The following is a 69,671-nucleotide window of genomic DNA, read 5'->3' as shown; positions in this document are numbered from 1 at the left end:
AGCCAGAAGTGGAAACAACCCAGAGGTCCATCACCTGATGAATGGATACACCGTGGAATGTTGTCTGGCATTAAAACAGAGTGAAGTACTGATTCATGCTACAGTGTGGATGAACCTTAAAATCATTCTCCAGGGGCACCTGGGGGGCTCAGTCAGTTGAACGTCTGCCTTCGGCTCAGGTCATGATCTCAGGGTCCTGGGATTGAGCCCCACATCGGGCTCCCTGCTCAGCGGGGACCCCGCTTCTCCCTCTGCCCCTTCCCCTGCTTGTGCTCTCTCTCTCTCGAATGAATAAATAAAATCTTTAAAAAAGACATTCTGCTAACTGAAAGAAGCCAGTTAGAAAAGACTACCTATTATACGATTCCATTTAAATTAAATGCCCAGAATAGACTGATCTACGGAGGCAGAAAGGAGATTAGTGGTCGCCTAGGGCTGGGGGCCGGGTGGGAGTCATAGCTAATGGACACGGAGTTTCTTTTTGAGGGGATGACAAGGTTCTAAATTTGTCGGTGGGAAGGGTTGCTCATTTCTGTGAATACACTAAAGTCCACTGATCATTCACTTTCTGGGTGAATGGTATGTGAATAACTCCAGAGTTTTGTTTTGTTTTCTTTTTTTTTTTAAGTGAGAAGGACTATATCTAGAACACAGAAGGAAAGCCTATAAATCAGCCAGGAAGAAGAAGCAATCCCACTGGAAACATGAGCAAAGAATCTCAAGGCCACTTATGAAGAGGAAACCAAAAGGGCCCGAGAGCACAGGAGAAGATGCTCCAACGTGGTGGCCATTAGAACGATGCAATTATTCTACCATATCTCATTTTACAACCATCGCCTGCAGAAACGAGAAAGCTGGATGATACCCAGTGCTGGCCTCGATGCGGTGAGACGGGAAGCTCAAGCCGAGCTTGCGGGGAGTTACGCCGAAGACCTGGCCATCCGCAGGGCCAGCCCCGTATGTGGGCCCTGAGCCAGTCGCACGCCCCAGAGGACGGAGTAATGCTGCTTCGGTGTATATGCCAGAGAGACTCTCACGCAGATGCCCCAGGAGGGCCGCAGACACGCACCGTGATGGAGCTGGGGAGCCGGAGGCCGCCTGGGGGTCCATCACCGGGCCGGGGGCCAGCGAGTGGCGGGCAGTGCGCACTGTGGGGTACTGTCCAGCTGGTGGGTGTCCACACAGCAACCCCCTGGGGTGGGTCTTAAGAATGTAGGAAGAGACAGGACGAATGATACGGCTTGATACCATGATATAAATCAAAACAGCAGCACCCAAAGCCACCTGGCACATTTTCAGGAACAGATACAAAAAAATAAAGGATATACACTAGTGCATGAGAATTGTTGCCGGGGGAGGGTGGGAACACACGCGTGCACACACACACACACACGAGCACATGTATGCATGCCTATGTTTGCACCCATGTACATACAGACACCTTCGTGCACCCGAATGTGGATGCGTACATGGTAAGAGAGACCGAGAGGCCTCGTCTGGCCAGTGATGATTAGGTCCACGCACTGAGGCACATGCTTAATTCTGCATATATAACAGAAGGGTCTGAGAAGAAAGGTGGGAGGCTGCAGGTTATCACCCCAGAGTGGAGACGGCTCAGGTGTGGGACCCACAGCAGGTCTCCCGCAGGGGAGGAAGGACAGGGAGGGCGAGGAGTAGCTTTGCATGCAGGCAGGGAGGTGGGACACCCAAGCACGGATCTCACTTTTTATTTAAAGGAGCACCTAAAATGCACATTGAGACAGCAGTAATATGACAAGGTAGCCCAGAATAAGTGGGCCATGGGTTGTCCTGCCGGATTTGGAAAGAGATGCCGCTCAGGACTGCAAGCCTCTCGAGGTCTGGGGCTCTGTCTCCTCTGCACCACGTTCCCAGGGCCGCCACAGCCGAGCACCGCACTCTGGGGGGCTTACAACTACAGAATACTTTTTTCTTACAGTTGCGAAGGCCGGCTGTCTGAAATCAAGGTGTGGGCTGGGGCAGGGCTCCCTCTGAAGGGCCTGGGGGAGCCCTGGCCTCTTCCAGCTTCTCGTGTTGGCGTCAGTCCTTGGCTGGTACACGTATCACCCGTCTCTGCCCCTGTGGTCCCATGATACTCTCTGTGTGTCTGTGTGTACCCCCTCTTCTACAGAAAGATACCAGTTACCGAATTAAGGGCCCACCCTATTTCATTTTAACTAATTACATCCGTGGTGACCCGATTTCCAAATAAGGTCAGTCTGAGGTTCCGGGGAGGACGTGAAATTTGGGGGACACGATTCAACCCAGCACAGCCTCTTTGCACACCCCACCTTGTGGATGCGAGTCAACAGCTGGCGAGTGAATTCAGCCCTGAGCTCTGGGCTGCCGACCTGCAGCCTCACCGAGAAGAGCCCACGTGGAGGAGGAGGGGGCGCTGGGCAGAGGGCAGGTAGGAGCAGAGCCGCAGGGCTGAGACGGATAGTGTGTTCCCGAGACCCTGAGCACGGTGGGGGTTCCAGGGGGAGTAGGGCGCTGTGCCCGGGAAGGCGGAGGGGGCGATGTCCGGGAGGGCGTGGACAGGCTGAGGCCACGCTGTGAGCTCCTAAAGAAACATGGGGATGGGGGTGAGGGGCTGAGGGAGTGCTGTGGACACTGCCGGGAAAGACGTGCCTTTAGGAATGACCCCAAGGAAACGGAGACCTAGAGAACCCTTGGGGGCAGAAGTGCTGAGTGAGCCATTGGTTTTGACTGGGGTGGGAAAACAGAGGTGTGAACTTCTGGAATTCAGGCTTATTGCTTTGCTACCAGCTCTTTTCCCGAGCTCGCCGTGCTCTGTGTCCGGCTGCTGGTCCCTCCCTGTTGAGGGTGACCTTGATTTCTGAAGTAAGTCTCTCTCTTCTTGGGGTTAATGATTGGTCGCTGTTACAGATAACACTTGGGCAAAGACTGTCTCTTAAGTTCTGGGCCTCCTGCCTCTCTTAAAGGGGCAGGACTTTGGGGATGATGCTGTAGGGACAAAAAGTCCAGTCTGGTGGGGAGGGGCGGCGAAGTACCCAGTGCCCCGGGTCGGTAGGCCAGAGATCACAGCTCACACTTTTCCCATCGCTAAATCTTGGTATTTTGATTCCAGACAGTCACAACACAGCCGAGATCAATGGAGACGGTCTAGAGAGGGGGATTGTTTCCGCAGGAAAGCCAGAGCTCCGCGGGGGCCTGCATCCCTGGGCTCTGCTCCCTGAATGCGGCAGCACCCCCCCGCCCCCAGCTGTGACAACCAAAAATGCCTTCGGACATTGGCAAATACGGGCTTACGTGCTTCACCGCGCTTCGCTGTATTGCCCTTTGCAGACGTTGCTTGTGTCACATACTCAAGCTTTGCGGCAACCCTGCCTCCAGCCTGTGTGTCGGCGCCGTTTTTTTCTGACAGCATTTGCTCACTTTATGTTTCTAGGTGAGATTTTGGTAATTCTCACAGTATTTCCAATGTTTTCATTGTTATTATATGTGCTACGGTGATCGGTGATCTTGGATGTCACTGCTGTAATTGTTTTGGGGAGCCACGAACTGCACCCACATGAGACGGTGGGTGTGATGGAGAAATGTCACGTGTGTTCTGACTTCTCCAGCCACCGGCCGTTCCCCCATCTCTCTCCAGCCTCCCCAGTCCTCAGGACACAACACTATTGAAATCAGGCCAGTTAATAACTACAACGACCTCTAATTGTTGAGTGAAAGGAAGAGTCTCAGCTATCTCCCTTTATTTATTTATTTTTTAAAATATTTATTTATTTATTCGTCAGAGAGCGAGTCTGTGAGCATGGAGGGAGGGGCAGGGGGAGAAGGAGAGAGATCATCTCAAGCAGACTCCCCACTGATCGCAGAACCCGATGCGGGGCTCGATCTCACGACCCTACCATGGTGACCTGAGCCCAAATCAAGAATCGGATGCTTAACTCACTGAGCCACCCCGGCGCCCACATCTCTCACTTTAAATGAAAAACTAGAAATGAGTAAGCCTCAGTGCCCGGACTCTCCTCGGTTCTAGGACGGCTGAGAGGTGAGGACCTGCAGAAGGAACGTCTGAAGCTGGCAGAGGCCGCGTCAGGAGGCTCAAGGAAAGACGCCGTCCCCGTAACACAGGAGCGCAAGGTGAAGCAGCAAGCTTTCCAGAAGCTCCAGCTAGGATCACTGATGAAGGTGGCCGCACTAAACCACAGACTGTCCGCGCAGACGAGACAGCCTGCTCTTGGAGGAGACGCCAGCGAGGACTTTCGCAGCCGGAGAGGAGAAGGCAGCGCCTGGCTTCAAGCTTCAAAGGACAGGCGGACCCTCCTGTGAGGGGCTAACGCGCCTGGTGACCTGAGGCGGAAGCCGGTGCTCGGTGACCTTCTGAAAACCTTAGCGTGCTTAAGACTGATGCTAAGTGCCCTCCGTCTGTGCTCTAGAAACCCAACAACTAAGACACAGCCAGAGGGCAGAACCAGGCGTGGAGCCCAAAGAGGGCACGGAGCTGCTGCAGAGTCCGGACCGAACGTGAGCGGACGAGGAGCCGCTGCTTCGGGCCGCGCCAAGCAAGGGGCTTCCCGGATGCGGCTTGTCCTGGCGGAGACGCCGAGACGATGCTTGAAACGACCACCGAGGATCGAGAAGGTGACCGCAGCTCAGCTGACGAGGCAGCGGCAGGGCTCAGGAGGACGGACTCCGATTCTGAAGGCAGTTCTGCTGTGGGTAAAATGCCACCCGGCAGCACCGGCCGCAGCAGAGAAACCGTGACGGACGAGCCGTCGAGGCGGCGAACCGCACGCCTGTCTTACGAACCTGCACGGCCGCGCCGGCCTCCAGCACCCAGCACCCTGATGGGTCGGCAGCGCCCCCCAGACCCTCCAGCTGCGGCAGGACTGACTCGCCGAAAGCTCGGATGGCAGTTAGCACATTCTAGCAATAAAGTATCGTTCAATGAAGGCATGTCCGTTGTCGTTTTAGACACAATGCTATTGCACAGCTCACAGACCCAGCGTCGTGTGCACGGAACATCCATGCACCGGGAAACCAACACATTCCTTGGACCTGCTTTACTGCAGTATTAGCTTTACTGCAGTGGTCTAGAACCGACCCCGCAACATCTCCCAGGCGCACCTGTGTCTCCTGGGGAACAAAAACGCCCTCCTGCAGAGAACCACTGGCCTGTGTTAAACCCTCCTGATTTGTACCCAAAGAGGGAAGCCTCCACCCCCACCCCGACTCTCACCTAGATCTCCCAGTCTGTCTTCCACCTTTTGTGAGAACACCTTCCTCTCGTTCTTGGTACAGCCCTGATTTCCCAGGCACCTCCCGCTCCCGCAGTCCAGCCTCGGAACCATGCCAGGCTGGGGGGACAGGGGGCTCTCCTGGCCTCTGCCCCTTTGCTCCCTTGCCTGAAAGCCTCTCTCTCTTCCTTCACTTACCCAGCACCACAGCCCCTCCCTTGACCTGTCCTCCACGCTCCAGGCAGCTATGATTTCCCTTTGCACCCAGGGCCCGGGTCCGGCTCCCGCGCTTCATTCTCCTGCCTCTTGGCCGCTCTCTGGCCACAGGCTCACCTCCTCTACCAGCTCCTTGAGGTCAGGGACTCGAGCAGGCATCCTCAAATCTTCAAATATACAGAAACCAGTCCAGTGGCTGGCATACCGTGGGCACTCCTGTTTTGTTTTCAGAGGGAATGAATGGACGGACCCTGTGCATCAGGCAGATGGAAGAGACGTTAGAAACGCAGACGTCAGAAGAGTGTTGAGTTGCTGTTGGCAGTCCAAGAAAAACACATGCTACATGGTGAGGTTTCAGCCAGGTTACTATTTTTCCCAGCTTTATTGAGATATAATTAACATACAACACCGTGTAAGTTTAAGATGTACAATGTGTTGATCTGATGCACTTAAATATTACAATCCGAAAACCACTGTAACCTTAGCTAGCTAAGCTAGTCACAGAACTACCATTTCTTTGTTTTGTGGTGAGAATGTTCAAGACCTCCTCTCTTGGCAACTTGTAGGAATATAGCACAGTATTGTTACCTATAACCACAAGATCCCCAGAACTTACTTGTCTTTTAACTGGCGGTTTTTACCCCCAACCAACGTCTCCCCGTTCTCCCTGCCCCTGACGACCCCCATGCTATTCTCTGTTTCTAGGAGTTCGGGTTTTTAGAGACCACATGTAAGTGAGATCATACAGTATTTGTCCTTCTCTGTCTGATTTATTGCACTGAGCACAGTGGCCTCAAGGTCCATCCATGTTGTCACGAATGGGAGGATTTCCTTCTTTCTTGTGGCTGAAAAATATTCCATTATACACACACACACAATGCAATATAAAAATATTCATGCACACACCCCCCACATCTTCTGTATCTAGTCATCTGGTGATGGATATGTGGGTTGTGTCCACAGCTTGAATAATGGTGAAAAAAACATGGGTGTGCAAATATACCTTCAAGATCCTGATTTCATTTCCTTTGGATTTATACCCAGAAGTGGGATTGCTGGATCCTCAGGTAGTTGTATTTTTAATTTTTTGAGGAACCTCCATACTGTTTTCCACGTGGCTGCACTGACTTACATCCCCACCAGCAGTGCATGAGGGGTCCTTCCCAACACTTGTCTCTCATCTTCTTGGTGACAGTCATTCTAACAGGTATAAGGTGGCATCTCATTGTGGTTTTGATTTGCATTTCCCTGATGTGGAGCACTTGTTGAGAAAAATTTCCATTTGGGTCCTCTGCTCATTTTTTAATTAGTTAATTAATTAATTGATTAATTTGACAGAGAGAGAGAGAGCACAAGCAGCAGGAATGGCAGGCAGAGGGAGAAGGAGAAGCAGGCTCCCCACAGAGCAGGGGGAACCCGATGTGGGACTCGATCCCAGGACCCCAGGATTATGACCTGAGCCGACGGCTGTTGCTTAACCAGCTGGGCCACCCAGGCGTCCCTCTGCTCATTTTTATATCAGATTTGTGGTTGTTGTTACTGAGTTGTGTGAGTTCTCTGTATATTTTGGATATTAACGCCTTATCAGATACGTGATTTGCAAATAACTTCCCTCATTCCTTATGTTGCCTTTTCATTTTGTTGATGGTTTCCAGATGCTTTTTAGTTTGATGCAGTCCCTCAGCCAGGTTCATAGTAAGATGACCGTGTGGATGGAGAATGGGGTGATCAAGGGGAGGAGTCTTTATAGGATGTCACAGGCCCCTTAGGGTGAGGACAGCCGAGAGTGGTGCAGGTCAGCTCAGGCTTCAAGGACATACGACCCGCGTGGTCCTCCAGGGTCCCGCCCTCACAAAGGTCCTGCCCTTGACCTATGCTCTTCAAGCGAGTCTGGAAATTCTTCGCTTTTGAACACGGGCCCCGCATTTTCACTTGGTCCTGGGTTGTGCAATGTAGTAGCTGGTCCTGGCTTTAGAAGGTCAAGGTTTAAACCTGGATTCGGAAGGCCAAAGAAGGGTAGGGCAGGGAGACGGGGTGGAGGGCAGCCAGGCGAGCACAGCGCAGGACTGGAGGTAGATGATCCGGGTTGATAAGATCAAGGGGTGAGGCTGAATTGCAGAGGGACCCAGGTCAGGGGGCAGGAAGAGAGGCTCCGGGCAGAGGGGTGGCAGCGGCAAATAGGGAACAGCTAACGAGGCCAAAGTCTCAGACGCCTGCTTCTGAGCTGACCCTTGCTGGCTGCAGTTCATTCCCTTTACTGCTTTGCTCTTTTTGCCCTATTCCCCCTACACGACTTCCCATTTGCTGAAGCAAGGGGTGCCAGGCTAGCAATCACCCACTTGCAAAGTTCTGGCCTGTGAGTCTGGAGGGGACGGAAGGGGTGAGGGCGAAGATGCTGAGCCCACCGCATGGCAGAAGGCAGCAGCCGGGCAGGAAGCCCTGGGCGACCCGAGACCCCACACTCCAGTCTGCGACCAGCACCACGCAAGGCCGGAGGGCTTGTCAGGCTCCTCGGCCACCGAACTTGTGCCCCTGGTGCTTCCTCTCCAGCTTAGAGTCTTCTTCTTTTATTATCACGACTACTGCCCCTGTTATTATTGGCTTTTTGCTAAGGGCGGAAAAAAGATATATTATCATACATTTCCACGTCAGTACGGGGCTGGATGAGGCCCAGGCAAGCAGCCTAGACCGACAGCCAGACTGCTCGGCAAGATCTTGGGGGCTGGGAGGGGTGGTGGTGGTGCTGGGCTCAGAGAGAACAGAATGGGAGGGGCTCCACGGGCTCTGGCTCCGCAGGACCGGCGCCCACGCTCTGCACGCCGGGTTCTGTCCCCTGTCCTCCGTGGAGAAGAGCTGGGGCCGCTAGCATGCCCACCCCTCGTGGAGGCCCAGGCACCGCTGCGGCCGGAACTCCATGTGCATTGGCCTTACATCGCGAGACACAGCTTGGTTTCACTTGGGTCTCTCTGTCTCTGGACCCTGCAGTCGTCCCCGAGGGACGTTTCTTCCTACGACAAAGCGGTGTGAAGCATATGAAGGGAAGCTGGGCACCGTCCGGTACTACAGTCCCATCCTGAGCCTGCTTCGACAGCGCGAGTAGCCCTTCCAAGTTGGTTTCTGGAAAGAAGCTTTCGTGTCTATGTCAGGGTGAGCGTGAGCAAACAGACCCACTGTGCCGGTGGGCGTGCTCCTGCCTTTGCTTATGCATACTTGAAAATTCTTCAAATATTGGAGTGTATCATTTATTCATGTGTATCTCTTACTATCTCAACGGCATTATAATTCTTCCTAGAAGGTAGGGCCCAAGTCTGAAAAATTAGCTCTTTTGGGTAAGGGTTAGACCCTCTGACACCTAAACAGGTACTTTATCTCTGATTTTAAGCCACTGGAATCTGTCCCGGACAAATCCAGATTCCATCCATGGGAGGCCTCCTTTTCAAGCTCCTCGTCTCTGTTCTGGACCAGGCAGCTGAAGGCCTCTCCACAGTAGGGGTCTAACGCGCACCAGCAGGGTCGCATGGTGGGCCTGCGTGGGACAAGCGTCCTCACTCGTGCCAGGTGCCTGGAGCTCCAGTGCGTTCCCCTGGGGAACGGCACTGACTTCCCGGTGCCTGAGCTGAATGGTCCGCCCAACGTGGGCGTTCAGGTCTGTCAGCAGGCTGCCTTTGCTTTGGACACAATTCAAGACTTTACCAGAATTGTAAGGGCTGATAAGCCAGCGTTTTCCGTAGGCCTCCGTGGCTTTGGAGAGTTGCGAGCGCTCAGGGTAGGAAAGGCTTCTCTGCCGTGGGGCTCTGATACTTGCCCAAAGAGGCAAGGTCTTGGCTACGTCGTGCCTTTTGGTTATCAGGTTGGCTAATCCCCTTATGGGTTCCCATGCCAAGAATATCTCCCTGAGTTTCTCTAATCACTGGATTTTTCTGTTGCTCAGGAAATGGACCACAATTCCGCTTTTTCCTGGGTTTGCCCTCAGGCTGTCACTGACAAGGGCACAGGAAGCTGAGAGGGTCCTCCTGTTCCGGGGGCGTGAGCTCCACCATGCCCCCGGTCTCACGAGAGACTGTCCAACCTGCTCTGTCCTTGAGAATCCCTCCCTGTGTCCCTGTTCTTTAGGGTTTTGGTTTCCAAACAAGGCAGCCGCAGCCTGGAACCCCGCTCTGGACAGTCATTGACCGGGAAAACAGTGACCAAAGGCCATCACGCAGATCTAAGGCATAGTTCCACGGGCAGATAGGAACGCCCCGACTCCTGCTCTTGGGGATGTGGTCCTCAGTGAGGACAGAGGGGCCTGTAGACAAGTAAGGGTCCTATACATCTCATGTACATGTACACAGTCAGATGCTGAGACCGAAGTGTGCCCAGGGTACAGAGGAGGGACCCCAGGCTGGGGGTGGGGCAGCGGTTGACCACATGCTCCTGAGGTGGCAGCCTTTTATGCTGGGCCTTCAAAGAGGACGGTCTTTGCAAGGCCAACGAATGTGGGGCTGATTTCATGTGAGAGGAGCCGATGCTACGGGCCGAAGGAGCAAGGTCAGCAGCTGGTCTGAAAGTACAGGCAGACAAAAAAAGTGGAAACAGTTCGAAGTCCATCAACAGGTGAATGGATAAGCTGATGGTGGTTGATTCATATGACAGATGATTGCTCAGTAATAAAAAGGAACAGACTGGTACTGACCCCTTTGATGTGGGTAAATCTCAGTGACGTTGTTCGTGTGAAAGAAGCCCGATACAAAAGGACAAAATACTGTACCATTCCATTCCTAGGAGGTTCTAAAAGGGGAAAACATCTGAACATTGGTTGCCTCTGGGCAGTGGAGGTGGGAGAGGGCACTGGCTAGGAGGGGAATGAGAGAACTTGGGGGGACTGGTGGGACCGCTCCATGTCTCGACAGGGGGTTGGCTTACACAGGTGTATGTGTTTGGAAAAACTCATTAAATGGTGCATGTGCTAGGCTGAAAAACGGCTCTCTGAGATGACCACACCCTAATCCTCAGAATCTGTGAATAAATAACTTTATGGAGCAAAAGGAACAGCACAGGTGTGATTCAATTAAGGACACCGAAATGGGAGGATTTTCCTGGATCATCCAGGTGTGACCACGGAGTCCTCAGAAGAGGGAGGTAGGAGGTCAGGGGACAGGGGACTCTGAAAGCAAGCAGTTGGAGCTATTGGAGGAAGGGGTTCTTGAGCCCAGGAATGATCTAGAAGATGAAGATGGCAAGGAAGTAGATTGTCCGCTCACAGCCTACAGAAGGAACGAACTGCTCACACCTCGACTTTGGTCCAGTCTGATTTTGGACTTCTAACCCCCAGAATTCTCTATAGGAGAATACCTTTGTTTTAAGACACTAAGTGTGTGAGGATTTGTTCCAGCAACAAGAAAACCAATACACACAGCTCTGATTTGTACATTTCCCCGTATGTTAATTCCATCTCAAGGGGGAAAAAACAAAGAACCAAACAAATACAGAACTCTACTTAATAAGATGTGTACATGTCTACAATTTACGTTGAAATGCACAAACAACAAAATGGAAAAAGGGATGGATAGGTATGTGAGAAGATCTCATAAAATGTTCATTGTAGAGTCTAAGTGGCTGATAGATGAGTTTGCACTGTAAATTCCCCTCCAACTTTCTGTATGTTTGACAGTTTTCACAGTAAAAGACGGGGGGTGGGGCGGGGGGGGGGGGAGGCAGAAGCTTGACCCTTGCTGGAAAGTCCCGGAACGGCGAGCAGTTCTGCACAGCTACGTTGTCTGCTTTGCGGAGGGAGTGGTGGACGCAGCTGGAGAGGCAGACGGGGGCCAGATGTGGAGGAGACATGGACTTCATCCCGGAGGCACCGAGGAGCCGGTGCAGTGCTGTAAACAGGGAGTAGCGGACAGGTAGCCTCTACCTCTCATGGCACAAGTCACACCCCAACTGGATTTTCTGCACAGCTGTTTCCTTGGTTTGAAATGCCAGTTAGGAGAAAAGTCAGCACTAGCCGAAGGGCTCCTCCCCTGTGTTTGCCTCAGCATTAGTGGGGGTGGCGAAGCGAGGACAGATCCAGTTTGGAGAGCTCGCAGTCTGTAGAAAGAGGGTAGTTAATTCTAGCCTTATCTTTATGGCCTCCCTGTTCTTGGAGGTAAACAACACGAAGAAAGAAAAAGAAAATTAAGGTATAGACTGAGCAACGGAGGTGTTCATTCAGTAAAATGATGAAGGAAAAGCCCAGGCTCAGGCGTCAGACTCTCCAGATTCAACCATCGGATTCAACCATCGGTTACGACATTTCCTAGCTGTGTGGCCTTGGGCAGGTCACTTAACTTCTTTGAGGTCAGTTTCCCATTTGTAAAATGGGAATCACACAGTCAGCGCTTCCTAGGGTTGCTGGGAGGATTACCACAAGTGAGGGAAAGGGACTTGCCATGAAGTACTTGGTATGGTGCCTGGCACATAGCCCGTGCGGGAGAAACGTTCAGCATTGTAGTTATCGTTCACTATCTACTTCTCAATAAACAGCAGGGAAGCAGGAAGCTTGTCTGGACTCCTGGCCTGTGCCATTTCTCCAATGTCTTTTTCTTTCTTTCTTTCTTTCTTTCTTTCTTTCTTTCTTTCTTTCTTTCTTTCTTTCTTCTTTCTTTCTTTCTTTCTTTCTTTCTTTCTTTCTTTCTTTCTCTTTCTTTCTTCTTTCTTCCTTCCTTCTTTCTTTCTTTTTTTTTAGTGAGGTCCATGACCAGAGTGGAGCCCAACGTGGGGCTTGAACTCACAACCCCGAGATCAAGACCTGAGCCAAAGTCAGAAGTCAGATGCTTAACCAACTGAACCACCCAGGTGCCCCTCTCCAATGTCTTTAAAAAGGATTATTAAGTGCCTAACTGTGGTCTAGACTATTCAGAGCTTCAGACCTATATCCCGTTTGCTCATGGGCATTTTCATTTGCTTCTCCCATTGGTACCTCAAACTCAACCAACTCCAAGCAGAAGACACTGGCCATCCAGGTTTCTTGCCTCCTTTATCACGGGAACGCCAGTGCCATCCACCTAGATGGTGCGGCCTGACCTCTGACAGTCCTGGCAGACCGGGACTTCTTTCTCTGGCTGTTCTGGTCCCTGCCCGCGCCAGCGAGTCCCCTTCCAGAGAAGCTGCTGCTTCTCTCACCTGCACTCCACTCCCCCTGCTGTGGTCATTACGGTTCCCCCCAATTCCTGCAGGAGACCCTTACCGGCCCCCTGCTCCCAAACTTGCCTCCTCCAATCTGTCGTTCTCCGCCAGAATGACCTTTCCACCATGGAGATCGGACTGTTCCCTGTCCTGTCCCAGTCCACCAGGAGGGCTCCCACAGGTTGGCTCCCGTTACATCTGCGGTGACCGCAGTGGTACCTGGGACTCCCATCGCTCCTTGGGATGCGGCTCCCTCCCACGTCTCTGCATGCTGCTTCTGCTTGGAACCATTCCGGGCCAGTCGCCCCATCTTTGCCTCACTGCCTTTGACTCTGTGGTGCCCCCTTAACCATTTCCCTCCCAGGCTATGTCCCTGACCGTCACTGACCTCCAATGCAGCCGTCATCATCCCTGATGTTGATTGACTGTAACCTCTGTCTTTCGTCCCTGCATCCCTGGTGAATGGCTCAGACCTGGCATGGTGTAGATACTGCATTTGTATAGTGAGTGAGGTTGACTCCAGGGTAAAGTTGAAGTAAAAGAAAACGCAGCATGCCAGCTAGGGGCCTGCTAGGAAACAGCTGGGGTTCTCACAGGGGGAATGAAGAGGGTTTAAAGAAGGGACTATTTTCAAAGGTGATCTCATCTACCTGTCAGGGCCACCATGGCCTGAGGCAGCCCGTGAATGCAGTCCATAAAGGCCAGCCCACCAGGGCACGGGGCGGGGTGGAAAGGATGGGAAGCACGTCTGCAGGAGCAAGAACACGCAGCACGCTCAGGAACCCTGGTGTCCTGTCCGCAGGTCTAGGGCCCCGAGTCTGTGGAAGGAAAGTGCTCGCATCTATAAGAACATGGGCATGTCCTTCCTTCTTCCAGCTTCACCTTTTTCAACCAGAAAAGCCACGGTGGCAAGTAAGGAGGCCTGCAGCCATTCCAGGTCCTGGCATGGCAGTCACCAGAGCCCTGCGACACAGACACTTGGTATCCAGGCTCTCCTGGATATTCCCACGTATTCCTTGGCGGCCTTCCTATGGTGAGCCAGGGTTCTCTTCTGGAACCATATGAAACCCGGGGCGAGTTTCCGTTGCTCACAGTGGTCACGAGGGAGTCCAGCTTCTACTGCAAACTCAGCGCAAAAGTACCTCGCTTTTTTGTCTTCAAGTCTGGCCCTGTGCTGTGGAAGGAAGAATGCTCCCAAACCAAGTCTCTAGGGCAGAACCTAATTGGTTTCCACATCTTCTATTCTGAGCGCCCACATTTAGCCTCTGTGCCCCAGGCGGACTCCAGCCATGTGTCCTCAGGCAGAGAACACCATGCTGGCGATAGGGGCAAGACTAATCTGAAGTATTTGGAACCCCAAAGTAATTCTGTGCCACTTGCCATCCAGTTTTCTTTCCCAGGTAAGGGAGTGACAGGAAAGCTTCCTTCTGTTTCCATCAGGGAACCAGCATCGTCCTAGGAGTTAGGCTGAGCTGGGTAATGTTTAAAGAGACCCTTTTCCTGGGACATCCCCTGTAAGGACTGTGGGGCAGATGGAAACGCGTCGGAGCCAGTCCTGACTTCAGGGTTTATGTTCTAGTTGGGGGGGCCAGGCGGCTACAAAGAACACGCAGGGTAGAAGCGTCGGATGGGGGATTCCTGAGCGAGGGGAGGTGCTTTTTTAGAAGGGGCTGCAGACGTAGATGGGGGCAAGACTGTCGAGGTGGGGTTGGCGTGATCGCATATACCCCCGGGCCGTGCAGCAGGGGCTGTCCCTTCTCCCGCCTGACCCCAGGCGCTCCCAGGACGGGTGGGTGCTCCCGGGGCAGCCCTTGGAGGTTCCGTCCAGCGGGGCGCCGCCGGTCAGGCCGGGCGGCGGGGGATGGGACTCGGGAGCGGGGGCTCCCTGCAAGGCCACATCCCTCGGCGCCGGCCTCGGCTAGGGTAGAGGCTCCCAAGCTCCCGGGGTCGGAGTAAAAGCCCAGGAGCGTCGGGGCGTGTCCCCTCCGTCGGCCGGACCACCGCTCCCTGCTCACTGGCTGTTAGAGAGTGAGCAGCAGGTAGGTTGCCCATTGGCTACGAGGATGTGGCCACACCCGCGCTCTAAGTCCCGCCTTCCCACCCCGCTGAGGTTGCGAACAGCACCACCTCGTGTCGGGGTAGCGAGGCTTCGTGGAGTTTGGAAATCCCCGTGTGCTGGGTTTTTGTTTTTGTTTTTGTTTTTGTTTTTGTTTTTGTTTTTGTTTTTTTTTAATATTTATTTGTTTGATGGAGAGAGAGACAGCCAGTGAGAGAGGGAACACAAGCAGGGGGAGTGGGAGAGGAAGAAGCAGGCTCCCAGCGGAGGAGCCTGATGTGGGGCTCGATCCAGGACTCTGGGATCACGCCCTGAGCCAAAGGCAGACGCTTAACGACTGAACCACCCAGGTGCCCCTGTGTGCTGGTTTTGAATGCACTCAGCAAATGTTGCATGCGTGCCCATCGTGGGCAGGGACTATGCCCGGGGCTGATTTCCTCTGCAGGGCAGGGACAGGCTTGTTTGTCCCGGGGGAATAGCACCAAGGCTTCTAAATTCCTCTCATCTCATCCAAACCACGGGACCCTTTAGGAATTCAGCGATGGAATGGGAAGTTCATACTCTCAGGGACTGGGAATGGGGGGCGGGCGGTTTCTAGCTACTGTGGCATTTCTTCATTTCATTCGGTCCTTACGTCTAGCCTCAGCTTCTTTCACTGCGTTTCCTGCTGTTTCTGGTTTCAGACGTTTTGGGGAGTAAGGACATCCCCGATGTCAGTTTTATTTTTTTCTCCGTGGAAGTGCTACTCGGCATATGAATTCGTCTTTTAGATTCTGGTCCTCGATTTTGGGGGGTGTGTTTCCAGTTTGCTGAGACTTCTTAACAACTAAAGTACCTGATTGAGATGTGTCTGCATCCATGTCTGTCCCAGTAATGGGACACCTGAGCCCTAGGATCTAAAATGGGGATTTTATAACTTAAAGGAGGTGGTCATTGAGCATTCCCTCTCAGAGTTGGGTTATACCATTTCTGATTTTCAAGTCAGATTAGAATCTATAAATTCCTACCCAGGTCACTATACCACTTCAATAAATTGTGTATTCCTGTTAAGATTTTTCTTTTAAGATTATTTATTTATTTATTTATTTATTTATTTATTTATTTGACAGAGAGAGACAGCCAGTGAGAGAGGGAACACAAACAGGGGGAGTGGGAGAGGAAGAAGCAGGCTCCCACTGGAGCAGGGAGCCCGATATGCGGCTCGATCCCAGGATTCCGGGATCATGACCTGAGCCGAAGGCAGATGCTTAACGACTGAGCCACCCAGGCGCCCCTCTGTTAAGATTTTTTGAAAGAGTTTTGAATTTGGCAGAATTTTGAGTTATCTCCCTTTTTAATTGTAAGATACAGCACATATACAAATGAACATTAAACATATAAGTATGGTTGTATGAGTAATTATAAAGCAAACTCACATACCTCTAAATCAAGTAATAGCTCACTGCCCCAGCAGCACCTCCAATCCCCTCCCAACGACCCCTCCCTCTCTCCCTCATTCCACAAGTGACCCGTGTGATGGCACTTGTGAAACCACTTCTTTTCTCTATACCAGTGTTTCGCCATCTGTGTGGTATACCTAAAGGATATCGATTGGTTTTACCTGTTTTGAATTTTATATAAACAGAATCTTACTGAAAACATTTTTTGGTACCTTGCATAAATATTTTGCTCAATTTCATATAGTTGTGGGTTGTTCATTGCTATCTGGTTTATTACTTTGGGAGTTTGCAGTGATTTATTATCTCCATTCTGCTGAGGCTAGATACTAGGCTTATTTGCAGTTTGGGGGTGTTATGAACAATGTTTCTATAAACGTTTTTGCACATATGTGCTGGTGAATATGTGTACCTGAGTGTTTATCTTGGAGCAATGGTAGAGCCATATGCCGTATATCTCAATTTTACGAACCCACACATGTTTTTCAAAGTAGTTGGATGAGTTTATTTTCCTGCCAGCAGTATGTATGAGACCATCCGCTGCTTTACATTGTCCCCAATACCTGACATTGTCGGACTTTAACATTTTTTGCCAAATATGGCTGATTAGCTTTGTTATCTTATCATGGCTTTAATTCGCCTTTCTCTGAATACTGATGGAGTTCAGCACGTTTTGTAAGCTTCTTGGCCATTTGGATTTCCTCTTACGTAGTGTGTCTGCTCAAATCTTTGACCCTTCTTAAAATTGAGTTGTCTGCCTTATGATTTGTAAGAATTCTTTATATTAGATTGAACCATATGAAATCGCTGGTATTTGACCATTTTGACCTACAAAAAATGGCAGTGTCATATGGTTCAACTTAACGTATTCTCGATACTGGCCCCCTATTAACTATATGTATTGAGAAGTATTTTATCCTGTTATATGGCTTATCTTTTTGTTTTCTTCATTCATTTTTTGAGGGTCAGAAGTTCCTGATTTTAATGTGGTTGGATTTATCAGTCTTTTCCGTTACGGCTAATGCTTTTCGTGTCCCATTTAAGAAATCCTTCTTGTCTTTTGAGCTGATGGTGACCAGATTGTGGGGGCTTAGAGCTATGTTCTCAGGGCGTTCTGCCTTGGGGCCTGGGTCACCCTGCTTCCACTGTGGGGCGGACGGATTCCTTTGTCACTGAAGACTTGGCTGGGTGGGAGAGGGAGAGGCCACTCCTGGGGTCCTTCTACCATGGATCCCAATTTTCCAAGAAGAGCCTTCCCAAAGATTGCTTCCTCACCATTCTTGTGAGTGTGGAAGATCTTTCAATGAGTCGGCAGAACAGCGTGTCACTGGGCCAGGGTGCGGCAGGACCGAGCTAACATCTCTGTTGTTGCTCGGGCAGGGTGGACTGTGATGGGGTGAGCCCAGTTCAGGACTGGGATATCTGGTTCCTGAACTGTGTCCCTGGAGCAGATGAGGTGAGGCAGGGAGAGAACTGACTGGAGACAGTGGAGCTGTAGGAAGTGCCCCACCTGCCCTCTACTTTTGCAGTTTTGAGGCTATGATGACATGATTCTGACCAATCGGCTCAAGCAGAGCAGGTGACGTCAGGGCATGCCTGACTGAGGAGGGGTAACGTCAGGATTTATTGGCTCTTACTCCTCAGTGTCACCTGGGTTAGGCAAGGCAGGGAACGGTCCAACCTGTTCACAGTTTAATTTCCAGCACCCACAGTGCCTGCCACATGGGGGTATTAGTAGATATTTGTTTAAAAATGCGTTAATCGTTTTCAAAGCATTGTCATGAAGAAGTTATTTTTTTCTCTTCTAGTTTCTCCGGAAGAAAACTTTGAGTAGCCACTAGGTGGCGAGGTTAATCACATCTACGTGGCTTATAAGGGGGAATTCAGTTACGGAATTGGGCATTTGAATTTAAATTGAATCTTGCTTTCATTTCGTTTTTGAACTCAATCATTAAGTTTAGAAGACGTACTGTCATAAGAAATGTTTGCAAAGTTAAAATAAAGACGCCGGTGAATTACTTCCTCAAGCTAAAGATGGTATGGATTTCTCTTCCGTCTTGTTTCTAAATCCACCCATGGCTTGACTGGGTATAAATTCTTTCCATTTTTCATTCAGATAAACGAATGTCAACTCAGTTCACCCTTCTGCTCAGAAGTGGTGTTTACTGTCAGAATCCGGCAACCTCCGTTGTTTATTACATCTGGCGGGTCAGAGTCTTGGAGAAAAGCTGGCCCCTTTACAAGCCACACCCACAGCTCCCCCTGACTCCCCTAACTGTCCTCCCCTCCCTCCTTCCCAGCAGCCTCACAAAGTCTCTGGTCTTTGGTTTTCTCTTCTGCAGGAAATCAGATGTCAGGCGATCCCGGCTTTTTGTTAAAAAACAAACAACCCCCACCCCCAAGTCCCTCAAAAACAATTTGTTTATTTGAAAATACAGCTAAGATCACCATCCTAATGTATCTGTTTTGATGGGGAAAACGAAGATATGTATATGGAAATGACTGAAATTTTGAGATAGAGGTAGGCGAATAATCCCAAATTTATCTCTGTATCATTATAGTAAAACTGACCTTTTTGTTTGCTCTGTGAACACTTCTGTGAGTTTTAACACCTGTATAGATTCACATAAACACCACCATGGTCAGGATAAAGAACAGTACCACTGCCCCAAAACTCCCTCGTGCTACACCTTGTTCAGTCACACTAAGATGTTTCTGTAACACATTGTGGCTGCACTGAACAATTACAAAAAATATTGTGCCACTTTCTCTGGTCATCACAGTTTCTGATGAGAAACGACAGAAATTTGGATCATTCTTCTCTACAGGTAACAGGTCATCTTTGTTTGTTTTCAAGTTTGTCTTTTTTTTTTTTTTGTCTTTAGTTTTTAGCAGTTTCATCCTGATATGTGTGTGCTTGTACTTCTTTGAGTTCGTTCTGTGTAGGGTTTATTGCGCTTCCTGAATTTTGAGGTTTATGGCTTTCACCAAATTTCAGAAGTTTTCAACCATATTTCTTCACACAAACAAAAGTCATTCTTCTGGATAGCTTTCACTTGCCTCTCCAGACAGCCTTTCTGTCTTTCTCTGGCCTTTTCTGTGCCCCCAAAGAGAGTCTTATATTGATCATATCAGTAAGCTCTCATGTTCTAAGATGTTGGGTTTGGTCAATAGGGAACACTAGCAAGAGATCAGAGTGGGGTAGCTTGGGTCCTCATTCCCTAGGATCCCTCCCTGAAAGGTCATCTCAGGCTGCCTGTGTTTCTCTGGGAAGGTGACAGCTCAAATCAAGCACCATCTCCATCAGCTTTCTCAGTCTCTGCCTGAAACACAGTGCTCCCTTTCCTCATCTTTGGGGCTGAAGGTTAATGACATCCTTTCTGATCCGCGCCACCCCCCCCCCCCACTGCCCTTGGTTACAAACCCCAGGATGGCACTATCACCTATAGCTTCCTACACTTTGGTGGCCCCTTGTACATTGCCCCTTTCCCAAACACCTCTGGACCCTGACAGATAGAGTGGTTTTGGGGGATCATGATTATCCTTACTCTGTCACTCTCACCATTCCTGAGGACTCCTGATTCCTGAACAGGCAGCTGTCTCCCATTGTTTCTTTGCCCAATTTTGATCCTTTTCCGAATTGGACATCCTGAAGAAAAAAAAGGTCTATTTGATTATCACTGATAGGTTTTATACCAATTGATAGAATTAATGACTTTTCCACTAGTCATTGTTTTATATTGCTTTGCAATTAACTCAAGCAAAGGAAGTCCTGATATGTACTTTTTATTGCAATTATATCATTCATACGGAAGAGGGTAGAAAATGGATATGTGCAGTTTTCATAATCATGATGTGCCCACCATCTAGGTTAAGAAGAAACTGTGATCACTACTGTAGACCTCTATGGAATTCTTTGTAGACACACCTTCCCCCTCCCCATTCACCCCTGCTGGGAGGAAACTGCTATCCTGAATTTCCTGTTATCCATCTCCCTGCTTTTCATTTTAGTTTTGAGATAGGTAGGTATAAATAACACAGTCTTTGATTTTGAAGAACCCAGGAGCAAGCACAAAGCTAGGTGTGTAGGGAATGGTCAAGATGGCCATCCCTGCATGGAGACCAAGACTGGATTGTCCTCCTGCAAGTTGTGGGAACCCTAGCTGGTGGAATTTGGTGCAGGGTCAGGAGCACTGGAAAGGCTGTATTATGGGACAGAAGGAATATGGTCAGTGGGTCACTGTGGCTGAACTCCCACTCACTGGACTCGAACAGAGCAAAGCAGAACCTTTCTGTGAGTTATATATAGATAGATAGGACCATCCTCGGCATACGCAGGTGGTAGGATTCTGAGGGGACATGCACAGGGTCCAGATAATTCAAGTAAAATAGAGACTGACTGTCTCACTCTTTGGTCGGATGCTGGTTGATCATACCCCAATTTTTCTCCTCTGACTCTTATTTTATTCACATAGGCCCAAATGATGCTTCTTTAAAATAATCCACATTTGTTTGACAAATTTATACTGTGAGGTGACCAATTTTTAGACAGTTTGATTTATATTTATCACTCAATCCTTCCATTAGCCATGGGTTTTAGGTATAATTGCCCCCATTTTTAAAGTGCAAAGACTATTGCTCAAGAGATATTTGTAACTGACCCAAGGTTGAGGGTCTAATAAGTGGCAGTGCTGAGATTTGCACCTGGTCTTCTGACTTCAGACTCAGAACTTGTCTAGAGCACCATGGCTGCTTCATTCTCCCTGTTACCTCTGGTTTGGCTCTGCCAGCTGGGGAGCTGCCTGGTCTGAATGCCTGCCTTGTCCAACTCCGTATTTAGGTTTCATGGGACAGTGAGATTGTCTTTGCTCTTCTTGGTCCTTTGATCTGTATCAACTGGAGAATTGGATAAGCAAGTACTAAGGAAGTTTGTTGAGATTCTGATTGGAATTGCATTGAATTTATGCATCCATTTGGAGCAAGACACCATCTTTACAGAATTGAGTCCTCCCTTCTATGGACAGGGTATACATATTTCTACTTACTTAGGTATTCATAAACATTTCCCAATAATTTTATTAATGTCTTGAATATATAGATTTGATCATAAGTAACTTACAGTTTCATTGTTATTGTAAATGGCTTCTTTAAGAAGTTATTTTCTCTTTTTTTTAAATCAGTAAGGACTTAATTTTTCTCATATATGCATATTAAAAAGGTGAGCAATCCAGGGCTGGTTTGGCTCATGCAGTTATGTTGCAGAGGGCACAGTCTCCTTGGGGCCTCCTTTGCACCGTCTCCAGCCCATGGATGGTACCCTTCTGGCTACAAGATGGCTTCTGCAGGTGAAAGTACAGGTTCCTGCTTCCAGGAGGGAATGCATGAAACGGGAGAAAGAAGGAGAGAGTGTCTCCTGGATCAACCACAGTGGCTTCTTCATCTGTAGGAATACTCTCTGCCTTAAAGTCTGATTTTAATGAGCTGTAGCAACTTGATTGGTATATAACAAAAATATTTGTATTATATATAAAATATGTAATTGTTATATCCTCTTACTGTCAAAATCTTTCTGTACCCTTGTTTTAGATGTGTTTCTTGTAAACAGTATATGGATGAATTTTAGAAAAATGCAGTCTATCTTTGCATTTTAAGGGGATTATTTAGTCCATTTGTACTTATTGCAAATACTCATCTAACTTAATTTATACCCATCTTCTATTGTCTGCTTTCTATTTGTTTTGCCTTTTTTTTTTTTTTAAGTAGGCTCCATTCCCAGTTTGGAGCCCAGTGCAGAGCTTGAACTCATGACCCTGACATCAAGACCTGAGCTGAGATCAAGAGTCAGACAGTTAGCCAACTGAGCCATCCAGGTGCCCCTGTTTTGCTTTTTAAAATGTTTCTCTTAATCTTTTCTCTGTTTTTATTTTGCAGTAATTGAATTTTTTCTCTTTCTATATTTTTCTCCAAACTGAAATTAAAAGTTTTATGATTTTTTCCTGTTCTTTTAGTAATTACTATTAAATTACAGAAACACTTAAATTTAGGTGTTAGGTGAATGAACACATAAATGAATGAGCTGACACATGCTAAATATAATTAACATCTTTAGTTCTTTTCCAAACAACACAAGGACCTCATACACCTGTAATCTACTCATTCTTTGCCAGGAGGGATGTGATATAATACTGCCACGGACTGCTTTTAATACATTCTCTTGTGGTCTGAAATTTTACTCCCTTGATGTGTTTAAAGATTTTATTTATATATTTTATTTGAGAGAGAGAGTCAGCAGGAGGAGGGGCAGAGGGAGAGGGAGAGAATCTCAAGCTGACTCTGTGCTGAGCACGGAGCTCCACATGGGGCTTGATCTCATGACCCTGAGATCACAACCCTGAAATCGTGACCCTAAGATCACAGCCCTGAGATCATGACCTGAGCTGAAGCAAGAGTTGGACGCTTAACCGACTGAACCACACAGGCGTCCCTTACTCTGATGTGTTAAGATGAGGATTTCTTTTTATTTATCCTTTTTTGTTTTTGTTTTCCTTCTTCTCTCTAAGAATTCTTGTGTTTTATTAATTCAGAAAATCCCTCAGCCGTTATGTCTGATATTCCTTTTCTATTACTCTATTTCTTCCTTTTGGAATTCCATCTATACCTCAACTCAAAGTGCCTCTTAAATAGTTATTTCCCATCTCTGTTTTCTGTCTGAACTACATTTCAGACAACTCCTTCAGACCTATCTTCCTGTTTAGTATTTCTCTCTGCAGCTGTGTCTAATCTGTTTACTGGGGGTTTTATTTTAATTACTATAATTTTCATTTCTTGAGGTTCTCTTTGGGATTAAAACATCTGTCTGATAATTTTTTGCTAAGCTCTTATTTTTGCTAATACTTTAATTGCTTTTTAAAATTTCTTTAAACATACTGAACATGCTAATTTTATATCATATAAAAAAGAGCAATGACTAAAGGATTTGTGCTCCTGATTTGTTGTTTGTAATTTATGTTGAATTTCAGTTTTGTTTTTCTTTCTTTCTTTCTTTCTTTCTTTCTTTCTTTCTTTCTTTCTGTGTGAAACAGTGTTTTGTTTTTTTTTTAAAGATTTTATTTATTTATTCGACAGAGATAGAGACAGCCAGCGAGAGAGGGAACACAAGCAGGGGGAGTGGGAGAGGAAGAAGCAGGCTCATAGCAGAAGAGCCCGATGTGGGGCTCGATCCCAGATCGCCGGGATCACGCCCTGAGCTGAAGGCAGACGCTTAACCGCTGTGCTACCCAGGCGCCCCTGAAACAGTGTTTTAAGAAATTATTGGAGGTCTGTGGTGTAAGTGAATTTCTCCTGACAGAATTTTGGTTTCTGACAGGTGTCTAGGGTCACTACCATCTTAAAGACTTTAAATTCTTTTCTCAGGGTCTCAGGTCACCTAAGTAATAGGAGTTCCATACACAAGTCTATGTTAGAATCAACTTGCATTCATGGCTTTTCATGTCACTTCTTTCACCAAGAGTTTGCTCATTACATCCTTAGATAGGGTGGATTTTTTTTTTCCAATTGTTCCCTGAAATTGCAGATTTATCTACAGGGTTCTTCCCTTTGACCTCCTGATTTAAGTGGTTCTTGGATCTGTTGGCAGGCTTCAGCATGGTTATTAAGTGCAGTTTTGGGTTATGGAGTTCGACAGATGCCTCTAGAACAGTGAGCAGGAAAGCATTAACACAGAGGCTGCTCTTTACCAGGCCCTACTTGGAGGGCTGGCTCTTGGCTGCCTTCTCAGAATTTGGCTTTTGGAATGTTCCTATGCTGATACGGTTGCTTTGTGTGCTTACAGGGCTGAATTGCACCAAATCTGCTTGCCTAGACTTACAAACAATGTGATTTCAGGTGGACACCTGCTTTTCTTCTGAGAATCTGTGGTAGTTGTGCAGGTGGAGAAAGTGCCTATGCGACCAGCCTCCAGTAAAAACCCTGGGCTCTGAGTCTTCAGTGGGCTTCCCTGAGCAGAAACACTGCATATGTGTTTGTAGGAGTGCTGACAATACTGGCTTCTTCCTTGGTCCCCCATCTTGTTCATGTTTGCTAGATTAGAAATGCTGGCCAAGGTCGGGGTGACAGGAGGCTTGTTTTAGCACCTTCTCAGTCTGTTAGCGATAACATGGTCTTTCCCTTTCCTGATGCATGGGAGAGCCACAAGGTCTAAATAAAAGGTTGCTGTCAATCAAGAGCATGCACACTGTCTGATGTGCACGTGAACCCTTTGATCTCACGACAGTGCCCTTCTTCATGTGTGGTCACTGTACAAAATCTGTGGACTAAGGTCTGAACTTTGTGCAGAGTAACCGTGCTGCTGCCGTGGACCCTCCATCAGTACGTAAGGCTGAATACAACTGTGTCAACTCTATGGAGTGGCCTCTTTGTTTTCCGGTCTCAAAGTGCCTTCTCAGTTTGGGGAAACTTTACCGTCTTTCCCCCACCTTTGAACAGTGTTACTGTGTGGCCTCAGTGGTGGGAGGACGTAGGACACCTGAACCCAGATTCCTCCAGAGTCCACCTGATACGCCTTTGTCCCTTGTGGCTACTGCTGTGGCTAAAACTTAGCCATGGGTACAACCCTGTGCGGAGTCCTAGGGATCCTGCCGTGGAGCACTGAGTGTGTGCATGCTTGCGAGACCCCCAAACAGGCGGGTCTAATTTCAACACTCAGCACTCTGAATTCATGCTCCTACTTCCGGGGGCCTATTCAAGTTAGCCATGAACTTAAACATACATGATTCGTGGCGTGTCTGGCAGTTGTGGGTACTTTTTCATGGGACAAATTCAGGGTTTCTATGTCATCGTCCGTCTTCAACAAAATGATTTCCAAAGTGACTGCATCTTTGCGTTATGTTATCTACCTCTTACTATTTCCAAACAGCCAAAAAAAAATAAAAAATCCAGTTCTCGGTTTGCCCAGGGTTCACTCTCTTAAATCTGAATTGTAAGGAGATGGGCTCAGAGTCCCTGTTCCCTTCACCCTTTGTGCACAGGCATTTGGACCGCCAGTTCCAGAACCAGCGTCCAAGAGAGTTTACTTTCAAGGGCAGCAACTCCAGACCCAGACGGGAGGTTGGGAGATGGAGAGCATCGTAGGTTTGCATTGGCTCGTCCTCCTCTGCCTTGCCCAGCCAAGAGAAATTCCCTGGAATAACTAAGCAAGAAGCTGGGAAAAGCAACAGGATAGTTTATTGTTATCACTGCTCATGAGGGGCCGTGAAGCAGGGCAGGGTGGTGAAAGTGAGCCAGAAATGGGCACGGGTGGTGTGATGATTGGTGGAAAGGGCCGTGACCATGGGTGTGGCAGGTGCGGTGCGGGGTGGAGAGGGAAGGATAACTTTTCCCCAGCCTGGTCCTTCTCCCAGGAGCCAGAGGCAGGGACACCCAGTCCAGAGAGAGTCCAGGCATGAGCACTCAGGAGAAGCAGAGCTAGATTTCAGTCACTTCCAGCAGTTTCTTCTGGTCTGTTTCCTAAGGGAGGCAGATGGGCAAGATAGTGTGGGGAGAGGAGGTGCAAATTCCTTCCTCCAGGGCAGCTTCGTTCTGGAGCCAACCAGATCCAGCACTAGCCTCATGGTACCTGACGCCAAGAGCCCCAGCATCCCAGCATGGATACGGACTTTCCTGGCTTCCTGAGGTCTTTGTCCTGGGGGCCACTTGGTCAGGGACAGGGGCTCTCTGGGCTGGGCCCCCACTGGGGTAGAAAGACAGGCACGATGCCCCTTGGGACTCACTGTAAGAGTCCTTTTGCCTCCCAAGCCAAGCTTTCTCCATCTCTGCTCCTCTGGACCCCCTACCACCCAAACACACAGACACACACTTTAGGGACTTACCTTCTTACTTTGGGACCTTCTCTGGCAGTACAGACCCAGGGGGACGAGAGATGCCAGAAGCAGCAGAACCCAGACCCCCAACAGCATGACCTGAACGCTTATGAACAGGGCCTGGGGACAGAGGACCAAAGCTGTTGGCACCAGAGTGACCGCACCAGCTGCTCTGTGCTCGCCCTCATTTCCAACACAGGGCATCTCTCTCCCCCTTCATCCTCACATCCGTAGCTTCTGGAAGGGCTGAGGAAGGAGCCCTGCATGACGGCAGGGGTGTTAACGAGTCTAGCATGCGGAGAGCAGCCAGAAAGCCCTCTCATCAGGCCTCAGTGTCCTCATCCGAACAGTGATGGGCTTGGGCTATGATTCGGCACCCCTGGCAGTCCCGAGGCCGGAGAGGATCCAGGGAGAACTCGCCTCTAATCCCCCTGCAGCACTTTGCACCCTTGCAACGTTGGTTCATTGATGATCATTTCAGGGTTTGTGTTTCCCACGAGTCTGGAACACCCCCCATCACAGGCATTGCTTCTAGTCTGTTCAGTGGCACAGCTGTGGTGACAATAGTCTAGCTGGGTGCAGAACAGGTGACACGGCCTTACTCTTTTTTTTTTCTTTTAAGATTTTATTTATTTATTTGACAGACAGAGAGACAGCCAGCGAGAGAGGGAACACAAGCAGGGGGAGTGGGAGAGGAAGAAGCAGGCTCATAGTGGAGGAGTCCGATGTGGGGCTCGATCCCAGAACGCTGGGATCACGCCCTGAGCTGAAGGCAGACGCTTAACGACTGAGCCACCCAGGTGCCCGGACACGGCTTTACTCTTGTCTACCATCCTGACCCTCCCTCCACAGCACCTGCTGCGCCCTTTCCTCTGCACACCGCCCCTGCCCAGCTTACCTTCAGCATACTCAGGTAGGAGAGGCACAGGTCCAGCCTTCTGGCTTCTTCCGGACTTCGAGTGCTAGGGGGCCTGGTGGCCCAGGACCAGGACCTCGAGGAGACATGACAGATATAGTCGCTAATATAATCGTTGTACTTATGGAAATTAAGAGCCCCAATGACGATGGCGGCAACGGCCGTGGAGAAAGCTGCCAAGGAGAGCAGGGTCCTCAGCAAGGCCTGGTGAGGAGAGGAGGCAGAGTGAGACCTTGGAGACTCAGTCTTTCCAGGAGCCTGGCCAGGGAGAGACGGGTGGTCTCCGGGAAGGAGGCTTGGCCGGGGTGGCCTCCAGCTTCTGGACCCGGCGTCGCACCCATGCCTTTCCCCAAACTCACCCAGTAGATGCCACCCCGTTTCTCGTTAATGAAGGCGACAGCTCCAGCCAGCACAGCCTGGGGAGAGATGGAAGCAGGACCGGGGCTAGCACAGGAGACGCAAGCCCTCCAGCTGCCTGCCTCTGTTTCCCTCTGTAAGCCCCACGGACAGAGCCAACCATTGGCCGGTCCTTCCTTGGAACACTCCACGTGGACCTGAGGTTTTGAGCTAAGTTTTGTTGTCTGTAGTTAGGCCTGGGTCACACTCTTGAGCTGGCAGGACCCTCTGTTTTAGTGACATTGAAGAGCCCTCCTTCCCTTCTCCAAAACCTTCCTTTTAAAGCAATGGTGCTTTATGCATGTTCCAGATGGAGGCATGAAAGCCCGAGGCTGTTGGAGAAGCTCTCAGCAGGATGGGTCTGTGTGTGGCCTCTGGTCCAGGCACCTGTCCCGGCAGGGCCCAGCGACCCTGTCACCTGGGCTGACGAAACAGGAAGTCTGGTGCACCCCGGGGGACAGATGGATTCAGATCCTGCTGGCGATGCTGTAACTAGTCCTAGGGTTGGTTACTTTTGGATCTTCTAGCAGTAAATATTCGCAGGGCCCCTCAGGGCTACCACGACCTGCCCCCGAGCCCCTACTGCAGATTGCACACACCCATCCGTGGACATTCCCCGCTGTCCTTCCGTGTCACCCACTGGCTTCCCACCGTGTGCAGGACCCGCAGAGGGCTATGGGACATGACCAGGAGTTGACCTTATCTTGTAGAGTACACGCTCTCTAGTATGTTCTGCCCCCCCATCTCAGGGCAAGTGTCTGGAAATGAGCTGGGTCCTAGGTCTTTGGTTGGTGTTTGCTGCTGAACATGGAGGGAGGGGGCCAGGCTGGCGGGAAACCACGACAGCGGCCAGGGGACTTTGATCAGACCACCGCTTCCCTCGGCTGTTTCCTCATCTGTAGAAACAGGGAATCGGCCTCGATAACTTCGGGACTTTTCGACTGCTGGCATTTTACAGCATCGTGGTAATGATGGTGATGGCGGTCGTGATGGTCTATGACCTCTGACAGGAGGCGACTCTGCCCCTTCTTGGCCCGCCCACCCTCCTGCTGCCCGACTCACCACAGCCCCTGTCCAGATGGCAGCTTCTGAGTCACGCAAGCCGCCGTAGTAGAAGATGTAGAGGAAGCCTCCCAGAACCCCACTCAACACCCCCAGCACGATCTGCAGCACCTGCAGGAAGCAGAAAAGCCTAAGGAGCGGGCTCCCAGATTCCTGGGCCCGGGAGCCGCTCTCTGCCCCCACGTCTCAGGCAGCTTTGTGGCCCTGCCATTCCAGGTGTCACCAGCGGGAACCACGTGAAAGAGAAAGAGGGAGGGGGGAAGGAGGAGGGCGAGCCAGCCCATGCTGGGTCTGGCTGGGGAGAGGGTGGCTCAGGGCTCCACTGCCTAAGACTTTAAACGGCCATGGCTCCCTGCACCCTTTTAGCCTCAAGCCCACCTTCTTTCAGCTTTTATTGAGAAGGCCAGTAAGTGCGTAAAGAAGTCAGAAATGGAGCAGAGGAGACCTGGATTTCTAATAAGAAGATAAAACTGGCTGTGCTTCCAGTTCAGAGAGGCTGGCCAGGAGGGTGCACAGCAAAAGGAGGGTCTTCTTTTCCTGACACGGGGGGCCTAGGAGCCCCTCCGGGCCCCTACTCACCCAGGAGGCCACCAGCAGCCGTCTCCTGCCCCAGGTCTGGGAGGTGGAGCCAGGGGTGAGGGACCGAAGCAGGGAGCACCCACGTATCAGGAGTGTGGCCAGAGATGACTCCTGGTGGATATGCACGTCGATGCGGGTGGGCTGCGGGGTCCCAGGGGCCACCGCACCACTGTCTACTGTCCCCATGCCTGCAGACATCTGTCTGGGAGAGAGGAAGAGAGGGTCAGCAAGGAAGAGTTGGCAGGACGTGTTCAAAGATCCCATTGTCCATTGGGACTGGTGGAGGTCCCTGGTCACAGAGCAATATCCCTGGCCCTTTCTTGAGGGTGTCGTGTCAGGACAGCCTGACTCTGCTGGTGCTGTGGGGACCACTGAGCCTGCTGGAACCTCCCCCTTCACCCAACATCTGTGGTCCCCTCATCCTCCCACGGCGGCAGGGTCTGGACCAAGCAGTGGCCCGTAATCCTCAGCTCTCCACCCTCTTTCGCCAGCCTGCCATCACAACCTGCACCCTGAGCCCTCGGGCTACGGGGCAGAGCCCCAGGCCCCACTGCCTGCGAGCTCCAGCAGCTGTAGCTACTCCACAGACGGGCCTGGGGACACCCCTCAGCCCCTGAATACCCCCCTCTCCACCAACAGTCCCTCTGCTCCACCTGACCTGTTCAAGCTGCTGTCCCCACCCAACAATGAAGGAAGGAGTTGCAGGCGAAGGTGGAGGTCAAGGCAAGACTGACTTGGCATCAAACGGGAACACACCGGGCCCCCGCTCCTGCCACCTTCCCGGAGTCCATTCTCTGCTGGTGGTTGGTCCCTCCCTTCCCCCATCCCCAGCAAGCTCTGGGCCAGGCTTTGGAGACCGAAATCCAGTGGGGAGGGGTCCTGGGAAAGGGCTGCCTGGCTGTCCCCCCCGCCTCACCTGCTCTCCTTAGGGCCCCTGGGGCTGGGTGTGCCAGGCTGGGCTGAGCTGGAGTGGGAATCCAGCCGGTGGAGAAGGAGGTTGGTGAAGCACCAGAAGGGCAGGGTGGAGGAGGGGCTTGCTGAGGTAGCCTGGCAGAGGGGCCCCTGTGTGGGGGGTTTCCAGCTGCCAGCCCATCTCTGGGCTCTCGCCTGGAGTGTGGATACGGGGTGGGTGGCCTGGGAGCCCATGAAGCTGATGAGCCCTGGGAAACCCCTGGGAAGCTGTCCTCTCCCCCATGACCACTTGGGCAGGTGCTTTCTGAACACAGGTCTGTGGGTGCTGGGAGTGTGGGCTCCATCTGTGTTGTGAGAGTCGGTAGGAGTGTGTGTGTGTGTGTGTGTGTGTGTGTGTGTGCACTCTGCCTTTCTCACCATCCTGGTTATCTACTCAAGACGGAATCCCCCTAGAGGGGCCCCTTTGTCCCAGCTGTTTTCTGGGAAGTTGCAAAGCTGAAGGTCAGACCCTCCTCCCTCCACCCCTTCCTTCAGCTCTTCTCTTTCCCAACTACTGATCTTCAGCTGAGGCCTGACCCTCCCAGCGCTGCTCTGCTGAGACTCCCAGAGGACAGCAGGTGAGCAGGGCACTCACCCTCACAGGCCAGGTGACCCCTTCCCAGGAGACTCTCACCATAGGACCTTGCTCTCTTGAGGAGTCTCTCCAAGGCTGGTCCCCAAAGCCCCCATCCTATCTCACAGGATGCTGCTCTCTTCCCATTCCCAGTTCCCATAGGACTTGCTAGGGGTGCAGAGGGATGCCCTAGACAGGGTGTGACTTGGGGAGGGGGAGGGGGATGTGTCTGGCTGCAGCAGCCTCACCAGGCCTCACCCCTCCTTTATTCCTGGTAGGGTGGCTGAAGCTCAGGCAGTTTGGTGGTGAGAGGTCCTTCAGAGTGAAGCCGGAAGTTGGAGGGCCCAGGATGTAGCACAGGTCTTCTCTGCTCCTCTCCCCCCAACTCCAGGAGCACTGGGAAGAGCGGGGCTGAGAGAGCGGCCAGGGGAGCAGGGACGAGCTGCACACCCTGGAGTCAGGGGGACGTGGGAGGAGAGTCCTTATGGGACTGGCCTGGTCCAGAAGTAGAGCAAGGGGCTGAGCTGAGCTGGGGTTGGAGTGTGGTGGGGGAAGTGGTGGTACCCAGGGGCTCAGAGGAAGCTGGAGCCCAAGGCATGTTCAAGCCTGCCCCATGGTGCTGGCTCCTGGGACCCAAGGGGGAGATCTGGCTGGAATCCGGGCTGGACTTCCTTGTGTGTGTCTGTGAACAAGTCTGAACCTATTTGTACGTCTGCAGAATTGTCCAACACCTGTCCTTTATACCTCCAAGGAGACCAGGTAGGCACAAGAATGACACTGCTCCTCAAAGGACATAGAATACAAGGGAAGACTTTAGGGTCGCCATCTTGGTGATGTTTAGAATCGTTATTAATACTGTTGTGATTTCCATCAGTGATGCCGAAGTAGGATGCCCATTAGAATTACTACGGAGGATTGCTTTTGGGGCTGGGCAAGTTGATTCCAAAGTGCATATGGAGAAGTAACCCAGCAAAAAAGGCGATGAAAGAAAAAAATAACATGAGGGGGATCATGGAAGAGCTCAATTATTAAACTCTGTACTCATCATTAAAATCGTGGCAATGGTGCCTGACTCATCAGACTCACCAATGGACAGAATATAAAGATTAGAATAGATCTGAATTCCTAGGATAATGTTGTTTTTGCTCAGGAGAACATTTTAAATCAGTAGGAGAAAGATAATATATTCCTCACACAGAGCATACCCTTCAGAAGTTAACCATCTGGGGAAAGAAACCCCAGAACAACTTGGATGTGTACCTTCCAATTTACAAGATAAATCCCAGATGGATCAACCTTTAAATGTGAAAACTGAAAGCATAACACCACTTAGAAGAAAACAGGGAAGAATTATTTTATAATCTGGATGTGGGAAAGTCCTTTTTAAGTATGACAGAAGACCCAGAAATCAGAATAAAGATGGAAACTGGTTGATTTAATCAAAATATAAATCACAAATTGTAAAGAAATACTTGGAAATCAGGTCACAGATGATAATTTTTCAAATACCCAAGACCCTGTACAAAACAAACCAGTAAAACAAGAAGGACTTGGGTCTGAACAGAGAGCTCACAAAAGAAGGGGAAAAGGGGTCTTAAACATCTGAAATAATAAGAGAACTGTGGATTCAAACTCTACTGGAATAGTCACAACGAGCAGATCAGTGGTTGCCTTGGGCCAGGGGTCGAGGGGTTAATTGGGAAGAGAACATTAGGGAACCTTTTGTAACCTAGAAATGTTCTCTGTCTTGATTGTAACCTCGCTGAGATACCACTGAAAAGCGGGCATTTTGCTGCATAAAACTGATTAAAATCTAATGGGATGTGATTTTCCTGATAAACGTTTGGAAAAGATTAAAAAATTTGCTGACATCTCCTGCAGGCCATGGAGAGGGGCAACAGACACTCTTTGACCTTGCTCCTGCTTGTGAATGGCATGGGGTAGCCCCACATAGGGCAATATCTGTTGAAATGACACATGCATATTCCCACTGACCTGCCAGTTCCCCATGGTTTGCAAGAGGAAATTGATGTCTATCAATAGGAGCTGACCAAGGGGCCGCTGGGTGGCTCAGTGGGTTAAGAGTCTGCCTTTGGCTCAGGTCATGGTCCCAGGGGGCTGGGATGGAGCCCTGCATTGGGCTCCCTGCTCCACAGGGAGCCTGCTTCTCCCTCTTCCTCTGTCACTCCCCCTGCTTATGCTCTCTCACTCTCCTCTCAAATAAATAAATAATATCTTAAAAGAAATAGGAGCCTGCTGAAAACAGTCATGATGCATTCAGACAATGGAACACTCTGCAGCCGGACAAATGAGCGAGAAAGCGTTTTATGGACTAATGTATGATGATCTTCGAAACACAGTTTGGTGAACAAATCATTGTGCAGACAGTTTATGTAGTATCCTGCCATTTGTAGGAAAAGGGGGAGGAGAATATTTTTTATATGCCTTTCTATGCAAAAAATGTCATTGTAGGATACATAAAAAATGATATTAGTTTCTAACTAGAAGGCAACTAGGTGGCTGGGAGAGAAAGATAGGAGGGAGGGTTTTAAAAGTATACCCTTTTGTATCTTTTGAATTTTTTAACCATGTGGAAATATTATATATATATCATATATATATATATATATATATATATGATATATATATATAAAGGAAAGGATTCCTTTCCTCACCCAACGCAAGACCCAGATAAACTGTGTCAGACCATTCTGGGGAGGGGCCCAAGAATATATGTGGTGAAGAGTTCCAGAGGCGATTTGTATTTGCAGCCCAGATTAAGACCACTGTGATCCTGCTACCTGCTCTGGGAAGACCCCTTGGATCTTGACAAGGGACTGTTTTCTCTCCCTTCACTCATGCAACATATTCCTTTTTTTTTATCTTAGCTGGTTCCCAGACCTCACTTTTGTACGTCTTCTTCCCAGCAGACAGGATGACCCAAAACATGGTGACCGTGAATGGAGTCAATGTGGCCTCGACGCTGTCCCAGCCCAGCCACATCAACATCCACATCCACCAGGAATCAGCATTGGCACAATTGTTAAAAGCTGGGGCTTCCCTGAAGGAGCTCTTTTCTCACCCTCGGGACACCGGCCCTTCCGAGGCCAGGATGAGCTATGGGCAGCTTGCGTTGGGGGTAAGAGGAGCAGGTGCTGCAGAGGATGGTAACTGTCCTTCAACAGGATGAAAAAGTGTGTTGACTCCTCATGAGAACATACTATTTGTATCCCATCTTTTGTGGGAAAAGAAAGTTTCGGCAGGTTCCCCCACACATTTAGATAGAAAAGAATGATGGGCGTCTTCTTTGGTACAGTGGGGGTGGTTTCAGCCAGAGGTGGGGGAGAGGTGGCTCTTAGCTGAGTTTCATGGAACCCATGTGGGCCGAGGTTCTGCAGATGCAAGGGAAGACTTCAGGGAAGACTAGAGAGAGAGAGAGAGAGAGAGAGAGTCCTTAGGCTATAACCTAAAAGTGCTCAGTATCCATCAGAAGGGATCACACCACTACACGCATGCCTAGAATGAAAGGTAGAGCAGGTGACATCCTTGGGGATCCACCTGCAGCAGTTGGCATCTGAGCCAGACCTCACATGGAGGAAGAGTGTGTGTAGACAAGGGTGAAGGATGGAAGGAAAGGAATTCCAGGTCAAGAGAACGGCAGGACCAAGGGTGAAGAAGCCAGAAAGCTTTGGGCAAATTCTTTCAGAGGAAAGAGAGTGGGACTCAGGGCAGATCAGACTGGAAATGCAGCCCAGGGCCCTATTGCTGAGAGCCTTGACTAACAAGGTGGGAAGATGTCCTGAATCAGCTTCAGTAGTGGGAAGGCTGCGGGGGGTTTCCCAACAGGAACCTGGGCTTTTTATGAATCTGCCTCCCAGCCAGGAGGTGTCCAGGGAATAAGGGTGGAGGGTCTGCACATGCCTGGGCCCAGCAGAAATGCCAAGGAAAGAGAGGAGTCTCCGTCGTCTGTGGATGACATCTCCATGACTTGCGAGTGAGTGGGCTTGGGGTACAAGGGAGAACAGGAATCCAAGAACGTGTTGAGGTTTGGCATATTGGAGACCAGGAGCCCGAGGCCCTCGAAGGCAGGAGAGGTTAGACAGTGGGAATGCAGGTGAGGTGTGGAACTTGGATGTGACAGATCTGAGGTGCTGGTGGGATGAGCGGGTGGTGACGGCCAAGAGGCAGTGATAGTTGGGTTCTCCCGGAAGCAGATGTGACTCAGAGTTAAACGTGCAAAAGGTTTGTTGGAGTGTCATGCCTATGAATGAGAAAGGAGGGAGCGAGATTGGGCAAGGGGAGCGGCCAGATCATAATGCAGGCCTGACGAGGTCTCTGCCAGCCCCGTGGGGAGCTCGGGAGCAAGGACGACCACTTTATCGGAGAGCCATGTTGGGTGGAAATGGCCGTCGTACCCACCGCCTTGCTTCGCCAGTGGCTGGGTGGCCATCCCCAAAGAGTGTGCCTGTGGCTTGGAAGGTGAAGGGACTCTGAAGCTGCTGACCACTGAAGGTTGTCAGCTAACACACTCCTTTCTTGAAAGGGGTCCTTTCAGCCCATCCTGGGCAAGATGGTGGGGTTCCTAAGGAGGAATGGGGAGAAAAAAGTGGGAATCATCCAGTGGGATGACAAAGAATGGTACTGAGGAAAAAGTAATGACAAAAAGCCTGCCATGTCTGAGGGATGGGGGAGAGCCACAACATGCTGCTTCATGGATATGAAGGGGACAGAACCTTCCAGAATCAGAGCTGCGGAGAGGTCAAGACAGGGAAAGGAGAGGAAAGCCAGCTAGGTAGGAGCTGGGTGGTCTCTCCTGGGGCATGTGGGCTCATGGGAAGGGAGTTGGCTTTTCACCCTGTCTTGCAGGTGACCCAGATACTGCTAGGGGCTGCGAGCTGTGCTCTTGGAGTGTTGCTCTACTTTGGGCCCTGGACAGAGCTGCGTGCTTCAGGCTGCGCCTTCTGGGCAGGGTCTGTGGTGAGTAAGGAAGGGGCTGTAAAGCTTGGTGGCAGGCAAGTGGTTATGGGCAAGGAGAGAGTTCCTTTGGATCTGGGCAGGGATTTGGTGAAGAAACCAAAGACCCGGATCTGAATGCCCTTCACCATGAGGAAGCAGCCTTAAGGGGTGAGCCAGTCCCTGTCACTCTGCACTTTCCTTCTTAAGGCCAGGCTGGGAAGGCTGAGCAGCTGTGATGGAGTCCTGTCCATATGGTTTGTCTTTGCCAGTCCCTTGGATCGTGCTTCAAATCGGATGTGATGGGAATGGGTGGGGTGTCACTTCGGGAGAGTGAACTGGAGACCTTTTCTGGCCTCTTCTCTCTTCAGGCTATTGTAGCAGGAGCTGGGGCCATTGTCCATGAGAAGCACCGGGGCAAACTCTCAGTGAGTCTTGGGGTCCTCTGCCCCCTCCTATTCTGTTTTTCTCTTCTATTTTTCTGTCTTCTTCCTTTTGGTTCCTAATGTCCTGGGATCTTTCCTGGAGGGGTGGGGAGGGTTTCCTGGGACGGGAAGTGACAAAGAAGAGACAGGTTTGGGGCCAGGACCTCGTGGCTCTCAATAAAGAGGATCTGTTGCCCTGCCCTTCTCCTTTCTAGGGCTGTGCGTCAGGTCTGCTCACGCTGGCCGGTGTTGCCGTGGCCGTGGCTGCTGTTGTCCTCTGTGTGAATAGCTTAACCGTGCAAAGTGATGGCTTCTTTTACATTGATTCCGTGTGTGATGCCACAGAAAATGTCACCATGACCACTGGGTACAAAGAGACATGGCAAAGGAGTCGCACATCACGGTGGGAGGAGGATAGGTGCAGAACCTACATGCAAATGCTGATGGTGAGAACAGAGTCCAGTGTTCCAGGGACCCGCCACAACTGTCTGTTCCCGAGGAGCTGGGGCACTGGCAGGCAGAGATGTAGGCTCTTGGAGTGTGGACCTCATCCTAGGTCTGCGGTTCGGGAGGTTTTAACTTAAGCTGGAGACGTTTCTCAGACCCTCACCGCATCAGAATTCCTGAATCAAAGGGGATGAGGAGCAAAGAGCAGACATTTAAGAGAGAATATCACGGAACACCCTTCTATCGTTTCTGGTGTGCCCCGCCCTAGTTACCTATTGCTGTGTCACACAACACCCAACACGCTGTGGCCTAAGACTATCATTTGTGATTATTTCTCACATTCTGGCTGGGTTCAGATAGGCAGTGTTCACTTGGGTTTTCTCATGCAGTTGCAGTCAGACATCAGTGGGGGGTGAAGCCATCTGAGAGCTTGATCGGGTTGGATCTCCAAGATGGCGCCCACATGGCTGGGAGCTCAGCTGAGGCTGTCAGCCAGAGAACCTACAATGGCTTCTCCACCTGGTTTGGGCTGCTTGTGGCATGCAACTAGGTTCCAAAAAGAAGTATCTGACTGTGACTATTTCAGGAGGTGGGAAATGGAAGCTACTGGCACAGTATCACCTCCACTGTATTTTGTTGTCCATAACAGTTACAGGCTGTTCCAGATTCTAGGGGTGGAGAAATAGACCCAGCTCTTCACAGGGTGTGGTAAGGTCACATCGCAGACAAGCAACTGGGGTGGAAGCTATGGCTGCCCCATAGCGGCAAAATGCAATGTGCTTCGGTGGGAAGTAGTCAGTTGGACAGAGTCTGATACCTGGTCGGGTTGCTAAGGTGGTGGTAAGAGCAGAATCAGAGGAGCAGACTCCTGACTGTGTCTTTTTGCCTCCTTCGTCTCCAGAACGTGTTCCTCAGCATCCGTGCTCTGCTCCTGGCTGTCTGTGTCCTGCAGGTCATCGTATCCTTAGCTTCCCTGATCCTGGGTCTTCGCAGCTTGTGTGGCCGGAGCTCCCGGCCGCTGGTGAGCTGTCGGGGAGGCACAGGGGAAAGAACGGGTCTGTTTGGTGAAGCTCTGGGATCAGGGAGGAACATCGGGGCCAGGAGCGTTGCTCAGCTTCTTTCCAGCACTCAGCTCGGTCCTTGCTGCCTGGGGAGCGCGCACGGGTTAGCTTCTACCCTCTGCCTCTTCAGACCCTCCTTTGTGCCTTTCTGTCCCAGATCTCTGGGTAGCTCCCCCTCCTCTGTACCTTTTCCTTCCCCTCCTTCTTTCTTTTACCTCATTTCAAGTTCTAGGAAGTTAACTAGGCCCCATCTTTTCTCCAACAATTACTGATTTCTCCTGTTTTTTTTTTTTTTCAGAATGAGGAAGGGTCAGAGAAAAAGCTACTGGGGGACAATTCGGTGCCTCCCTCACCCTCCAAGGAGAAGACCACGGCTAGCATCATCCTGTGAGCCGCTGCAGAGCCTGCCCCTGCCTGGGCCTCCGCATACCCTCAGCCAGAGTAGCCCAGGGCCTCCGGAGAGGAGGGTGTCCCCTCCCCAGGGCCCTTCACTGCCCTGCCCCTCTGCCCTGCCCTTCACCCTTGCCTCTCCTTTGGCCACTGTCCCCGCCTCCTCCTCTTCCCATGGTTCCCACTCCAGTGGCCTCAATTCAAGGAACAGGGGTTGTTGCCTTTTCTCCACTGCCAATAAAACAGAAACAACAAGAAAAATAATTTTGCCCAGAAAAGATGTGCTCTCTCTTGCTTCCGCACATGGTGTGCTGTGAAAATGCCTTTCTCTGTGCTGATATGTATGGATTTAAATGAGGGCCAGTTTGCGACATGGAAACAAGGTCCCAATAAGACTAAATTTAATTATATTCCACTCTATATCCCAAGTGGCAAACTTCTTTTTTATGATTTCCTTCTGTTCAAAGTAAAGTGAAAATAGCTCTCATATACTTAGAATCTTTTTACCTGTTGAGATTGTCTTTAAGTATCTAAGATGTGGCTATAATTTTCTGGGGGATTTATAGAACTATGTGAGGCATGGAACCGGACTTTTTCTTCCCTCCCTCTCTCCCTCCTCTACCCCTCCCTCCCTCCCTCCCTTCTCTCCTCCCTTCCTCCCTCCCTCCCTTCCCCCTTCCCCCCTTCCCTTCCTCCCCCTTCCCTTTCTACCTTAATCAGAGTTAGTTCTTTCTCTCCACACACACACACACACACACATTCTCTCACACACCCCTATTATTCTTCACTTTCTTTTTAAATGATATGAGGAATTTAAAAAAACTTTTTCATTTTCTTTATACATCTATAAATACATAGTATGCATATATAGATGTAAGCATTTCTGAAGGGTAAGAAAGCAGGTTACAGTCTAGAATTAACAAGTGATGGTTATTCTGGCTTTTTTTCTGATTCCAACATACTTGGCAGCTTTGTGTTTCCATGTGGCTTTATGAAATCTCTCTGAGGTAGGATTTATGCCTCCCTGGCAGACCACAGGGGAAGAACGAGTCTTCGAATCCAGGCAGACTGCCTCAGAGCCCCCACCTTCACCCACCGCACAGCGCTGCCTCTGTGCGCTGTGCTGAACGGGCAGAGCCGCAAAAATACGTGAGGCGTGGCCCTGCGCGTGGGGTTCAGAATGGAGGGCCTTTGTCTGTCTCCCCAGGGCCCCCTCACTGCCTAGTCCTTAGATAGAGGTTTGTAAACAAGCTTGCATAAGAAAAAGCCACAGAGATGACCCAGAAATAAGTTCAGAGTATTGGACAGGGGTTGGCAAATTTCACCCTGAGGGTCAAATCCAGTCTGTCAAATACTTCTATAAATAAAGTTTTATTGCAACACAATCACACCCATTTGTTCACACATTGTCTATGCTTCAAGGGCAGACGAATGGCCCGCAAAGCCCCAAATCTCTACTACCAGGCCTTTTCCAGAAAAAGTTTGCCAGCCCCTGGTGTAGGGCACCACAATGGAGGGGGAGCTAGTTCTATCGGGTGATCGACGGGAGCCTATATTCTTGCTGCCTCAAGTGAGAATCCGCCCCAGATGCCCTGGCCTGTGGCTTGGGCAACCTCGGAAACCCCGGAAAGCGGGCTAGAGATGCACGCTCTGCCCCAGCCCAGACCCGCTGAATCAAAATTTGCTTTTTCACAACATGCGCAAGGTGGTGCTTCCTGTGCTGAGCACGTTTGCGGAAGCGTGGGGACAGATAATCACACCTGGGTGGCTTGCTGGGCGTATCCGATATGAAACGAGGCCCCTCGAATTTCATCATTTTGTTCTAATTTCTTTGTATGAACTCGTTAGATGCTATTAATTTCTGTGCATCAGTGTTTCTAAACCAGTCCATTTATGGCCAGATCACTAGAAGTGTTTTTCATTTTTCATACTGGTAAACAAGTGTCAACTCTGTGGTTTTTGGGGTTTTTTTTTGTTTGTTTGTTTCGTTCTTTTTGGACGTTGTTGCATGAAATGGTCTTTTAATGTCGGAGTCTGGCAACTTCTCCCCCAACCCGTGAAGTTGCTAAGTCCCTGAAGGAAGGTGACGCTCCCTCTCTCTGACCCCTTTCCCCTCACCCCGTGACTAACCCTGGAAGTTTCTGAATCTTTTCCTTTTCTGTAGGAAATCAGATGTCAAACCCTTCTCCCCTTGCTTTTGTTTACTTAGAAAAACCCACAGTTCTTGGTCTATCTGCACGGCTCCATCTTGGCGGTGAAACCGTGTATACAGATGGAGACAACTTCAGGACCCTGACACGGGGTCAGGCAAGTAACCCCAAGCCAGCTTATATTTACTGAAGGATTTAAAACCAGAGCATACACAGGAAACGGTTTTATTTTCTAATCACTGCTTTAGTTTGTTTCCCAGCCGTATCCGGGGCTTGAACTCAAGGTCAGGACCGGAGCTGAGATCAAGAGCCAGAGGCTCAATCTCCTGAGCCACCCAGACACCCTTCTCATCCCTGCTTTTGTCAACTCCCCATTTCCCCATTGGATACGGGGTCCTTTAACATCAGGACCAGATTCCAGATTCCATAACCTGGAAAGGGCCTCACATTTGGGGTTCAAGACCCGGTGCTGTTCATTTCTAAAGCTGCACTGGAGGAGCTCGGCGCCCCCCTCCGGCGCAGACCGGAACTGCTGGACTGGGAGGGGCTGGAAGGAACTGTGCCCCCTCGGGGCTGGGGCAGGGAAGAGGGGCGAAGGGCGGGGCCTCAGTGCCTGCGGCAGAAAGCACCGGAGGGAGGGGACGGGGGTTAGGACTTCCTTGGCTCAGCTCTCCGTCCAGCGATCCAGAGGACGTAGTGACGTGGGTGATGTCTGTCCTTGCTCTGTCTGGGAGGCACCAGGCAATTTCCCTGCCCCTCCCTCTGCTCCCTTAGCTACCGGCGCACGGGGGAGTTGGGTACACTTCCCGGAAAAGCATCTCCAAAGGAGCCAGAGCTATGAAACGACGGGAAGGGGACTGCTTTCCTGCAGAGCGAGCGTTCCTTTACCATTTCTTGCCCTTGCAAAGGGCACAGTCTCTTCAGATACGCTGCAGGGAATGGGGTAGAGGCCGCATTGTCTCAAACCGAACAAAGGTGGCCCCGGAGCCTCCGATCCAAAGAACTGTTCAAAAAAAAAAAAAAAAAAAGAAAGGGGCGCCTGGGTGGCACAGCGGTTAAGCGTCTGCCTTCGGCTCAGGGCGTGATCCCAGCGATCTGGTATCGAGCCCCACATCAGGCTCTTCTCCTATGAGCCTGCTTCTTCCTCTCCCACTCCCCCTGCTTGTGTTCCCTCTCTCGCTGGCTGTCTCTATCTCTGTTGAATAAATAAATAAAGTCTTTAAAAAAAAAAAAGTGCAATGAAGGTTTAGGAAAAACGGTCAACTTTTATTTTAAAAATTCCTTCTCAGGTAGGAAGGAGACATCGCAACTGATCGTTTTCACCGCTAGGTGCTGCTATCAACGTCAGTACTTACCCTCCCCCCCCCCCCCCCCAGTTCATTACCCGCCCAACTCCTCTTGAGTCACCCCCTTCAGGAGGATTTCTAATTTTTTAGTGGATTCTCTTGACATTAAAAACAAAACAAAACACTTGTACACTTAACCAAACAATCCTAAAGGTGATTGGTATCCTAGCCTCTCTCTGAAAATACAAGGCCTAGAACGCACCTGGCTAATGTGATCTTCTTGTCTTGAATTTCAGGTTCTGTCTTGGTTTAGTTTAGCCTCACCAGTTAGATATCTTATTTTTGCATGTGTACTCCTTGTTTGCTTAGATTTGCTTATGTTTTTATTAAGAACAAAAAAAAATCTCCTTTCTTCTTGTCATTCTGGGCGTCTTTCTGACGCTGCTTTTTCTTCTTAAGGTGCGTCTTTTCTGAGTTTCTTTAAAAGTAAAGGTCTCTTGGTGGTAAACCTTCTCACTTTGTCTTGATCACAATATCTTTATTATACTCAGCGTGAGATAAATGGTTTCCCTGGATAGACAATTCTTCCTTCAGCTCAATGTTACAAATTCTGGGGGCTTTTTAGATCTTTCCCTTTCTTTGGTGTTTTGAAAATTTACTTCAGAATGTGTGGGTGTGTATGAATCTATTTTCCCTTGAAAAATTCTTCCTGAGGAATTATTTTAAAGAATTCTGAGTCCTAGAATTCACACTTTTGTTTTTAAAGATTTATATATTTACTTGAGAGAGAGAGAGAGAGCGCGAGCACACCCACGCAGAGGGGGGAGGGCAGAGGGAGAGAGAGAGACAGCCTGAAGCCGGCTCCATGCTGAGGGTGGAGCCTGAGGCGGGTCTCGATCCCAGGACCCTGAGCCAAAGCCAAGTCACACACTCAAATGATTACACCACCCAGGTGTCCCCACACTCTTGTTTTTAAAACCTGAGAAACCTTGAGTTACGTCTGTGATCAGTCCCTTTCCTGCCTTCTTCCCTGAAATTCCCTCTGAATTCTTGGTCAGACGTGAGTTGGACCTTCTCACTCCAGCCTCCTGATCTCCTCGTTCCTTTTCTGTTTTTCATTTTCCATCTCTGTTTCTACCTGTTGCATTCAGATAACGTCTTCATAATTATTTGCTGAGTTTACTCATTACTGCGCAAGTTATTATAATCTGTTTTTAACCCTTCTGTGAAATTTTAGAGTCTTGTTAAACATTTCTAGATGTTGTCTTTGCGTCTTTTTCAAACCTTCCTATTCTCTTTTGATCCTCTCTTGTTTCTCAGTCATGCCACTGAGAATCTATTTTATTTCTTTAAACGTCACGCATGACTTGTTTTATTTTCTGTAGGAAGTAACACAGAAGTTTGAAGTCTCTGTTGTTTTCTGCTACCTACTCATGATGTTTAATTTATTTATTTTTACTTAATTTTTTAAACCATTTTAACCGTGTTTGAGTGTAAAGTTCAGTCACATTAAGCACACTCACGTGGTTTACAATCACCACCTGTCTCTGGAACGTTTTATCTTCCCCAGCCAAACTGCGTCCCCATTAAACACTAACTCCCTGTTCCCCCCTCCCTGTCGCCCCTGGTAACCACCCTTCTGCCTTCTGTCTCTGTGAATTTTATGCTCCAGGTGCCTTGTGTAAGTGGAATCACACAATATTTATTCTTTTGTGACTGGCTTAGTTCAAGGTTCATCTATGTTGTGGCGAGTGTCAGAGTTCCCTTCCTGTCTGAGCCTGGGCGATAACGCCGTTGTAAGCACATAGCACATTTAGCTTGGCCAGTATCCTGTGGATGGACGACGTGGTCTGTAATGTACATTTGGCAGTCAGCAGTGAATTGTAATCGTAAGCAAACCCTCCCGTTTGTATATATGGGAGTGATATTAGGGAGAGTGGGGGGGTGACTTCTAAATATTTGTTGGATGAATCAATAAATGGCATGAATTATTTTTTCCAGCTGTGCACAGAATGTGTTTGAGCCATTTATACTCCGTTTGCATTGTGATTAATGGCTTCCAGGGTGGGGTCAGAAGAACATTCCCACTGGGAGATAACATCAGAACCATCTGGAAACCTTCTCAAGTTACCTATCTTTTCTTGGTTGAAATGTATTGTGGTGGGGAAAGTACTTTTTGAGAACCAATGTGCTAATGTTAGTATGGAATCTCATAAGGAGGTGGCCTTGGCATTCATTGCCCCCTTTTCCAGGAACAGCCCCGAATTTCCATTTGGGAAATCTCTTTTCCTCATTGTCTGGCTATGTGTTCATGGTGGGGCTTTATCGCCAGTTCCAGGGATAAAGTATGTGACCCAGACTTAGATCAAGCAGCAGGTCATTTCCCCCAGACCATGGTGATTGTTTCAGGCGTGGGCACACCAAGCTGGTCACATCAGAGTAAGTTTTTGGGCTACCGGAAAAGGCTCCTGCTCCTTATGCTGAACTTGAACCCGGACAGTTGTAGAGTTGTCACTATAGCAGCCATACGGCCACCACGAGAGGTCTTCCTGGAGCCGCCAAAGACCACCCTTGGAGCTCGAGAATGAAGACAAGCTGTGGAATCAGAGCGGAGGTGGGAAAACCCGCTCCAGGGGAAACTGCTTGAGCCTGAATGCAGTGCCTGAAGCCGGGCTGACTCCTGACCATTTCAGCATGTGACCAAATAACTCATCTTTTGCTTAAGCCACTTGCAGTTGAAATGGTTCTAATTAATGGGTGGAGAAACCAAGATACTGACCTGGCATTTGAGTTGGTACCCAGGAATCTCCAGGTCTCCGATCCCGGAGAGTCCTGAGCAGGGAGTGAACCCAGGTACTTGCTCGGTTGTTATTCCTTGGTGGGAGAGAGCATCACCTAACACCAGGGAGAAAATCACATTTGCACCAACATGACTGTCATATTATACTGACACCATTTCCCTAAACTACCACTCCCTCATGAGCAAATTTGGGTTACAAAAACTTATGTGTAGGGGCACCTGGGTGGCTCAGTCAGTTAAGCGTCTGACTCTTGATTTCGGCTCACGTCATGATCTCAGGGTCATAAGATTGTGCCCTGCATGGAGCTCCACATTCAGTGGGGAGTCTGCTTGAGATTCTCTCTCCCTCTGCCCTTCCCCCATTCTCTCTCTTTCTCTCTCTAAAAAATAAACAAAATAAATCTTTTTGAAACAACATATGTGTAGCCTAACAGATTGTATATCTTCTTTGCAATGTATGCAAATATACACATGCAGACATATGTAAATATATGGATACTTATTCATATATGCATAGGATGGCTTTGGAAGGAAACACAGAACTAGCAACATTGACTGTCTCAAGGGTGGGGTGGGGGTGGAATTGAGCATGTAGGAGATGAGGTAGGAGGGAGATTTTACCCATTTCTATGTTCAGAATATTCCCTAATCAAAAAAGTAATTTGAATTAAATCATTAAAAAACTTCTTAAAAATTGAAGGAAGAATTCCCCTAGATCCTTTCTGTCCTCTCTGAGCCATCTGGTTTTTTTTTTTTTTTTTAAAGATTTTATTTATTTATTCGACAGAGATAGAGACAGCCAGCGAGAGAGGGAACACAAGCAGGGGGAGTGGGAGAGGAAGAAGCAGGCTCCTAGCAGAGGAGCCTGATGTGGGGCTCGATCCCATAACGCCGGGATCACGCCCTGAGCCGAAGGCAGATGCTTAACCGCTGTGCCACCCAGGCGCCCCTGAGCCATCTGGTTTTATCACTAACCTATCTGCTTGTGTCATTTTGCTTCTTTAAAGTGAGCCAACAACGTGACACCCTATGATCCATGGGATGACCCCACGTGCACAGAAAACCTAGACAGCGGTCAAGCCCAAGGCAGAAGAGCGCAAAAACTCATAAACCGTGAAGAGCCCTTCTCTAAAATGATCAAGCAGTGTCCTTGGGAGAGCTGAGATTTCAAGTGGTCCCCGTCCTCGGCTATTTTGGGGTTGGGAGTCCCTGGCTGGCCTGCTAGGGAGGGGAGGAGCCCCTGGAGAGTCAGCGCCGGGGCGGAAGTGCCCGTGCAGGCTGCCCCTCCTTCATGTGCCAGGACGAGCAGAAAGCCAAGGATAGCAGGTACATGGGGAAAAGAGGGTAAATGAGCCGAGAGAAAAACAGGCCCTAAGAGAAGCAGAAGGGAAATTAAGAACATCCAAATAGCACATTTAGCACCCCCCCTTTTTTCCCCAAGATTTTATTTATTTATTTGGGAGAGAGAGACACAACATCGGCAGTGGGAAGGGACAGAGGGAGAGGGAGAAGCAGACTTCCCGCCGAACTGGGAGTTCTGCTTGGGGCTCGATCCCAGGACCGCGAGATCATGACCTGAGCCAAGGCAGACGCTTAACCCACGGAGCCGCCCAGGCGCCCCTGTTTAGCAACCTTTTAATGGCTGCATAACATACCCCCAATGTCCCTGCCCATGAGTTTTGATTTCACTTCCTGTATTTTTGTCCCTGGAAACACCCTGCTCTCCTGGACTGCACTGACCAGAGTTTCTATTGCTCTTAGAGGAAGTCTTTGGATAGGATTGCTTATTGGAGGGTATAAATATTTAAAAAGCAATAAATGTCATCAGAGAGCTTTCCAGAAAGACTGCAATAATGTACATTTCACCGGCGGTACATTCTTCTTAACTTCACCACTAACTTTTGTCTGTTGTAGATGTATAACTCTTGCCAATTTCTGCAAGTTATTATTTTAACTTTCACCTCCTTTCCTGTTTATGAAGTTGAGTATTTTTTCATATATGTCCTGGCTGTTTATTGCACACCTTCCAACAGTCCACACTATCGTGCACACTTCCTGGACTTCTGTGAGCTCTTTTTATAACAGATTTTAAATTTTCATCTTTTCTCAAATGTGGGGGGTTTCTTTTTTCTCTTTCGGCTTCATTTATGGTGTCTTTGTCATAATAAAATGTTTAAAGCTATTTTTTCTTTGATAACTTCTGTCTTCATGTCTTGGTTAAGAAAGTATACCCAACTCTTGTATTGTACATACACTTTCCTATATTTTGTTCTAATATTTTTGTTTAATTCTTTACAGATAAGAATTTAATTCTTAGATTTGTATAGAGTGTGAGGTAGGAGCTCAGCTTTATTGTCTTCTAGTTAGAAAACTATTCAGGTCAGGGGCGCCTGGGTGGCACAGCGGTTAAGCGTCTGCCTTCGGCTCAGGGCGTGATCCTGGCGTTATGGGATCGAGCCCCACGTCAGGCTCTTCCGCTATGAGCCTGCTTCTTCCTCTCCCACTCCCCCTGCTTGTGTTCCCTCTCTCGCTGGCTGTCTCTATCTCTGTCAAATAAATAAATAAAATCTTAAAAAAAAAAAAAAAGAAAACTATTCAGGTCAGTGACACTGATTAAATATACTGCTATTTGCCTGGTCTTTGTCATATAATAAATTCCATTAACTGGGATTCACTATGTACTATGTATTATTCTATTGATTGTCTGTTCTTAAGTCAATATAAGACTGATTTGATTATGCTCAGGCATTTTTCATCCCATGGGAACCTTAAGAAATGTTATCTGGGACACCTGGGTGGCTCAGTTGGTTAGGCAACCAACACTTGATTTCAGCTCAGGTTATGATCTCAGGGTCCTGGGATCGAGCCCCACATCCCCCTGGCTTCAGGCTCAGTGGGGCTTCTGCTTCAGGATTCTCTCCCTCCCTCTCCTTCTGCCCCTCCCCTCGAGCTTGTGCACACTCTCTCCCTCAAATAAATAAATAAATCTTAAAAAAAAGAAGAAAGTGTTATCTAATTCTGCACATGAGAAGTTGGGATTTCAATTGGAATTAAATTAAATAGCTATCAATTTTGGAAGAATGTATACTTTTATATATAGTATTTTCATGAGAACATAGCATATTTTTCTATTAGTTCAGATCTTGCTTCATGCACTGCAGTGTGGTCGAATTTTTTATAGTTAAGTATATCATGTAGATGGGTGTATGTACAATGTAAAGAAGATCAATCAAGTAAATATCCAGTTGAAGAAATAGAGCATTGAGTCTGAGACTCTCCACTCTATCTCCATCCCTCCCTTCTTGACCAATCACTCTTCCTCCCTCTCACCGTGGTGTGATCACTCGCCTATCCTTTATGACAATCATTCCTTGCTTTTCTTTATAGTTTTACTGTAAAAGTTATGTCTGTTGCCCTAAAGAATATATATCTTTAGTTTTGTCCATTATTAACCTTGACAAAAGCGCAATCAGACTCCGTGTTCTCCTGCGAATTGCTCCTTCCGTTCGACATTACGTATGTGAGATTTGTCCATGTTGACGCTGGTACTTGTACTTTCTCCGTTTTTACTGCTGCGTATTTTTCCACCGTATGAGTATTCTGCAATTTGTTTATCGAGTCTACTGTTGACGGATATTTGTGTTGTTTCTAGGTTCTAGCGGTAATGAGCTTTTATGTAAAAATATCATCATGAGTTTATATGAGAGCTTATCTAAGGCAATGTTTTTGCTTTTGTATTCACTAAAAGAGTTTTAAAAATCTACGTGCTCTCTTGAGCATTTTAAACTGGACTTCTAAAATTTTTTCATGAACGCTTGCAAAGAATGCAATTTCTAGCACATTGTAGATATTAAAAAATAATATAAAAACAGAAATTGAATACCAACCAGAAGCTATTTTAAAAATACATGAACAAGCTCTTTCCTAATAGTCTGTTCCTTTTTCTTCTTCACTGTCCATTTACTTCCCCCACAGAATTGTATTTTATTATAATGGATGATTATGCTGGGAAATTCCTATTACCCTAGTCGCATACATTTCTGCTATAAAAATACATGTGAGAATTGAAAAAAATTATGTGACCATAAAGCTTTAAGTTTGAACAATCTCTTCTGTATTTGGTTATTACTAAGGTGTTATTAGTACACAATTCATCAAAGCAACACAAATGTATCATTTCTAGAAGCAAATAGTAACTTTTTTATTTTGGAAATGCATCTCTCGAAATGATTGAGACTTTTTTCATTTATTCCATATATACATGCATGACTATTATTCTTTGCTAGAAGGAGACAATGTTCAGATTAATTCTATTCCCATATTTTGTTTTAATTGGTGCAGGCGCTGAGAAACCTCATTCACATAAATGAATAAATAGGAATGGAAACAATTTTGTTATGGCGATACCACTCAATTCTCAGTACTCCTTCCAAGATAAATGTCAAAACCACAAGAGCGATCTGTCATTAATTTTTAATTGTCTGTTAATGGATACATCTGCCTTCTTTTTTGTTGAAAACAAAACAGTATAAACTGCTTGACTTGCCAAAGGGTTTATTAGCCAGTCATTGGAGACATTAGATTTTGCAAGCTCTGGGAAGTATACCAAAAAGGCTTTACCAGACCTATCAAATGACTGTCCTACATCTCTTGCTCTTTCACTGAGAGGCTGAAAGTTATCCTGTTTAACCCAATAGATCTAAAATGTTCGGGAAAATGGAAATATTGTGAACTTTGACAAACCTTTGTCAATATATTTTGAGTGGAAAATTCTATATACAGAGAAGCTGAAAAAATAGTGTACTGAACTGATGTATCCATCATTAGGTGTCCCGCATTATCATATGGGGCAATCTTTGTTTCATCTAAACCCCATCCCTTTCTCTCCCGATTATTCAAAAGCCAATCCTAGATATCATCATTTCATTTGTGAACATTTCAGCACATAACTCTAAAGCAGTAGGACTCTCCCTTTTATTCATATCACAATTTAGGAGATGAATATTTACTATGACATATCTAGGCAGTGTTCAGTCTTCCCTCATTGTCATGCACTTTTTTTTTACATTTTATTTGATTATAGATCCATGTAAGGTCCATACACTGCAACTTACAAGTAGTGTGCACACTTCCTTCTGGAGGCATATGCTGTCCAGTTGTGTCTCTTTTAGTGATACCTAGTAATCACTGATGATCATTGCCTAGATCCATTCCTTTATGAGGGGTTGCAAAATGGTAATACTTTATCATTCCTCTGTGTTCATTAGCTGGGATATTTCTATAAAAAGAAGGCTTTGGCCATTGGGACCTCTTTCAGGTTGTCTCTTATGTCCTTTTGGTATGCCCCCCGTATAGTCCTATATCTCTCAAGGAAATTAAATCCATACTTTAAAACATTCCAGAAGAAGAAAACTCCAGGGACACCTGGGTGGCTCAGTCTATTCCAACTATGAGTCCATCCCCCCAAATCCTGGCAACCCACTGACCTTTTACTGTCGCCATAGTTTTGCCTTTTCCAGAATGTCATAGAGTCGGACTCGCACAGTATGTAGCCTTTTCAGATGGGCTTATTTCACTTAGAAATCTGCATTTAAGTTTCTTCCATGTCTTCATAGCTTGAGAGCTCATTTCTTTTTTTTTTTTTTTAAGATTTTATTTATTTATTTGACAGAGAGACAGCCAGTGAGAGAGGGAACACAAGCAAGGGGAGTGGGAGAGGAAGAAGCAGGCTCCTAGTGGAAGAGCCTGATGTGGGGCTCGATCCCAGAACGCTGGGATCATGCCCTGAGCCGAAGGCAGATGCTTAACGACTGCGTCACCCAGGCGCCCTGAGAGCTCATTTCTTTTTAATGCTCAATAATATTCCATTATTTCATGTACCACTATTTATTTACCCATTCACTTAGTGAAAGATATCTTGGTTGTTTCCACGTTTTGGCAATTACATGTAAAGCTGCTATAAATATTTGTGTGCAGACTTTCATGTAGACATAAGTAATATATTTTTAAATAAAGGGAGTAGGGGGGCTTTCTAAGAATGACAGAAGCCATAAAGAAAACATTTGTTGAAATTTCCAGACTTAGCTAAAAATGTACCATAACTAACTTAAGACAAGCAGCAGGGGGTGGTATTTGCAAGACATCTGACAACATTTGACAGTCCTATCTTACTTAGTATACTGTGATTTAAATCAGACAAGATTCCCAAACCCTTTGATTATTATATTTTGTTTTATTTTATTACCTGCATGCCTGTGGTAGGAGAGGGCAGTATCAGTGATCTCCTTAGGATTTGTCTAAGAAATCTTGTAAGTATTTAGATCTGTTAGGAATTACTAGATTTCAATGTATATCTCAGGAATAGAGAAACACAGTATTAAGAAAGACAAACGTAATTCTACAGACTCTCAGAGATGAAACACAGGACAGAGCTCCGTTTCAAACCCTGAATAGCTCACAGACTCCTTTGTAGGACCAAAGTTTGCTGTTTTTCTCTGTAGCTGTAGGAGAAAAGGAGTAATTTCCCCCCATCTTTATTGCTGACATTTCTTTCTCCCGTGGTTGAAACACCTGTGTTTTGAAGTGTTGTCCCTGCAATTCCATGAGTTAATGCTGAGAGAAAAGAGGAGACCGAATGGCTATAAACTCTGAGTGAAAAAAAGAAAGGAGCGGGAAAGGATTGTTAGCAGGTGTAACAGAGAGCAAGTGATATTTTGCTTTCTTGAATCATAAATAAAGAGGGCGCCTGGGTGGCTCAGTCGGTTAAGTGACTGCCTTCAGGGCTCAGGTCATGATCTCAGGGTCCTGGGATGGGGCCCAGAGTCAGGCTTTCTGCTCAGCGGGGAGTCTGCTTTTCCCTCTGCCCCTCCTCCTCCTCCCTCCTCCCCCTTCCTCCCTCACTCCTGCTTGTGCTCTCTCTCAAATAAACAAATAAAATCTTTTTCCAAAAATCATAATTAAAGGCCTTTCTTGAATCAACAAGAAAAATACATATAATTTAACAGAAAAAAAGTCAACCGTGTCTGTGAAGTGGCAGGTTAGAGGAGAAGGAAACCATCCCCAATAGAAGACCATCCCATCTCGGTCTACAGAGCAGCTGAGGAAATGCCCGAAGACAGAATAAAAAATTCTGTTGTTTTCATTGATTAATTTGTGTTTTCCGTAATGCACAGAAAGTAGCTGATCAAGGTCCAGTGCTCTCTCTCTAGTGGGGACACAGGAGTATCAGCCTGGGTAGCTTATAGCCCGTGAAACTGCACATTCACCTCGACCACGAAAACCTCATAAGGTTCGTGTGGATTTGATGCCTTCAAGCAACGTCCCTTCCTTGCACAACAACCACTTACAAAATACACGCTGAGACAGTTCAATGAGTGACTTCGGGCATAAAAACAAAATTCATGAAAAAGCAGTGTTGAGCTGATAAATGTCTACCTAAAATAATTATTTTTTGGAGGAGCTGATCTTTAGCCCTCTTTTTTTTTTTTTTTTTTTTCCTGGCGAAAATGAGATATGAGAGGCGTTTCTAGCTGTCATCTGTGTATTAGACACATGCCTTTCAGTCCTCCACAGCAAGAGGGCAGGCATCCCCCTCATTCAGTGTAACAGGCATTATTATTTGAAAAGTGAAAATTACAGTATTAATATGGAAGAGCATTTTCTAAGTCAAGCACGGCTTTTGCTGCAAAATGTGAATTGTGTTATCTGCGTTATAATTGCCCTCCTCTCTAAACCAAGCAAAGAAGCAGGAATTATCTGTACCTCATTTTCCTGCCTGTGGCTGTTCTTCAAGAATCCATCGGAACTCAAACAGCAGCCACTGACCGAAGGAACTCCGCCCCACTCACCCTGAGGATGTCTCCAGAGAGGCGTTTCAACCCCCTGGGGACGCAGGGGCTCCTCAGTGGGCAGAGAAGCATTAATCAGGGCAGCGAGAGGGGCCCAGAGCTCCCTACCCACTTCGGTGCCTATCGCTTTGCCTAAACCACACTGTGGGTGGGGGAGGGTGACTCCACGGCTTCTGTGGAAGTGCAAGTCCATCTGGGGCAGACGCTTACTAAACTTTGTTTCCTCCTCAGGTCAGAGCATGGATAATCCAAGGGCAGGGTATATGGCAGAGCGGTAAGAGGGAGAGCAGAGCCAGACCATCTCAGCAAGACACCTGCCTCGAGCTCAGCCTTTGCTGCCGTCTGGAATTCCGTATCAGAAAATATCTTTACGCCAGAGAGGCTCATGGTGGGGGTGGGGAGACGCATGTCCAGTTCGAAATCTTTATTTCTTCCAGAACCACCAGATTTGGGTCCAGTGAAGGCAGGCGACAGCTTGGTTTGGGATACCCCAGACATTCATTGGCTTCTCTGGGTCTGCATTCTCCCAACTATCTTGGGTAGAGAACTTGTTTTGCACAAAACCGTGGCAAAGATGTGGTGGGGAGAAAAGAAATGGGGCTCTTACCAAAAGCAGAACAAGACAAAACTCCCTTTTCCTCTGGCATCTCGCAGGGCTTCTGGATGACCTCGAAAATGGTTCTTTGAGGAAACACACGCGTTGTTCTTTTCCTGTCCCCAGGGACACGGTCTAACACTTCCCCTCCCCTCATAGAATTTGTGGCTAGTTTTTTCATCTCTCACTGCTCGTGTGTGTGTGTGTGTGTGTGTGTGTGTGTGTGTGCGCGCGCGCACAAACAGACCAGAAGCCAATGAGAGAGGCTGCATAGGAGAGGAGGGAAGATTGTGAAGATTAGAACTTGCAAGATATTCCAGGATCCACCAGGCAACAGGGCTTGTTCTCTCTCTCTGCCCCCATCTCCCTCTATCTGTCTCTCTCTCTCTGTCTCTCTCATCCCAGGTCTACCAGTAACATCTGTGACATTTGATCATTCTTTTTTTTTTTTTTTTAAAGATTTTATTTAATTATTCGACAGAGAGAGAGACAGCCAGCGAGAGAGGGAACACAAGCAGGGGGAGTGGGAGAGGAAGAAGCAGGCTCATAGCGGAAGAGCCTGATGTGGGGCTTGATCCCATAATGCTAGGATCACGCCCTGAGCCGAAGGCAGACGCATAACCGCTGTGCCACCCAGGCGCCCCGACATTTGATCATTCTAAGCCGCATCTTTACTCTCAGTTAGGGTCAACAATTACATACCCTAAAGCCCCCAGTAAGTGCAAGCTGAAAATATTACTGATACTACATTTTTCAGAACCTGAACTTTTGAACAGAATGAGCTCAGAGTGGTGAGAAGCCCTTCGGTGATATTAACAAGGTTATTTCCCGTGTTTGTGCAAAAGCGTGTTCACCTATGCACACAGCCACTGCTGTACCCATACATCTCTGGGGGCACATGTGCAGTGCCCTCCACACTGCGGGGCAAGAAAAGATGGCTTGAATCTCCTCCCTGCTCCTGTCCCGGAACGCGTAGGATACCCTTTGAAGAACAGGCTGAAAACTTGCCTTTTGATTTTAATCTTTATTTCCATCACTTGTTTTTGTTGAGTTCACCACTCAACTTGGTGGAGACAGTTTCCACTTTATTTTTATTTTTTAAAAAGATTTTTACTTATTTATTTGACAGAGAGAGAGAGAGAGAGCACGCCAGCGAGAGAGGGAGCACAAGCAGGGGGAGTGGGAGAGGAAGAAGCAGGCTCCCAGTGGAAGAGCCTGACGTGGGGCTCGATGCTAGGACTCCGGGATCACACCCTGAGCTGAAGGCAGACGCTTAACGACTGAGCCACCCAGGCGCCCCAGACAGTTTCCACTTTAAGGGGTGGGGGGGCAGTTTCCACTTTAAATCGAGGAGAAAGATTTCAGGGGGTAGAGTTCAAAGCGATCTGCTCAGATAAAACATTTGCTTTTTTTCTGATAAATAAATACATGCTATTGTTTAAAAAATTACTTAAACCCCGTCGTTAGCCAGAACGTAGTTACAAGCAGCAGGGCTTTCTTCCTAGGAAATGACCTGCCTCTCCCCCTTTACTGACCGTTTCCCATGCACCTGTCCCAGCTACCCAAGGAGCGCGCTGTCCAGCTCCAGCGCCCTCCAGTGGGGGAAGGAGGGAGGACATTGCTGTTACTTGTAAACTAGAGTGGGATAACTGGGCGAGCTTCAGACCTCTTCGCAGACCTCTTCCACGTTTCCCTCCTGGCACGCTCTCTCTGCGCGGCTCACTGGAGTGTGGCAGGACACGGGGCTTCCCAAGGGACGTGCAGGGAGCCCCCTTCCACTCTCCTTCGCTTGGAGGTGCTTTCCTGGTCGGCGGCAGGAGCTCTTCTAGAAACCGGCCCCACCGTCCTCCAAGAAGATGAGGTGCTTCGTCACGTGTATTGATGAATTAATGGGAGGACGCTGGCTGGAGACGAGGGAGGCAGCCTGCTGGCCAGCCCTGAGTTGGGTTTTGAGCAGGGGAAGCGCGATGACGGTGATGTCTGGAGGGGACCGAAGGGCCACCAGGGAACAGCGACTGGGGGTGGGGGGAAGGAGGTGGCGGCCGCCCGTGTGGCCCCAGGTGGGGCCGTGGGACTGGAGGGCCAGCACTGCGGCTGGGGAGGAGAACGTTCCTCAAAAAACAATCGAGGAAGACGAGAAAGCCCGAGCTGGCCCGGAGGAGGAGGGTCTCGTCTCATTCTCCTTCCGCTCAGGCGGGCTTCCAAGAGCGCCTCAGTGCTAGGTCCTCTTTCTCGGAGGACACGTCCTGTGTCCTGCTGGCCGCCGCCCACTGCCCACGGGGCAAGGGACGGCCGCCGCAGCCTCGCAAGCGCAGCCGTCTCTCCCTGGTCCCTCCATCCCCTCCATCTGAGGTCCTGAGCCAGGAAGGATTCGGATGTTTGCCACGTGGTGGATGCTGTGGATCCCTCGTGCAGTTGCCCCAGAGGTAAAAGGAGTGGATGGTGTCACCTGACCCCAAGATCTCTCTCTCTCTCTCTCTCTCTCTCTCTCTCTCTCTGTGAGTCCAGGCACACCAGCACCCTTCCTGCACACCCGCGCCCGGCTCCCTCTCTGGAGACCACCACTGAAGACGATTCAAGGGCAGTATGTGGGAAAACAGAGAATCTTGGTTTCAAAATCATCAGCATCACAAATAAGCAGATCTCTCAAAAGCATCAGCTTCCTCATGTGCCACCAGCTATGCAATCACATCTTCCAAAAAAGAAAAAAAATCTCCTTGAAAAGAACCAGCCAAGATGACAATTATGTTCAGGTTTTCTCTTTCCACTATTTTCAGTAGAAGGAATTGGCTGAACTGATGTATCAGTCAGTGTTCTCCAGAAAAACAGAATCAATAGGATATATGTATGAATACATTTAAGGAATTGGCTTATGGGATTATGGGGGCTGATAGGTCCAAAACTTGCAGGGCACGCTGGCAGTCTGGAAACTGAGGCAGGAGCTGATATTAAAGTCTTGAGGCAGGATTCTTTCTTCTCTGGGAAACCTTGCTTTTTGCGCTAAGGCCTTCACTGATTGCACAAGGCCCACCCACATTGGCAGGCCATCTTTACTTAAACATCCAAAGAAGGGTCTCATAGCAACACCTAGATTAGTGTTTGATTAAATCACTGGGCACTGTGGCTTAGCCAAGCTGACACCCAAGACTAACGATCACACTTGATTTGAAAGGCCCCTCCATAGGTGGCAGGATAACAGAAAATGTTGAGGGCTGGTTTCCATCCAACAGGCCCACACTTACTTTGACATAAACGTAGGGACTGAGTTGAAGACTCAGCACTGTGGTTCCTCAGCCATGATAACTCTTATTTGAATTGTACAGAAAGTGAAACAAACTTTACAAACCAGGTTAGACTAGTTTCCATGGGACCTGGCCAAAGAATAGAGATCCCAAGGGGCTGATAATTTGCTACCTTTTTTCTCTTTTGGCTCTAAAATACCATTAGGATAAGTTACGAGACATTACCAGGAAACTGTCTGATAGAAGCTGGGTTTTGACATTCAAATTAAAATGATTCCCAAGTTATTTATTTATTAAATTATTATTATTATTTTCTGCCAAGGTGATCCCTGAGGCTAGTTTTGCATGTGGAGGGCTAGACCATACCCTACATGGCATGATCCCAAGAGCACTAGGAAAATCCATTTATTTCAAAAAGGCATCTTTTTTTCAATTCAACTCTCCTGAACCTAAAATTACACAATTAGAAATTCATTCTTTAGTATCGATTCCTGAAAACTGTTATAAGAAGAATACTCTGAAACTTTGCACACAGCATGCTCTTGGCTTTGGAAAGGGCCCTGTAGGTTTTTCCCAGTAGTGAAGCTTGAGAAGTCATCCTTGGGTGAAACCTGAGTGGTCTTCCCGAGCACAGGACGTAGGGGGTAAGAAGAAAGAGAAGGATCAAGAAAAAGGTGCATGGGGGACAATGGAAGAAGGTGAGAGGGCAGGAGAGAGATGCCCCTGGGGTAAACTATTTGATCCGAAAGCCCGGAAGCAGGGGTGTTTGGTGAGAAAACAGTTGGCCTGAACTTAGTGACTTAGGTCTTCTCTCCATTTACTGATACACATTCCACCCCACCGACCAGCTGGACTCAACGGCAATCTCCCACAACTGGTATGAACGACTCGTCCTGGTTTGTCTGGGACTCTCCCAGATTCAACAGTGAAGGTCCTTTGTTCTGGGAAAACTGGGATGATTGGCCATTCTCCACGCTACCATCACCATGGAAACGTGGGGCAGAATGTCTCTGGTGAGTTTTATCAAAGTGAACTGGACTTTACCTGTCAGCACTGGGACCCTAGAGGCAGACGAGGGAGCCTGGGTGCGCAGTTGGGAATGACCAGCTTCCTTGTTTGGTGTTCTGGGTGGACGAGACATTTTCAGTGCTCCTGTTAGCTAACTACAGATTGTGGGAGATCACGTGCACCTGCTTGCACGTCTGCACAGCTCAGTCCAGGCCGAGAATGGCTGCCGGTCAGCAGACCTGCGTTTGGGTCTTGGCTCATCCAGTAAGTTGACCTTCAGTATTTGCTTCTTCCTGCCTTAATTCCCTCATCTATGAAATGGGGTGCTTTGTGTCATCCGGCTTCGGTATGAACAATCCCTGCATGTTTTCCCCTCTGGAACAAAATGGAAGGGCTTCAGAAGGGTGGGGAGGATGCTTTCACCACGGGTAAGGTCTAGGGCGGCTCTTCATGCTCCGGGGCCATGAACTCAGCACTGGCGTGGCAAATTTACCAGTGAACTCAGCATTTGGGATGGCAGTGAAAGGTACAAGGCCAGAGTCACCCCAAGCTAAAGAAAATGTATATTCCCCAGAAATATAATGTATTGGGCTGTTTGCTGTCTCCTTAGGGTGAGTTTTTCTAGACAAGCCCTGTCATCTTATAAAACAGACACTAGGCAGGGACGGGAGGAGGAGAAAGTATGGGACAGACAGCTCAGTGGTTGTCGAAAGCTCTAAGCATTGAAGAGCCTACAGGGTGGGAACCAATACAGATAAGTTTCCAGAAAGAGTAGCAAAATTCATGTCTGAAAAGGAAAGGTCCCAAGGACTCTGGTCAGCTGGGGTAGTTTATTTCACAACCCAGTGTGAGTTCCCTTTATATTCTCAATACAGGTGTAAGGTGTTCACTCTGAGCCCAGTCCTGCGATGGGATCAGAGGGTCTGACAGCCTGATTCAGGGATGCTGTTTCTTCTAGGTCTTTCCCTTTTTCTCTTTTGCTCTCCTCCTCCTCAAAAGGCATTTATTACTCTTGTAGTCCAGGCTGCTAACACATGATACCGTGCACTGGCTTGTACATGACAAGTACTGATTTCTTACTGTTCTGGAGGCTGGAGGTCCAAGATCAAGGTGCTCGTAGATTTGGTGTCTGGTGAGAGCCCACTTTCTCCCCTGTGCTGGCTGTGTCCTCACATCATGGAGAGAGGCTCAGGTCTTTCTTCATCTTCTTGTAAAGACACTGATTCCATCATAGGGGCTCTACCCTCATGATGTCATCTACACCAAATTACCTGCCCAAAGCCCCAGCTCCAGGTGCCATAACACTGGGGATTAGGGTTTCAGCATATGAATTTCAGGGGGTACGCATTTAGTCCACAGTAATTGCACACTAACTTTTCGTGTGCTCTGACGGGTGGAGAAGAGAGGTTAACTCCACGATTGTCCTCACTGAGGATCTTCCTGGTGGGCAGACGGGCACTGGGAAGAGTGCCACAGGGAACAGCATCCTCTGCCAGCCAGTGTTTGAGTCCAGGCTGGGGAGCCAGCCCGTGACCAAGATGTGCCAGGCGGAGACAGTGACCTGGAATGGAAGGAACCTCCTGGTCGTCGACACGCCCTCCATCTTCAAGGCGGAGGCTCAGACCCAAGGGTTGTGCAAGGACATCGGGGGACTGCTAACTGCTGTCTGCCCCAGGGCCCCGTGTGCTGCTGCTGGTGACCCAGCTGGGGCGCTTCCTTCTTCTGTTCGACCCTCTCTGCCTCTGAAGGCCCAGGGCAGTGAAGGGAGCCCCCTGAACAAGGCCGCCCAGGACAGAAACCTGGTTCTCTCCCTGATGCACGAATCCCCTGCTTTTGAAAGTTGGTGTTACGCCACTTTTATAAAAGTATTGCACGAGCACCTGCTTTGGCTTAGTGAAAGAAATCCGAAGAGGATGTTCATTCCTACAACAAGTGGCAAAAAGTGAAACCACGGTCCGTGCTGGTTTTGCAGTGAGTCCGTCGGAGCGGCAGCATGCACCCCGGGCGGCCAGCGAGGCGCTGCGAGCGCCTTCTCTGGGGAGCCCCACGCCGCACCTCAGCATCCAGGCGCCACAGCTCTGGGCTTGATCTCCCCGGAGTTTGTGCATCCGTTAGCAAGATATGTGTTAAGGTATCAGAAAAGCCAAAGAAAGTTCATTCTGGGTGGTCTGGGAATGCTCAAAACTTTTCCATATAAATTAATGGTAATTGTTCCTTTGCTCTATGCCCTGTTGGCTTCCGAAAGGTTTCCTGGGAATGCCCTGTCTTTGGAAAGCGGGAAGAGTCTGTGTTGTGTCCAGGACTACCTTGTGTTAATTCTACCCCTCCTCAGCGTTGCCCACGGGCGTCCTCTCCTCTCCATCCCATTCCTTTCGCTACAGTTCGGGTCTTGACGGCTGAGACGGAAATCTCTTCTAAATGTTATCCCTGCCCCCAGGCTTACATGTATACAATCCCACCACCACGTTGCTGCCGTGGGGTCTTCCTAAAGTACATGAATCTTGTTAAAAGCCTCCAGTGACTTCCTTTCTCTAGGAGACGGCCGTGGAACCCCGAGGGAGCTCTCCAGGCCCCCTGACCAGCCCTGTCTCTCCCTGCACCTCCCAATGCTGATTCACCCTCTCCTCCTTGACAGTGGCTTCCCCCAGCCCTCAGCGACCGTGGGGAGAGGCCAGCATGTTCCCAGACGGCACACGCAGCCACCCCATCTCGGCAGCCTGTGTGCTCTTCTTCTGGCGGACTCCTTATCTCTAAACGAATTACTCTTATTCCCATTTCCATGTGCCTTTCATCCCTTCACCATGCGGTCCCTTGTGTGGCGTGGGAGCCGTGTATCATTTATCCTTTATCCTAGATTCCTCATGCCCAGCTTAGAACCCGGCACTCAGCCCTCACGTAACAAATGCAGGTGGAGCTGGCTGCATGAGCTCCAGGAAGGAGAGAGCAGGTAAGGTTGGGCAGATCGGGAATACTGCCTTCAGAAGGTGGTCCTTGGTTGGAAAAATCAGAGTTCCTTAGCCTGTCCAGGGTTTGAGGACTTAAACCTAACACTCCTTGAACACGTCTGGCGTCAGTTACGTGTACGGCTGTAAAGGTCAACATGGTACCTTTGTCACCAAGAGAGGTTTGGAGATTGATACTTGGGCGTCACATCGAGTTCCTAAGACCCGCCCCAGAATTAGGCATTTACCCATCCAGCCACAGGTTGCCTGGGAGTGATGAGGTTGTGGGATATCGGTGAGGTTCAGTGCGGTGGAGTCTGTAGCTGAAGACCAAGAAAGAGTTCTTGAGGCTCTTTGGTGCAAAATGGTGGTTTATGAAAGCACGGGGACAGGACCCGTGGGCAGAAAGAGCTGCTGCCCCAGGGTGTGAGGGGTGGCTGATTATAAACTATGGGGTTGGGGGAGGTAAGGAAAAAGGGAGGTTTCAAGAAAGTACTTTCATATGTTAAGTAAGACTCACTGGATACCGGATACTGGAGGCCTTGCCATTGTCAAGTGAAGGCTGTTTTTCCCTCTAGCAAGGCGTTAACATGAAGATAGTTGGCAACTTCCTGGAGGAACATTACACTCTGCCCGCTTCAAGTATCTGTCTATGGGCTGCAGGTTACAAAGACATTCAATTGTATTTACATTTCCTTCCGGAAGCTAGGTTATTGATATAAATGCTTTGTTCCTGTAGACTGCTAAGACATTTGTAAACTGAGGGAGACTCAAGTCCTGCAGGATTGTGGTCTCTATAGGTTTACTATTTCTTTGTCCTTTAGGGCAGCCAGGAGTGCCTGAGGGATGTCACATACACCCCGGGGCGGGGGAGGGGTTGCGGGGTGTCAGTTTCTGCCTTGTCCTCAGCTTGCCTTCTGTTCCCTCATCAGATGACTGCAGGTCTCCCTTACAAGGTACAAGGGAGTAGAGAAGGAAGGGGTGGGGCAGCTACCAAAAGGAAGAAGGCAGGGGAGGGGCCACCAAGGACCCCCTCATCTGATTTCCTGTTTGCACTGAATTTATGACCTCTGCTCAAATTACACCCCAAGATTGGCCCTCTTCTCTTTTGTACCACTGAAATGTCGGGCACGACCCTTTCCCCGAATTCCCACAGAGAGCACACATGATTGAACTGGATGGTACTGGGTTTGAGGTTAAAATGTTGCATTACTTATGACACAGCTCGAAAACAACAGGAAATACGCCCCCAGAGGGACCCAGTGTGGTCTGCCCTGTGTTTTATACAGCCTGTGAGGTGCGAAAGCCCTTCACAGTTTAAAATTGTTGAAGACATCAAAGGAAGAATAATGTTTCATGGCCACATCTGAAAGTTACATGAAATCCAAAGGCCACTCTTTGTTAGACTTTATGGGAACGCAGCCTGTGGCGGCTTTGGCACTGTCAGGGCAGAGCTGAGTAGACCGGAGACCTTTTTTTTTTTTTTTTTTTAAGATTTTTCATTTATTCATTTGAAAGACAGAGCGCGTGATATGGAGAGCATGAGCAGGGGGGAGGGTCAGAGGGAGAGGGAGAAGCAGACTCCCCTGAGTCTGAGCAGGGAGCCTGACCCAGGGCTCGATTCCAGGGCCCCTGAGAGCAGGACCTGAGCTGAAGGCAGACACTTAACCGATGGAGCCACCCAGGCGCCCCAACTATAGACCGTTTTTAATGGTCTAAAATATTCACTATTCGGTGCTGCCACTCCTGCTCTAAGAAATTATAGTTCCTTTATTTCCCGACCCCTGAGAATTTCCCAGTGACTGCTTTTCTTAAGGCTCAGACCCCATCCTGCTGTGCTGAACCCTTTCTCTCCTTCCCCACCATGCACACGCCCCCTCCTGCACCTGTTCCCGGCCCTCTTCTCGCCTCAGGACCAACCCTCCCAAACCCATCCTCATCATTCTGTCTCGCAGGGGTGGAGGTGGGGGTGGGCATCACCTTTCATGACTAACGCTGATGGAATCAGGTATGTTTCTGAATAAAATAAGGAATTCTGCCACCGGCTTTTCACAGAACACCTGTCTCCCTTCAATAGCCTGACCGGACAAAGTAGGGCCAAGAGGTGGGACATCCCCACGGCTTCACCACCCAACACCTGCTTCCCTTCATGTCTGAAATATTTCTGGACAGTTTCTCGTGTACCATCACAATTTTTAACAAAACAAAACAAGAAAAACAATTTTTCCTTTGATTTTATTGACCTAAAAGCACTTGAAGAAAATGGACAGCATGTCCGACGTGACAAAGAGAAACAGAACGTGAAATTATGTAAAAAGCAAAGAATCTGACACAGAGATGGAGACTCTGAACACATGAACCCGCTGATGGCAGCAATCACTGAAAATGCTCAGTGTCCATGTGTAATACACAAGTTAATTAAAGTGGCAAGAAAAATCAAAATGCATATAATGAGGACAGCAGTTATCCCAATGTTAGAAAGCATCCACCTTCTGACTTTGAGGAGCGCCCCGCACGCCCAGTTACTCGTGCTGTCTCTCAGGTCCCGCCTTTGCTCTTCCAGCTGCGCCCGCACCTTGGCCAGGTAGCGCCTGCGCTCTTCCCCGTGGGCGCCTCCCCCCTCTCGCTGCAGCCTCTGGGCTTCAAAGAAGAGGTCATTGCTGTGGAAGGCGCCCTCGTTCTCCCTGTCCAGCCTCCCCACCACAGCCATCAGCTCGGCCAGCTGCTCCCTCTGCTCCTCCCCGGTGGCCCTGTTGTTGAAGCCACAGTAACGCCTCCCGCACTCCTGCACCAGGCTCTTCAGGCTCTGGTTGTCCGTGTGTGTGATGTAATCGTCCAAGGACTCGCCGTTCAAGTCCTCCTTGTGGGTGAAGAGGACCACCACGTGCTTCATGGCTCCCGCCCCAAAGACCTCCTTCACCCTCCTCACGGCCACCGTGTCCTGGGCAGTGAAGCGCCCCAGCTGGGTCACCAGCAGCAGCACATGGGGCCCCGGGGCAGAGAGCAGGTAGCAGTCCGCGATGTCCGTGCACATCCCTTGGGTCTGAGCCTCCGCCTCGAAGATGGAGGGCGTGTCGACCACCAGGAGGTTCCTTCCATTCCAGGTCCCTGTCTCCGCCTGGCACGTCTTGGTCACGGGCTGGCTCCCCAGTCTGGACTCAAACACTGGCTGGCAGAGGATGCTGTTCCCTGTGGCACTCTTCCCAGTGCCCGTCTTGCCCACCAGGATGATCCTCAGTGAGGACGATGTTGCAAACCACTTATCTTCCTCTCTGCCTATAAAAAAACCCAGTTCTTTGTTTCTTGCTGAGCTAGTGATTCTTAGGATTCTCAGGTCATGGACCTTCATGGTATCTCATGAAAGCTCGTGGACCTCCCTCCCCAAAACCAATGCTATCGAGATACATACAAAAGTTTGTACACAACTTTAGGATGCTTGTGGATCATAGAAACCCTGCATTAGAAGCTCATGCTCTGACCCACAGCCAAGGGAGGACGTGCCCAAGGATCCCTAACAATTCCTCTAGAGCAGGGAAAACATGGCTTTTTATGGGAAAAGGATTGTGGTCCCCGTTCTTTTCCACAGATGGTGCTTTGGCCAATTTCATGCTAAATAAATATAAGATTAGAAGGAGATAGAGGACGAGAAGCCACAAGTGAGAAACTATTACCACGTCTTGCCACCCCCACATCCCCATCATCCTCGCACAGCAGCGCTTCATACGTCGGAACCTCAGGGGTATAGGACGTCTCAGAGGTCAGAGCTACAGTGACCTCCCGCCAAGGGCAGCTCAACGTACTGGGTCTCTGCTCTCAGGGTGGACAGTTGGATCTTTGACATTGACATGACAGAAGGTCATGAATGTCAAGGACAAAGCCTGGGAGATGCCCCTGGATGTGAGGCTGGTGAAGAGGAAGAGCATTAGAAGCACGGGGGTTGGAGAGCTCTGGCCAACGGACTACAGGAGATGACTACAGAACGGAGTTGGGGAGGGCGACACTGAGCCAAGAGTAAAATCTTCAAGGGGCAAAGAAGGGTGAGAACCCCAGGACTTTAGAGTTCTTACGAGTTCAAACGAATTAAGTTCATTTCAGCCTCCTAAAATCTCTTACTTTATTCCTTCTACTCCGTGTTGGTTCCTCCTTTCCCTGAGTATTTGTAGCAAGCATGATTCCTAAATCTCTATGGGAACTTTCCTCTTTCTAGTTGGGAGCAGACCGGCAAAGAGAAATTTTTTCACAATCTGGTTCCAAATCCTTCAAACCCTGACTTGGGAGTTTCGCTTCCACATTTCCCACAGATCATGTGCGGGTGACAGTGGGTGGGGGTGAACACAGGGAAGGTAAAGCACAAGTGATAGTTGTCTTTTTCTTCTTCACTTCCGAATTACAGGGTTTCTGTCCCTGTGTTCGAGGTGGGGGTCGGTGGAGAGAACAGCAACTCTCCCAGGTGCCTGGAGCTCCTGAGAACATCCGGGCTTCCTTACCTTCAGCCATCGTTCCATATCTGCCCCTCTGAAGCCCTTCCATCCTCTCCTGGAATAGAAAACAGGAAAGGAGTAAAAGCAAGTGTCCATAAGGAGTTGCTAGGCCTGAGAACACTTTCAAATCAGACATTTAGGAATAATTATCCTGGGATGAGCCATTTCCATTGCTAATTTTCTCACTCCTATTATACTTCCAAACATCTATGACTAACTTTAGGCAAACCCCAGGCAAAGCTAGGTTATGTTAACGCAATGCACTGTTGCTTTTTTTTTTTTTTAACTTACAGGAAATTATGAAATATTTTTTAAAAATATCAGTTGATTATCTCTCTCCAACTTGAAAAGGCATGAAATGAAGAAAGCATTCTTCTGTGGAACCAGGAGTGGGACATTATTATTATTGATTGCAATCAAAGTAGGTGAACTTGCTAGAATACGGAAAAAAAACTGCATTGCTGTAAATGACATCGGAGTGTCTGAAGTAGAGAATTTCCAGTCCTAGATGCAGGATCCCACGGATATTCCAGGGGCAAAGAGGAAAGCACAAGGTTCCTTTCGGTGGGAGGGCAGAGCAGGGACAAGGACTCCTTCAGGGACTGACAGTAGAGGAAAGAGTGGTAGAGAGCCGAGCACTGACACCTTCCTTACCACCTCCACTCACCCCTGCCTGCCCCGTGCCGGGGAGCTGGGGGAGAGAAGGTAGTGCTATAACCAAAGGGAAAGAATCAACATGGCGGACAAATTCAAGATAACCTCATCTCCTGCTCAGATTTTAATCCAGCTTCTTTCCTGGAAGGCTCTGGGGGCCTGGTCTCGAAATATCACCATTTTTGTCTGCCAGCAGATTTAAGCAGAAATTGAGACAACCCTTGGCATAAAAGTTGCACTGGAACGAGGCAGAATATTGGGTCCTTCTTCCTGGTGTTAGAAAAGGCAAGTGTGCCCAAGACACCCAACCGGAATTACGATGAACTCTGAGGCTGTGTTGCATTTATTCAGTTTTAAAGATGATGCGGTTATGAAACCAACTTTTGAAGTGGAGAAGTATCCAAGAAATGGGGACCACGTGCCACGAACGACTGTAACTATTTCGGCCTCTCTGCTGCAGCTGTTCTGTTTGATCGAGAAATGGAAACATTACACATATGGCTCCATTCACAGTTTTTGGCTCCCCAGCCTCAGTCCCCCTTGCTCTGTTGTTCAGAGGGAGCCAGTATCCTGAGGACTTTAGGGATCATTCTCGTTTGTCTGTTGATAATTCTACATACACGTGTCTCTAGAGATAATGTATAGTGCTGCTTTTCTATTTGCAAGTTTTTGTAGAAATGATGTCATGTATGTAACATTTTTTCAAAGATTTTATTTATTTATTTAGAGAGAGCATGAGCAGGGGGAGGGGCAGAGGGCGAGAATCTCAAGCTGACTCCACAGAGAGCGTGGAGCCTGATGTGGGGCTCGATCCCATGACCCTGAGATCGTGATCTGAGCCGAAATTAAGAGCTGGATGCTCAATGGACTGAGCCCCCCAAGGTACCCCTTAAATATTTATTAGCAAATATTTAAGCTGTTTCAAACAGCATGCTTGCTTCTACAAACAATGTTGCAAAATCATCCCATCTCTGTGGGGCACACGTGCAACAAGTTACCTGGGACAGACAGCTGCCAGCTGACCCGGTATCGCCACGTCCCAGCCCAGGACGGTTCGGCGAACTCCCACTGGCACCGCCACATAGGAGAATTCCCAAACACGCACGAGTGCTTGGTGACCTTACACTTAATTTTTTGTCACTCTTACGGGTGTAAGTGAGGACATCTTAATCCGCTTAAACTTGCGTTTTAATCATTCCCGTTGAATCAAAAGTGTTTTTCATAGTTTGTTACTCAGGTTGCTTTGGTTCTAAAGAAATAACTTTGGCACCTTCTTGCCTTCATGCAGTGGAGTTTTTTGGCCCTCCTTGGGGGATACCATCTACTTCCAGGTTAGCAGAATATATTAAGACCACTTCCTTCCTTTGTTTCCTTTCTCGCTTTCCTTCTCCCTCCTTTCCCCGGTTCCCTCCTTTCCTTAAGCCCTGAGAAGAGCATTTTCCTCACCATTTGCCACGGGCTGTCCTAGCCTCTGGTCAATTACACTCGGGCTTTTGCTACAACTGCTCATGTTCTCTGACATCCTCTACTTGAGATGACATTCAGAAAACACGCTGGAATCAATCCAGTCATGTGGTAAGGACGATGCGAGAGGGGAGGGTGTTGACGATGGGCTTCGTCATTGGAAGCATTCTCTGTGCGGCCATCTGCAACCTTCAAAGTTCGTTCCTGCCCATGATTCTAATTGTCCCACTCAATCCCCTGTGATGGGATCAAGATAGGTGTTGAAATGTCTATTTCCATATTGGGAAACTGAGCATCACATGTCCTGCCCAAGGTCACCAAATGGTCACAGAGCTAAGATTAAAAAAGAGGGGGGTCTCCTAGGTCTGCATATCCTCCTTGATTCCACAGGGTGTAAAAGAGATCATTCCAAGAAATTCAAGAGCCTTTTGGAACCCCACATACAACGTTAGCACCCCAGTCTGCCTTCAATGAACATAGAGGATTGCATTGCAAAAACTTGTGTGCATTTTTTTTTAAAGATTATTCAAAGATAAAATTGCAGCAGGAAGGAGTGGCTCTGTATTTAGATTTAAAACAATCTGGTGTTTTGACTTGGTTAAGTGAGACCCAAATGGAGCAATGCGGCTGACACAGAAAGCCAGGGAACCTCAGGTTTCATTAGCTGAGATGCAGCCCAGGTGGTTCTCCTGAGCCCTCTTCTGAGCCGTCCAATGAGGGGCAGACATCCGTCCCCAAGAGGGACAGATTTTTAGGCAGATGTTAACAGATAAGAAAGTGTCCAGAGGCACTGGGTGGCTCAACTGGTTAAGTGTCTGACTCTTGAATTTGGCTCAGAGCATGATCTCGGTGCAGTGAGATTAAGCCCCTCGCCTGGCTCCCTGCTCAGTGCGGTATCTGCTGGAGATTGTCTCCCTCTGCCCCTTCCCCTCCTGGGCCTGGCGCATGCCCTCTCTCTAAAATAAAATAAATAAATAAAATACTTTTAAAAAAGTGTCCAGAGGCGAGTCAGAAAGGATATTGACAGAAAGGCTAAAATGAGTTCCAGACAAAATATTAACAGGATGGAATAATCGTCAGAAAAGACGGAGGCACCTGCACTGAAGAAAGGTGGCACGTGTCAATGTCAGAGCAGGCAGAAGTGAGAGAACAGGGAATGGAGGCAGATGTCTTCCCCCAAAGGAAAATTCTATCTCATCTCCAAAACGCGACCAGGTATCAGGAGAGAGCGGCAGGCAGCGAGCAAGCAGAGATTACGGCAGCATCAGACAGGGACGGTGGGAGGATCTAGCTTAGGTAGGAGTTTAAGGCAAAGAAACATACTGTACATTCTGATTTTAAAATTATGTGAGCCTGATTTTATCATGATGATGCTTTATTTTATCAAATCATGAGAAAGCACGCTCTCTAATGCTGTTCCAGAAAGATAAAAATATTTTTTGTCTGCCTTATTCATAAGTATCTCCTTCACTCATCTGCCCAGTCCCTGTACTTCCTGGTATGAGAGTCACTTGTTGGGCATGTCAGTCACTGTGATGTTGTGCTGTGTCTCTCACTAAAGGGTTAGGCTTGTTCCCATATGCTCTGAGCACAGCCAGTTTGCCGTACAATAGAGACCCACATCATGTCATAGGAAACAGGGTGGGGGGGGGTGGAATTGGGAGAGAATCAAAGTCATGAGACAATGTCCCCTGAGGGGTCTCCTCTGAAACTCCTGGCTCAAGGGCGGTGGGAAAATAATGATCCCATATTTGCCCTTTGGAACCCTGAGAATCCATTCTGCTGTCCCAGACCTTTCTGGGCCTTGGCACAAGTCAGGGCTCTGGGGAGGTGGGGAGGGATATGAGAAGGCAGGAAAGGGAAATGGTCAAGTGTGTCCCCATCCAGCTAGGGCACCTGGGGAGTTTCGGTTTTCTCATCTGTCAAATGGGAGGACAATGTCAGTCCAGCTTTCTGAAACCCTGAAAGGCTTACGAGGATCAAAGGGGCTAAGAAGGAGGCAACCGGACAGAGAAGATAAGAACCATGAAATCCCTGGGTTGTGAGTGCAGGGGGAGAAGTTCCCAGCCTGTTTCCAGGCCAACCCGAGCCCACTGTGCACGAAACTCGGACCATCACCTTCCCGGTCCACTGAGGGGTGAACCCACAAGGGCGGTAGCCTGAGATCACATCAGAGTCACCAGCTGGGAACCAGACCCCAGGCCCTCAGACCCCCAAAGACCCCGGGACTGGCACTGGGTTCCCCTTACCAGGCGCAGCGCTGAGGGCTCCCTCCTGGATGGCGGCTCTCCAGTCTGCTCTCAGGGTACAGGTAGCTCTCCGGGGTGGGGAGAGGGGGGCTATCTGGCCTTAGGTAGCTCTGGGGGGGCGGGCGGGCGGCTCTCTGGCGGCTGGAGGTTCTCCTGGCTGCTCTCTGGGCAGCGAGGACAGAGAAGGAAGCAGGATGGGGGTGAAGCTGGGGAGGAGCCTCCAGTGAGGCCCTAGGTTCCAGGGCGGGGCCTGGGCGCCAGAAGGCAAAGAGGCTTAGGGAGCATGGCCCCTGCTCCGCATGGACCTGGACAGACCCTCTCTGTCCGCGGAGAAACTGCTGAGAAACTGCTGCCCGAAGCACCCTGAGAGCACAGAGCTCTGGGCATGTGGGTCCCTTAAGGGGACAATTGCTGCCTGAGCCTGCCGGGGTCGCCATGCCCCCTCCCATTTCCTTTTTAGGACTCCTTAAAATAAGCAGAACCTGGAGGTAGAGTCTCTGAGGGCAGTGCAGGGACCCCCAGGTTAAGAAAGGGCCCCAGTGACCCAGGAAAACCCTATGATGCGCCAGCCACTTCCCACAGCCCCTATGGCAGGAGCACCTGCTCCGAGGGACTCCCCAGACCCTAGTCAAGGCTCTGCTTCTAGAATGCTCTTGCTTACCAGGGACAGAAAGGCTGTGGTAGTCCACAGAGGGGCTGAAAGAGCAGCTCTAAGGACGGGATTTGAAGGACTTTGCAGACCCCTTGTGCTGGCTGTCCCTCCTCTGTCCTCTGACAAACAGCGCTAAGGGGCTTTAGGGGTCTGGATCTTCTGTGTCCATTTATTGGGAGTGGGGGGTGGGGGTGAGGGTTGGGAGGCTGTGCCTCTTCTTTTTGTCAACTGATTGCACAGTTCAGGGTAGAGTTCGGAATGTAAAACAAGTACTTTGCATTTGTTTCTCTTGCCTCAGGAAGCTGTTGGGGCCACATCAAAATACAGAGATTCTGCAGAGCTAAGGAAAGGCTCAACAGAGCTGAAAGGCAACCTCCTGTATTTGCAGCCTCATTTACAAGAGCCAAACCCTGCAAGCAATAGATGAGTGGATAAGGAAGATCCGGTTTATATGCAATGGAATATTATTTAGCCCTAAGAAGAAATCTTGCCACTTGCAACATGGATGGATGTAAAGGGTGCAACACAAAGATAAGTCAGAGAGAGACAAGCGCCCTATGATTTCACTCATATGTGGAATGTAAGAAAGAAAACAAATGAACAAAGAA

General features: G+C 48.8%; 3 protein-coding genes across 5 annotated transcripts; 1 reads left to right on the top strand and 2 right to left on the bottom strand.

Moving 5' to 3' along the window:
- Window positions 1–25,282: 25,282 nt before the first annotated feature.
- TMEM176A (transmembrane protein 176A) lies at window positions 25,283–29,914 on the bottom strand. Of its 2 annotated transcripts, none has more exons than XM_026479149.4 (7): window positions 29,809–29,914; window positions 28,893–29,094; window positions 28,314–28,424; window positions 27,215–27,271; window positions 26,838–27,059; window positions 25,949–26,059; window positions 25,283–25,586 (listed from the first exon to the last, which is right to left on the bottom strand). In XM_026479149.4, the coding sequence occupies exons 2-7, from the start codon at window positions 29,088–29,090 to the stop codon at window positions 25,545–25,547; spliced, it is 741 nt and encodes a 246-aa protein (XP_026334934.1). In that variant the 5' UTR covers window positions 29,091–29,094; window positions 29,809–29,914; the 3' UTR covers window positions 25,283–25,544. The 2 variants fall into 2 exon arrangements, with proteins under 2 accessions (XP_026334934.1, XP_026334935.1); XM_026479150.4 differs by having other exon boundaries at window positions 28,893–29,090.
- A 386-nt stretch (window positions 29,915–30,300) lies between these two features.
- Window positions 30,301–37,957, top strand: TMEM176B (transmembrane protein 176B). 2 transcript variants are annotated; one of them, XM_026479147.4, is made up of 7 exons: window positions 30,301–30,421; window positions 33,348–33,556; window positions 35,284–35,394; window positions 35,742–35,798; window positions 36,011–36,241; window positions 37,144–37,263; window positions 37,602–37,957. In XM_026479147.4, exons 2-7 carry the CDS (start codon window positions 33,353–33,355, stop codon window positions 37,692–37,694), a joined length of 816 nt encoding a protein of 271 aa, XP_026334932.2. In that variant the 5' UTR covers window positions 30,301–30,421; window positions 33,348–33,352; the 3' UTR covers window positions 37,695–37,957. The 2 variants fall into 2 exon arrangements, with proteins under 2 accessions (XP_026334932.2, XP_026334933.2); XM_026479148.4 differs by having other exon boundaries at window positions 30,314–30,421; window positions 33,345–33,556.
- A 23,827-nt stretch (window positions 37,958–61,784) lies between these two features.
- Window positions 61,785–68,527, bottom strand: LOC125281101 (GTPase IMAP family member 5-like). Its single transcript, XM_048212966.2, has 3 exons — window positions 68,412–68,527; window positions 64,051–64,099; window positions 61,785–62,839 (listed from the first exon to the last, which is right to left on the bottom strand). The coding sequence occupies exons 2-3, from the start codon at window positions 64,091–64,093 to the stop codon at window positions 61,953–61,955; spliced, it is 930 nt and encodes a 309-aa protein (XP_048068923.1). The 5' UTR covers window positions 64,094–64,099; window positions 68,412–68,527; the 3' UTR covers window positions 61,785–61,952.
- Between the last annotated feature and the right edge of the window lie 1,144 nt (window positions 68,528–69,671).

Source organism: Ursus arctos, unplaced genomic scaffold (assembly GCF_023065955.2).
Source record: "Ursus arctos isolate Adak ecotype North America unplaced genomic scaffold, UrsArc2.0 scaffold_3, whole genome shotgun sequence".
NCBI classification, from domain to species: Eukaryota; Metazoa; Chordata; class Mammalia; order Carnivora; family Ursidae; genus Ursus; species Ursus arctos.
This window is presented reverse-complemented; position numbering and strand designations above follow the sequence as displayed.

Bases quoted from the DNA above. Each gene is read 5' to 3' on its own strand.
- TMEM176A (XM_026479149.4), bottom strand. From the start codon at position 29,090: ATGTCTGCAGGCATGGGGACAGTAGACAGTGGTGCGGTGGCCCCTGGG. The intron at 28,425-28,892 runs GTGAGTAGGGGC...TGCTTCCTGCAG, and splicing joins GGCTGCTGGTGGCCTCCTGG to GTGCTGCAGATCGTGCTGGG. The intron at 27,272-28,313 runs GTGAGTCGGGCA...ATCTCTCCCCAG, and splicing joins CCATCTGGACAGGGGCTGTG to GCTGTGCTGGCTGGAGCTGT.
- TMEM176B (XM_026479147.4), top strand. From the start codon at position 33,353: ATGACCCAAAACATGGTGACCGTGAATGGAGTCAATGTGGCCTCGACG. The intron at 35,395-35,741 runs GTGAGTAAGGAA...TTCTCTCTTCAG, and splicing joins CCTTCTGGGCAGGGTCTGTG to GCTATTGTAGCAGGAGCTGG. The intron at 35,799-36,010 runs GTGAGTCTTGGG...TCTCCTTTCTAG, and splicing joins AGCACCGGGGCAAACTCTCA to GGCTGTGCGTCAGGTCTGCT.
- LOC125281101 (XM_048212966.2), bottom strand. From the start codon at position 64,093: ATGGAAGGGCTTCAGAGGGGCAGATATGGAACGATGGCTGAAG. The intron at 62,840-64,050 runs GTAAGGAAGCCC...GTTTTTTTATAG, and splicing joins ATATGGAACGATGGCTGAAG to GCAGAGAGGAAGATAAGTGG.